This window comes from Mercenaria mercenaria, chromosome 14 (assembly GCF_021730395.1).
Source record: "Mercenaria mercenaria strain notata chromosome 14, MADL_Memer_1, whole genome shotgun sequence".
NCBI classification, from domain to species: Eukaryota; Metazoa; Mollusca; class Bivalvia; order Venerida; family Veneridae; genus Mercenaria; species Mercenaria mercenaria.
The window spans coordinates 16,038,716-16,110,804 of record NC_069374.1 but is presented as its reverse complement, the minus strand read 5'-3'; the positions used below and the strand labels follow the sequence as shown (position 1 = coordinate 16,110,804).

The window sequence follows — 72,089 nt, the reverse complement described above, 5'->3', positions numbered from 1 at the left end:
AAAAGGAAGAAAAACCTAATTTAAAGAATATTTAAAACATGGGATAAAAAGGAATATATTGTTATATATGATCTAACTGCATGATATAACAACTTTTGTTTTCAATGTTTTGTCCTCAGTAATGGAATAATGTTGAAAAGATGATCAACAACAAATAGTCCTACTTGTGTAAAGGGAAGGTAACTGTGTAACTAAATAATGGTTACTTAAGACAGTACTAGTTATCTCCCCTATCAATTTGCATTTAAAGTGTCAGAATTGACCCCAACTTGACCTATGGTCTGTTTCATGTAGCAATCAGAAAACACTGATGTTCTTAAAAAATATTCAATTCTGTTTATATGATATATAATTATTTATAATTTTTTTTATGAAAATAGTACAAGGATGTATATGAAAGTAATAAATATGTGGTATTGCACTTTGTTGACAGTAAAAAACATAAAATGGTTTGACATGTGATATCTGTATACATAGTTTTGTTTACCCGATGGACATTTTCATGAGATAAAGAACATAACTACAATTCATAAACAAGAGGGTCATAATGACCCTGGATCGCTCTTCTGAGTAAGATGAGCTACATGTATCAAATGTCAAACTGATGCTAAAATATTAAGAAAGCAGGTCAGTAGGTCACATTCATGGTCGCTAAAAGTCAGTTTTAATATCAGTGTGCAAAACTGTACATGTCACACAAATTTCAAGGCTGTATCTTAAAAAACAAGAAAGTAGGTTGGGGCGGGGCCTCTTTTCATCCCAGAACATAATTCGAACAATCTTGTTAGAAATCAACTAGGCAATGATACATACCAAATATCAAAGGCCTAGGCCTTGAACTTTCAGACAAGAAGATTTTTATTTTTTTTTCCATGTTAAGTCTATTAAAAACTTGCGACACCCTGGGTGGGGCTTCTTTTCAACTTAGGGGCATAATTTGAATAATCTTGGTAGAGGACCACTAGGCAATGCACGTACCAAATATTAAAAGCCTAGGCCTTCCAGTTTCAGACTAGAATTTTTTAAAAGTTTTTCCTATATATGTAAAACTACGGACCCCCAGGGAAAGGCCTCTTTTCACCCCGGGGTAATAATTTGAACAATCTAGGTAGAGGACCATAAGGTAATGCTACATACAAAACATCAAAAGCCTAGGTCTTGTGGTTTCAGACAAGAAGATTTTAAAAGTTTTTTCCTATACACGTCTATATAAAGCATGTGACCCGGCCCTGGGCGGGGCAATATTTGACTCTAGGGGAATAAATTGAACAAACTTGGTAAAGGACCAACAGATGATGCTACATACCAAATATCAAAGCCCTAGGCCCTGCGGTTTTGCACAAGAAGATTTTCAAAGTATTTCCCTATATAAGTCTATATTAACCATGTGACCCCTGGGACGGGGCCATATTTGACCCTAGGGTGATATTTTGAATAAACTTGGTAGAGGACTATTTGATAATGCTACATGCCAAATATCAAAGCCCTAGGCCCTGTGGTTTTGGACAAGAAGATTTTAAAGTGGGACACTGCCCCATTATCAACCGTAATTACCGTTTAAAGAGCACTTTGTTTCTATTGATAGCAAAGTATGTAACAAATGTTAATAAAGTAGTATGCAAATGATTAATAATTTGTCAGATTTTGCACCAAGAATTCGCAGTAAACTGGTTTCTTATACATAATACAACCTTCAGATATTTGAACCGGCTAACAAGTGTAGTGTGTATAACGTCACACCTACACAATTATAGGTCATATGGCGACTTTTCAACTTTTCAGGGGACACGGACGGTCACCTGGGTAGAACCAACGATCTTTGGTAAGCAACCTGGATGACGTCCTTAAATGAAAGAATTCTACACCTCAAGGGAGGTTTCGAACCCACAGTGGTGAGGGGCAAAATGATTCAATGTCTGTGACCTTATTCACTCGGCTGCGTTAATATTACATGTATAAGGTAGTGGTGTGCCGAAGATCTGCATCATACAAACAATTGGAATAAGGTCCCATATTACGGAACTTAACTCACTTTCACCAAACCTACTACTTTGGAGACAACATGAAATATACATGTATACAAATATCACACTCGACTTTTCCAACACACAGGCAACTTACTGTACATATTGAAATGAAAATACTGCCCTGAGATATCTCTTACTGTCTAGTAAAGAAGTATCGTCAACATTGTACAGCATTACATCTCTATAGTTAGACTAGTTAATCTTTATCAATACCTACTCTAGATATATACACGAATTCTTCTAAATTTTCTACCAAAATTAAGTGATATCAAACAAATTAGAAGTACGAAGTCCCTGCAGATTTTACCCGATATACTTTTGTTTAAATAGGTTTTGGAAAAATGATACTTATTTGGAGGCGTGTCCATTTAAGATGATAATGTGATCGAAACTGGATTGAAGTAAAATTCTTCAAAACAATGTTCGCAATACTGCCATAAATCAAAAATTTGACAGACATGCGAAAATTCAAATACCAGAGGGGAGTAAAATCGATAAGAGTATTTGCTTCTAAGTCTATATCAAGTGCAGATAATTAGTTATTAAGGATATTTCCCGTATAGAAAAATAATGCGGAATCCGCCCTGATACTAGGCGTATTAAGGGCGTTTTTCTGCTAAAAATGGACATTTATAGGCGAACTATAGGCGAACACTTCTTCCGGTTTAACCAAATCAGTATCTGTTAATTACTTACATTTCAGAAGTATAATACATAGCATTTACAAGGTAGTAAACAATTCAAATAAAATTTCAAGACTAAGTGTGTATTTAGTTGTTATCATTTTAGTAGCATAATTATTTCCATAATTAGAGATATTTTATCACAATATTGTGGAATTGACACCAAACAGGAATGATAATTTCAGTTGCAAGTTCGTATAAATAATCAGTAAATGTTCATGAAATGTCCATGCTAATTTAGTGAAGGCTACTTTTCTTAAATTTTTCAAGAAATGTTCATGACAGTCAGTGTTGTTTTCAAGAATGTGCACCAATTTGCTTTAATAATTTTGTCATTGAGCCACAGCTGATATATTTGTAAAATTGAAGTTTTCTTATAATCAATAAATAGTATTTGGCAAATCTAATGAATCTAGTGAAATGTGAAATTAGTTTCATGCTCAAGATAAATACGAAGCGTTTTTTTTTTACGCTTTACATAAGGCGGATTTTATTCCGGTCAAGCTTTACTGTTTATTTTTTCCGCCTAAGCAAAGAATATCCTGACGAAAATATTTCTTGCTTCAACATTTTTACGCCAATTTAGGCGGTTTCCGCTTGACTAACAGGAAATGTTTTGAATTTTACGATCCCTATTCCCCCCTAAGGTCTCCCTAAGGCTGATATTCGCTTAATAGCAACATTAGATGGAAATCGCCTTATTTTTCTGGGCGGTTTCCGCCTAAAGTATGGGCGTACTTTTTCGTACAGGTTAGCACATAACGTTAAATTATTTGTTGCATCATGAAAAGAACTGCTTCAATAGTAAAAATACAGTAAAACAAACCTATGCTCCGTTGCTATACACTTTAGACAATAGACCATGTCATGTGTTCCGCAGTACATCTCAATGTCTCGATCCGGATGGTACCGACATTTTGTTACTATGGCAGATACTGATGCGATTTTGGCATCATCTGTATCCAAAAGCTTGTGAGATTTCAAAGCTGCTATCCTTCTATGATATCTAGCACACGCTGTACAAAGATATTGATTGCATTCTACGCAAAATTTGACAGCTTCTTCTCTGATGTTATCTTCCCCGCATGCCGCACACACAATTTCGAAATCAGCATCTGAACCGTCTCTGACTGATGTGAAGCCACCTCCTTCAGCCATTTTGTTATATCCTGAAAATATAATCAGAAACATATTTAGCTAGTTGCTGTTATTAAATTTGTTAAAGGCATGTCGTGTTCGTTTCAGCATTAGAATTAACAGAAATAGAATTAATGTTCTATAAGAAAAGTTAAAGGCGAAGTTTTATGGGAAATAGTGTGTTGAGAATGAACATTCATCCCTCCTGGCATTATAGGTCTAAACACGTCTATTAGTTAGTACGGGATAGCTTACTCCAGAATGATTCAAGTTATCTTCACTTATTGGAAGTCAGATAACATTATATTGTCAAAACTATGTTAAATAGTGAAGTATAAAATGTGAAGTGTGAAGATGTTTGAAATCTGAAGTCCCTGTCTGTCCTTCGTAGTAATACAATATTTACCGCAGCGTATCAGAAGGTCATAATAAACAGATAACTAGTACCCATTTTACCACACCATAATCTTTATGCGATTTAAAAATCGTAAAAGCTTGTTAAATTCTCCGTGTGTAAAGTAATAAACAGTTTAACAAAGTTTAGATAAATCTATAAGAAGATAAATCTGATTTAAATGTCACCAAATATATGCACAGTAGTGTACTATTAACAACAAGTAAACGAAAAACATGCAAAGTTATGATAGTATTTTCTCCCTTTTCCATTTCACTGTCGCGGAATATAATGAATGGTTTAAAACAATTAAAAATACCCAAGACCTGTCTAAATTAATACAGGGGGCGGATCTAGAAATTCGGGGTGTGAGCGGGGAGCGGGTTTCTAGGGGGGTAGGTGGATACCTGGGCATGCCCCCCCCCCCCTCCCCCCACCCGGAAATTATTTGGCTAGTATACAACAGATAGTGCTATCTATCTGATGTTTCATTGACATAGTCTGACACAATATAAACTTTAAAATTTATAAATTTTCAACAAAAAAGCAATAAGACAAAGTTGACAACTATTTTAATTTGACTCTGGAGGTTGTGGCATGCAGGAATAAAACAGGTTTGAATTTTATCATTTGCAACAATCAGTTTGATAAATAGTAACATAATTATGATGTACACGCTTAATATTTATCAGTTGTAATTGCACAATGTTTACCAATGTTGTTCAAGTGAGAGGGATCGTGGGTTCGATCCCTGGTCCGTCATACCACAGACGTAAAAAATGGTACTAGTAGCTTCCTCGCCTGGCGCTCAGCATTAAGAGGATAGTACTAGGACTGCTCAGTCCGGTGTCGGTATAATGTGATTGTGTGGGGTATAATGTTACGTGTCATGTTACGCATGCACACGTACGCACGTGCACACAAACAGAGGAAACCAACCAAACAAGGATGACAAAACGAATAAATAAAGGAACACAGTAGGGCACCGTCAAGGGACGACCAGTGGCAAAATAACAGTTAGGAGCACAAACCGGTGTTTGGTGGGCACCTTACCTTACTCATGGTAAAAAGGAGAGGGGTGCCAAACTCGCTTTTTGTTTGGTTACATTTTATGTTTCTAAAGGATCTCGTTACAGTACCAGATGCTATTAAACTTTATCCTGAAGCAAATTCACATTATTTGATCTTAAGGACCTTAATCAATGAGGTATCTGGCTCTAAACCAAACACTTTCTCCTAGCTCCTCTCAATATATTTTGCAAATTATATTTATAGAGAAACAGTTGATATTTACTGATGTATAACTTATGATCCTCAACAGGATGATTCTTTGCTTATTTGTACAGAAAGAAAAACAGGTTTGTAAAACTTTAACCAAAACTTTGAATATCTGAAAAAAAAAAGACAAATACCTACTGATAGTAACAACACCATCGACAAAGCGTTAAAGTTTGCAGACTTCAAGATATTATTTGTAAATAACTATGGTTGTAATTCTAAATTAGCTAAAATTATTAATCTATTCCTGTCAATCAGTTCACCTGTGATATTATATTTTTAACGAGAGGTTGGTATTAATCAGTTTATAATAGATCTGATCTGTTATAATACTTGATTTATTAAATCCATTTTTACCAGATACACGTTAGTGGTGTTTTGCTTTTCAGTTTTTTAAGATCATTGTGTTTTCTTTATGGTAGTTTTAGGCCATTTAAAAGCAAACATTAATGCCAGCTTCTCGGTTTTTACACGTTGTGTTTATTACCTTAACTTATTTATAATTATGTGTTATGTGTAAATTGATATTGTAATAATTTGGATAGTCTCTGTTAAAGTTCAAACTTGAACGGTCGTGTACTAATTTTATTTATGTATTGAAATGTAATTTTATACCTGATACTGTACATGAATGAGATGTAAATGAAGATATATATGTAAAACGTAAATGAAGATGAATATCTACGATTGCTGACTTGAAAACAGAATTAATATATTAAAAGGAAGCAGCCTATTTAACCTGTGACCTATTTGCTTAAATATAATTTTGTAATACTGATACAAACTTAAATCTGTAATTCCCACTAGTTGTTATTTGCTTAAGTTGCAAATAAAAAATGAAATCAAAACTAATGTTAAGCTTGACTAAAAACGAACTATCGGTTTTTGTGTAAACTGACAATGAATTAAGTAGATGTAGCTGACACTCTTCATACTAACTTTTCTTTATTTTGAACGTTTTTACATTTTCAAAATAGTATAAGGATCATAACATAAAAAACATATCTTCAGATTTTAGTTTTTTTTTCTTTTCAAATAGGCAGTCTGAACAAATGTGAGCAAATGCTTCACACTGGCTTCTGACACAAGAAATTAAAGCAATTTGTTATACGTAGGGTGCTATAAACGTTTATATTTTGAAAGAAACACCTTGTTTGTTTTATTTTCAATATGGATATCGCCAAGGTTTTCGACGGAAAATTTAAGGTATTGGATAAGATGTGTTAGGAAGACCTAGAATAGTCACTGAAATTATTAAGCATTTATCGTTTTGAATGATGTATTTAGAAAAAATAGCCTGACATTCCATAGAAAAACCACAATGTGTTTAATCTTTCCACAGTATGTTGCTTGAAGGTACACTGAAAAACATGAAATCTGAACACAACGGTAGATCATTCTTATGGCTAATGCTAAATTCCTCTCAACACTCACAACAAAATTATAATTTGCAGGCGTTTACATGAACATTCAAATCCGTGTAAGCTGTAATTTAGTTTTTTTCTATCATGTACGGATAAATTCGGAAATGTGGATTGTGACATAACAAAAAATGAACTATGTATGATGATGCAATTATTCACTCAACTTTCATAAATTATAACCATTATTTTTGTGACTGAAACACATGTACTGTTAAAATGTAGTTAACCGTAAAACAAGCACTACCGAATTATTATGGTTGATTTGTTTTCAATTAACGGTAGTACTGTAGTTAATATTTTACTTTCAAAGTTAATGCAAGCAGTAGATAACCGCTTCGTTCAATATAGAGGACTTGGGACTGTATGACTAGTAGGCCCTCCCTCGTCACGACATCCAGGATTTTACTACAGTACAGCCTCTCAGAATTATCATCATTGGTCTTATAAATCTGATTGCAGACAGGGATCAAAGTCTTGCATAATACTTAAAACTGGAAATCTAAACAATATTTTTCAGGGAAGTTGCTCAAGGAAGGTGTCGTTTAGGGAGTAAGACCACGTCGACGCATGCAAAAAAATGTATAATGTTATTTTAAACCTTTTGTGATTACTTCCATATTGATAAGGCATCTATACATAAAACTTTGTTTTGATATTAATTTTCTTTTTTTATTATCAGTACTGTGTTATAATATTGAACTGCTTTCAGTGGGTTACAGTAATGTATAATATATGGAATCCAACTATTGCTAAATATTGGACTACACGAGTAAATTGAATGTGTATACTAAATGTTTTCCTCGTGCAGTCCAATATCAAATAAACTGTCCAACATTATACAATTGTCGACTTTTTCATAGGTTGATATCAGGATTTATCAACCCGAAAAGAGTTATATTCACCGAGCCGAAGGTTGATATCAGGATTTATCAACCCAAAAAGAGTTATATTCACCGAGCCGAAGGCGAGGTGAATATAACATTTTGAGGGTTGATAAATCCTGATATCAACCTATGAAAAAGTCAATAATTGTTTTATTACATGAATAAATGTATAGTCAGTCTTGTTATTACAATTGTATCTTTAATAAAGAAATAAGGAAATAAATATAAATTTAGACCAAATCAGGTTGATATTGGTTTTCCAAGCACCTATTTCGATCTATTTTTATTTTCGTACTATTTATAACCCAAGATAAGTTGATATGATATGTACTCATTACTTTTCGAACCGTTTTTAGCCAATCAGAGAAACAATAGAATACAGTCATGTAATAATAAAAATTATTGGACTCCACGTGGAAAATACATTACTGAGTCCCATTGAAAGCAGTCCAATATTAGAATTACAGTACTGCGAGTACAAAGGAATGAGTTCATTACAGCGTTTTAAGAAATACGAAGTGAGGTAAGATATGAATTAAAGTATGAAATGTGAAATGTAAAATGTGTACTGTGAAGATCAAAGTTTGAACCTATTACTGATCGCAGAAAGATGAAAATGGTCTCATTTAAAAGCCAATACTTTTATCCTTATTGTAAAAAATTTTTCAGTTTCATATCTTATTTACTTTTTGCAAAATTATCGCCCAAACCCCTTTGCACCTTTGTTGTAACGGCGCGGCCTTTGTTTTTTACCGTGGTGTGCCCATTTTCTGAGCAAAAATAAGGTCTCCCTAATTTTTTTAAACTGACATTTAACATCAAAACAAGAAAGGGTTTAGCTATCGAATGAGACCAACATCATGAATTTACATTAGAAATTGAATAAGATATAAACGTTTCAAAATCACTTATTTTCGCGAGCATTTTACACAAATTTTTGAAAATTTTTCATTTTGCAAAATTATGCTAACCAAATGTTCCAGAATGAAATTCTTTACATGCATTCAATACGCTAGGGAACTGGCTTTCTTGTCCTAAAAGAGATATTTTTTACATCCATGCAATAGAAAACTACGAGGGTTGAAACTTGCAACTTTGCAAATGGCGCATTACCGTTATGTTAACAAAATGGTATGACACTTCTGAGCTAAAAATCACATATTTCCACACTATTGTAAATTCTGACATTTATACATCAAAACAAGACAGGGTTTAGCTGTCGAACGAGACCAACATCATGAATTTACATTGAGAAATGAATAAGATATTCACGTTTCAAAATCACTCATTTTCGCGATCATTTTTGCATGAATTTCAACAATTTTTCATGGAAAAAAATATATATAACCAAGTGTTTCAGAACAAGATTTTTGCATGCATTTATTACGCTAGCGAACTGACTTTCTTGTCCTAAAAGAAATATTTTTTACATCTATGCAATAGAAAACTACGAGGGTCGAAACTTGCAACTTTGCAAATGGCGCATTACTGTTAAAAGTGTTATGTTGACAATACGGAAATGTCACTTCTGAGCTAAAAATCACATATTTCCCACATTTGTAAATTATGCCAAATTAACATCAAAAACAAGAAAGGGTTTAGCTTTCGAATGAGACCATCTCATAAAATTTCATTGAGAAACGAATAAGATATTTACGTTTCAAAATCACTCATTTTCGCGAGCATTTCACATGAATATCAACAATGGGGGCTTGGTAAAAAAATACATAACCAAGTGTTTCAGAACAAGATTTTTGCACATTCATTACGCTAGCGACTGGCATCTTGTCCTAAAGAATATTTTTTACATCCATGCGTTAAAAAATTATAGCGCCAAAATTTGACAGAAATTGCATCATTCATGCACACATGCCGTTGCGCGAAAAAAGTCAAAAAAAAGTGTATTATTTCCACTACAAACTTATCAAGCAAGATAATGTCATTCACTGACATAAAATCCACCTACCTTTTCATTTTGTTACTTCCAAATCCTCCAAATTATTCCATAAGCTCCAAAACTCAAGAGAACTTTTACTTCATTCTGTTCAATGCTGTTTGACTGCCACGCACTGTCTGTAATATGTACGCTGTAAATTGATGAAGAACGTCACAGTTGTTTCGCAGCCTCATTCTCTGCTTTTTACTGTATTTTTATGGTGCTAAAAGCCTTGTACCCACTAAATACATCGAAACCCTTGAGTATTTTACAGAAATTGAATCATGTACAGTAGTGTTTCAAATAAAACTGTGTTTGTATCACAAATGTGCACAACGCTTTCCTAGATCAAATACAACCGGTTTGGCAGCAAAAAATGCATGTTTTCATGGAAAAAGTCTGTTTTATTGACGTAAAGTGTTCAGGTACATTGCTTACGCCTTTAGCATAAAAAATTGAAATACAGCATGGTACTTTATTCAAATGGGCTGTTTCGCGTCAAAATTGTGAACGCAATGTTGACTATCAGTGCACACTAGGTTTTTATCTGTAAATCAGAATAAAGCTGTTCCTTGTGTTACTGCTATGTTTCAGAGATAGATCAAGCATTACCCTTTCTGAAATACAAGGAGTTAAGTGGTAATTGTTCATTGAAATACAACAAAAAAAAAACAACAAAACCAAAACAAATGTATAATGTAACACTATTAACAGTTTATTAAATGTTTATGTTTCAAAGATCGTGTAAGTAATTTACAAATACATTTTTCTTCTCCAGTTTCTATGAACGGGTGATCACGAAATAAAGTTAGAATGTTGACGTAGACTGCTCAGCACCATCAAGTCCATTTGGGTTCAGTCTTGATATTACAAGTACCATCCAATTTGGGTCCAAACTGTGCTCACACACTCGAGTTCTATATCAAATGATAAGTACTCATGTATTTTCTAACACGTACATCCATACATAACCTCATATCCAAGTCTTCCTTAATTTATGTTACGTCCGCTTTGCAGTCAGAAAATCACGTAAGGCAAACACTCCACATCAAATCAAATATTCACTGTCGGGTATGTTTTGAGAGTCTAAGGTCAAATTGTCCTGTTTCTTGATGTAGGCTGAGAATAAGTCCATCCAAGTTTCTCCGAATTCCAAGATGTAGCTACTAACGTTTGCTTCATTGATTGATACTTTGTGGTGTGTCGGACTTGCCTCCTTCAGCTCAGCATTAAGGAATTCGCCATTGTGTCGAATACTACAGAGTTATTTACGGGGGGGGGGTATCTGAACTTATGAAAGAATGTAAGATGAACCCTTCCGACGTTATATACTGCATTTCGATTTAATACATAAAGTTATAAATCTGATCTCTGAAATATCGCCCTAGCGGCATGCAAAACTTCTCCTGAAAAAAATGCACACAGTGAGCACCGCCTTGGAAAAAGCCAGTTTACTGGGGTCACAGTTTTATGTCTCCTCCTATTGTGCATGTAGACAAAGCGGTGTCCCACTGTGTTACTCCTACACATGTCTCATGCACACTTGTCATACCTTATTAGAGCACAGTTTATGTAACCTTTTGCAAAGGTTTCGAAGTGATCTAAGTACATTTCCAGGTTTGGTTGAAACTTTCAGTCATACCATTCATCTCCTGGACAAGCCGATGTTATTTACCGCTGTTCAAGTTTATTTGCAGCAACAAGCGTGCACTAAAAATGTACGTACACCATTAAAATACCCCCCATTTTATAGGGGGTGGGGGGTCTTATTCCCAGTATTTTTTTCCCTTTTTCCGCACAAAAATCACTCAAAAACAACCTACCTGCCCTCCCACACAACATCCATATCAATTCGACTTTTTTTTCAAATCCCATTTTGGTTTGTTCAAAGTAACTTTTTGGCCTTTAGTCCCCCTACGATCCTGAACAGTTTTATAATATTAGCTAGGTTTTGGGGGGGGACACCAATATGTTCACGGCTGAAGGACAAATCTCTACGTTCATGTTTTTACAAGAAGTGTCCCATCAAAAAAGCCTACGACGTGTCCATTGACTTGATAGTTTGATTTGAATGTGTTCGAATATTCGGAATAATTCCTTGAAATATTCATACATGTTAACTCTTTTTACATACACACATACATCTGTGCAGTGTCTGCGCGCTAGTGTTTGACAAAAGTTTTCAGTTGTAGCTGAATCAGGCATGATTTGAAGCTAGTCTGAATGCTGTAACTGAAGTTCCTTATATACAGGTTTCTGTGTGAACAATATATTTGGAGTGAATGTACCTCCTGCAGTATCCCAGTTTCAAGCAGTTATGTTGCGTTTATGAGTTCACTTTTCAAGTAAATACAATGCGTCTATGAAGTTATTTCAGATGTGTGTCTTTGCGTAGGCAAAGCTTCACATATGGAACTCGATGGCAGGTCATCTTTCTCGTTGTCAAAAATGTTTATTGACAATTGCATTGCCGTTTCGCATTCAGTTGTTGAAATATTTTTCCAACATAACATCAATGATATGACAGCCTGCTGGTTCAGATGACTTGGTGTATGCTGGAACATGCAAGAGTAATCTCGCCTCGTCAGATTAACTTTGACGGGATCGAATTTGATGATGAATATACCTCTGTATGCTAACGGAGTAATTGTCTCATCTGAGAACAAATACATGAGATAATCTGATAGATAATTGAATGTGCGGCGGTCCTGTAACTTCGATGATTTCACAATCCTTGGTACCTAGTGTCAAAGTGATAATTCTGGGCATTTTGTTTGGCTCAAAGTACGGCTTATACGTCTCGCGTGCACGAACCCAGTAGTCGTCGGTGTGGAAAATAGGTTCAAGATGTCTGACAGTTTCGTTATATCTGTCATACAGAATGTTCGACGTAGAATTGTAAACGGCATAACGTAATTGTTTCAAATCGTATGATGGTAGTCTCATCAAATCTTGTATGTAACTCGTCCTTTCATAAATCCTTATATCTGTGAGCGTGCGCCCGAATCGCTTGTAAAAGCGTCTTGTCAATAAATGAATATGTCTCGCCAGGGAATGAGAAGGTTTAGCCATGGGAAAAAACTTCCCACCTTTTGTTTCTTAAATTGAAATAGAGATCGTACGCTTTCCTCGTTTCGATAAAGTAACAACCGACCGTCCATAATAACACCAACTGTTTTTAAAGGATAGCACTGGTGACAAATACAAGTTGATGTATTAGCAGTAGCAAGTTTAATGAAAAATAGCGAGATAATGAGAGCTACAGAGGCTTTCACATGCATGATTATAAAACATATAACATTTTCTGATTACGAAGTCATCATTAATAGTCATTTTTCAAGTTTATTTAACAAAGCTCAGCTTCAGCTGTTTTGCTTGTTTCTCTTTACTAGAACATGTTGACGTTGTATTCATTTTCTTTTTCCTCGAGGTCTGTTCATTGCTTACATCCATTATCACATCTCCTAACAGCGTAGTTTGTTTCACTTTCTTTGGCTTTGGTTGTGACCGAAACTGTTGTGTTTCATCTTCTATCTTTCTTTTACCCTTTTGAGAAGAAGTCGAATCACGCTGCTCTGAGAAGTAGCCATGCAAGGTATTGTTCCACAATTGTTTCATTTGTTTACGCTTTTGCTTCTGTTTCTGTTCGCTTACTTGTTGCATCACGGCCTCTGGCGATATGAACAACTCGAATTCACAAGCTTGTGCATTTTCAGCAACACGTAGACTTAACAAATCTTTGTAGTGGCTGTAAGTTGTTTCTGGATGTATAACAGACATCACTTTCAGTACCTCGGATAAAGTTTGTTTCACAACAGCACGGGTGTCGAGATGCAGTGGTTGGTTTTCTCTCTGCAGTTTTGACAAGTAGTCTAGAGATTCGATTTTACTCAGCTTTTTGTTTTCTTCGTTGATCACTTTTACAGTGTAAACAGTAATCTTGTCTAGACCACCAGTGTCGATAATCTCACCTCGTCTTTTCATTCTGTTGAACAGGTCGATACCCGCGTCTGCTTTTGCGTTGTTTAACCGACTGTGAGTCACTGTGATCTTCTTACGCGAGGCAATCTTTTTCAGGTCGATGGTACCTTCCACCAAGCCAGTAACAATGTCTTTGGCTACACTGTACGTTCGCCACGTACTCGGCTTTCTCTGAAGCAAATCTCCAAACATGGTCGTTTCCACTTCCTCAGTGGCAAGTAATCGGTTTCGTTTACGGGCTTCTAAACCACGAATGATGTAGCTGTTCTCTTCGTCAGTGTCCATGATCTTTGCAAAGTAATGTTTCTGACCAAAAATGACGAAAGGTAGCATCACCTTTTCGTGCTCCAGTTTGCTCGGTGGCCTGAAAATGGCTTTGTCTGGATTGCGATAATGCAGTTCGTTCAGTTCTTTTGCGACACCTTTGGATATGGCATTAGTGATTGCACACGCTTGCTTGTAGGGATCATGTTCGAACTTATCTATATTCTTTCGATCATCGACCGATATCCAACCTTTGTTCAAAATGCTATTGTCCTTGTACGCGGCACATAGATCAGTAAATGTCATGTTGAAATGAAACATGACGCTGTCCGTATCACCATACACTGTTTCTGCATTACGTGTGTCTCTCAAGTACCAGTCGGTTTTCTGAATATGTTGACGACCCGTAGAAGTGATACAAGCGCTGACTTTGCCCTCTCCCATGTGTGGCAGGATACCGTAGAAGGAATTAGCTATGATCTTGTGCATGTCACTCTTCACTTTCACAAGCACGTTGTCATTAGCGTTATCGAACGTACCTATCAGTCTCTTGTACTTGAGTCGAGCATTCAGTACTCCTTCCCATACCTCGCAGTATGTTGACTTCACGTGTTTGGGCGTTAAGAAGCAGACGTAGTTGTTGGCTTCATCTTGAGACAATCGCTTGACGTCTGTTTCTTTATGATCATCACGCACAAAAATGTTGATCATGGTGTAGTCTTCGTTCTTTTTCAAGTTGTGCATAACTATGGTTTTTCTGGACACAATGGTTTCGGGTCCAAAGTTTCCACTGATTCCTATCGACGGATACATGGCCGAGAAGTCTAGACAAGCAATCGGTTGTCCCCGCACACAATCTACCAGGCGATGGGCGCAGATACACGTAGGCCCCGTCGTATTTGCTTTCTCATCGAATTCCATTAACAAGTGATCACCTATCAAAGAGTCAACTTCTTCACAGAATGTTTCGCACGTATAGTGATCCCGAAATCGCTGACCACACAAGCCATTTTTGTAATTATGCAAGAAATCTCTAATAGGTTGTCCTAAGACACCATCGTCGTTGGAATTCAAGTACTCTGCAAAGCGAGCTATGTCGTCAGTATACTGCGACTTCAGTTTCAGTTCTTTGCTCACGTAATCGTCGACCAAGTTTCGGATTGTGTTAGATGCAGCAATCGTGCGTCTAGACAAGTAGCAGACAAAGGCTGTCAGTTGTTTCGTAAGCGACTGTTCCTTTTCGATCAGGTCCGACTTGTACTGATTAAGTCGTCTGCCCTTCGCAACGTTAACGGGTGAGTATCTACCCAATCTCTTGTCTTTGTAATAGGCATCGATGAGACCTTCGATATCGTACTCGTTCTCAGTTGGTTCAGTCAGAAATCTCACATACAGCATCAGATGTGTCAACGTGTAGAAATGACGACCATGTTTTGTGTTTTTCAATCTAGCGTTCTCGAACTGCTGTTTCAGTATCTGCAAAGCTAAAGAAAAGTCAATCTTCTTACAATCACCATACATTGCATAGAAATCAAAGTGCTTGTCGATCGTTTTGGTTTTGATAACGCCAGACTCGAACTTATCTATCAGTTCTCTAGTATCCGGATGCGTCACGTCACGAATATGATACAAGTAGTATTTGAGTAGTTGAGAGATGCACAACCTATTGTTTACTTTAAGCGGTTTGAGTTTCATCTTCTGCAACATGCCCTTCCTTCTGAACGAATAATAAAACATAGGTGCGAGCATAGGCGTTTTCTGCGTGTTGAAGAATTCGGAGTGAGGAATCTTAGAACTGTACGAGCTAGTGATGAAAAACTTGTAACAGCTGAAATTGTCAGTTGTGTTTATCAACGCTGCACACAGTAGGGAATCTACCAGATTGTACTTGAGTAGTTTACTCCGATCCACTATTCCGTTTGATCCATCCGAATAGAAAAGAACAGGTATCTCTGCATAACTGACATCTTCTTTGCCAACACCCAAGTTGGATCTTGCCAACTCGTCAAGCTTTTCGTTTTTGTGACAACGGTACAGATCGTTAATCAACATTCCTGGAAACAATTTGTAGCTGAGTTCTAGCAAATTGTTGTCTTCAAGCATCGAGATGTCTCCGTTCGTTTTTCTCATTCTTGATGCTTTCAAAGCCTTAGTGACGAGAAACTTGTTGAAACCGAAGCCGTTCATTGCTGACAAGTCGTGAACGAGGTCTATGTCGTACTTGTCCGCTGCCTTCAATAACACTTGCAAGTCAAAGCCAAGAACGTTATAGCCAGCAAGGTAGTCTGGCTTTACGTCGATTACCAGATGCACGAACTTCTCGATGAGCTGCCTTTCGTTTCGCACGCAGTATATTTCTGGTTCAGGCAGCTGCTCATTGGAGAAAAACCTATGCATGTGAGAGTAATCGTAGAAATCACTGCTTTCTAATGCGTCGTTCACAGTCAAGCCTATGACTCTGTACAGCCTGTCTCCTTCTTGATACACTAGACTGATTTGTATGATCTCGTCGTCGATCTTATCTCCATTGGCATCGACCATTATGGTTTCAATGTCAAAAGATAACGTCTTGTGCTGATAAGAGTAGTCCTTGATATGACTATCATCAACCACTTGTATCGACTTTGCATCTCCGAACACGACAGTTTCTGATTGCACGTAAGGCATTTTCATGAGTAGAGGAAACTCGAAACCTTTTGGCTTCTTAATGAGTCTGCCTTTGAAATCAGCGTTCGTATAATTTTCGTACAAGTCGTAACAGAACTCGTTGATGAACTTGTGTGAGTTTCCATAGACGCGTTCGTTGTTCACAAACAGTTCTAATACTCTCTTATTGCTTTCATTTTCGCTGAAGAAACACTCGCGCCTGAACTTGTGCTGTTTGTAATGCTTGTTCGCGAAGTCGTATTCGTCAGCAGCAGCAACAGTTCCACGAAACGTTCCTCTACTTTCATCCGACACGTAATGGGTATATCGCTGACCTATCACCGTTACAAGATGTTTGTTATCTTGACGAACGTTCCCTTCTTCGTCACATTCGTAGCACTGTATCACTACCACTTCTGTTTCTCCTTCTGGATTCCGTGAGAGCGTGTTGTGGTTATTACAGGGTGGTTTAGGGCGAGTGGGGGGGGGTGTGTTGTGTTGTTATCGTCTTAGGCATCAATTCTTGTTATTAGAGCTATAAGTAAAAGAAAAAAAGGGTTTGGGATAGGTTGCTTTTTACTCAACGTGTCGTTGTTATGCATGAATAAAGAAAATGGCATTCGCTTCTGCAGAATCACACATCTTCACTCGATGAGCGACATTTGAATACTGATCCAGTTTGAGTTTTGAGCATGCTTTAATAACTGAAAGATGACGAAAAATAACTTTCTTTTTCAAGTGAAAATCTGAACTCTTGTGGTTTGTTTTATAGGCATGATTCTTAGTTTTGGCAGCACAACTAGATTGTCGCTCACGTAGTGACAGGAAAGGCCGTACCGGCGACAGTAACCACAGAACAAATCAACACCTTACAATTTTACAAATTTTAATTTAACAAAGATGATTATTAAAACAAGAATAGATTATGAAAAGAAAAAAAACTGATTATAAATAAAGAAAAAAAAAAGAAAGTTCAGTATCTCTAGATACAAAAGTTCTTATTAGTCCATTCATAATCTGACCGTGACACAGTCTTAATGTAATTGTGCACTTGAAGTAGCCAAAACCAAAACATAGCTTCTAAATTCAAAATTACAGTTCCCTTTAAACCGTGAATACTTATTTCCGTGTTGCTCCCTATGGTGATAGGTGATTGCATCCCTGACTGACTTCAGAGGAGAACAAAAATCATCGTCTTTGCGGTTTACGGCACAACCATGACGAAAGCCTCTGCGCTGGGATATCACATCCAGGCGAGTGAAGACAAGTGAACTCGGTAATTGTACTTCCGTTATGACATCACCATGAAAAATTCGTCTGGCGAAGAAGCTAAAAATATATAACATATGGTAAGCACCATAGCAAAACAAAAAGTCAGGGCATAAAACTGCTCCTTTGGGTCACCATACCTCCGTAGGCTCCATAAATAAATACTGCTACTTACACAACATATGTGCTTACCTAAGTTCATACGTCACATGATTAAAATACGTCCACTATTACTTCCATTATTACAAAGATTACTTACTTAAAGATTAAAAGTTGAAAAAAAGTATGAAAAAGAATATGAAAGTTTATGATGAAACATTATAGATACGGACATGATAACCTGCACTATTTAATTACAACTACAAATTAACAAATTCGGCTTGTGAAATCAAACGTTAATATCATAGTTGAATCCATATAATATCAAATGCCATACACTACAACGGACATTAAATAGATGTGCTAATAGACTGCACACAATTACAAACTTACATAATATATTACATACATGGTACTGGAACATGCCATATAGATTTAATAACATAACAATACAAGGCATTAATGGCGGTTCCATAATTAACAAAAATGTTTGAAATAAGTTTTTGAACAAAGTACTTTATAAATATCATGTGCAAATTTCAGTACAAATTTTACATCTATATAAATGAACATTTTAGATTCCCTCTTTCCAAATAATTTACAAAAGTCGAAAAATTTGCATAAATCATCCGACATAACCGAAACTAGCTAAATCACATGCCGAAAGTAAATGTTACAGAATTCTGTAGAATGAACAAAAATTTACCAAATAAAAATCGTAATGCAAAAATCATACAAAATCTAACAAATAAATTTCTTACCTCGATCGAGCATAAATTTCTAGCAAGAAAATAATTCAGACATAGATTCGTCTATAAAGTCGGAAGGTGGTGTGCGCAAGGCATATCTAGTCCAGTCTATTTAAAGGATAATGTCCCGCCAAATACTAAATTTCATAGGATTCACGGCTAAGCCGTGGACTCTTACTATTTCTATTTTCACGGGATTCACGATATAGCCGGGGAATCTAACTACTTTGGCGCGAATTTAAATTGACAATTTGAGGCCCATTATAGTGGTTTTAGGATAAAAACATAAATATACTGAAGTTTATAAATATCACTTTCTTATTACTGAACAGAATTAAATGAAATTTACATGGAAAATTTAAGTTATGAAATACAGAAAAACATGAGAGGTATTTCAATGCGTGAAATCTGACATTTACCTCAATAACTGAAAAATTTACAAAAAGATGATGCAATACCTGCATTTACACTACATATAAAATAAGGCCCGTATGTCAATTTGTGACACACGTCCCCCCTTAAAAAGAAAATTCATAATTTTCTTAATTGAAAGCAAAATGACATACTGAAAATAGCAAACACAAAAAGAAAACACACACTGTCACTATCTGTACACAATATAATATAGCCACCTGTCTACACTCTACTCAAATAATCTGCGCCTACATTTTCTCTACCAGGAATTGCTCTAATAACTGATCCTATATGGCTGCAATGCCAATGCCCCATCTCATCAGCCTGGAATTGCTAATTTTCGCTTTATTCAAATAAGTGAGCGGCTGATGATCTGTCTCTAATACAAAGTCTTTACCGAACAAATACCGGTGAAACTTAGCTACTGCCCATACTATCGCTAAACACTCCTTCTCTATCACTGAGTACTTTTGCTCCCTAGTACAATTTCTACTAGCATACGCTACAGGTAATTTCTCTCCATCACTTTCCTGAAGCAATACTGAGCCTAAACCTAAATCTGAAGCATCTACTCTCAATATAAAGTTCTGATCTAAATCTGGCAACTTCAAAATAGGCGGACCCCATTAAGCTAGCCTTCAAAGTCTGGAAAGCCTTTCTTTACTTTCACCCCAATCTTCAAGATTGTGACCCTTTTAGGAGGGAAACCAAAGGGGGAATTTTTTAAAAAAAAAAAAGAAGTTTCAAAAAAAATTCTTTCCTTTTAAAATTTTCCCCCAAATCCCCGTTTTTGACTGGGGGTGTCATACAGGGCGGCATATAAGTTTTATGTGTAACAGTGACCTTTTTACACTCTTTAGGTGTTCTGCCCTGCATGCCAAGTTTGGTAAATCATGTACAGTATATTTTTCTTATATATAACAAACAAGTATTTTTATTTCCCCGAAGGTGGGCATATTAAAATCGCACTGTCCGTCCGTGCGTGCGTCAAAGCATGCGTCCGTGTAAATTCTTGTCCGGGCTGTAACTCTGCCATCCATAAAGGGATTTTGGAATAACTTGGCATAAATGTTCATCATAATGAGACGACGTGCCTTGCGCAAGACCCAGACCCCTAGCTCCAAGGTCAAGTTCACACTTAGAGGTCAAAGGTTAACAGGGTCTGTTTCGTGCCCGGTCCATATCTCTACCATGGATGAAAGGATTTTAAAGTCACTTGGCATAATGTTTCTTATATTGAGATGACATGTCATGTGCAATACCCAGACCCCTAGCGCCTAGGTCAAGGTCACACTTAGAAGTCAAAAGTGTTTCTTGTCTGGTCCATAACTTTGCCATTTATCAAGGGATCTGAAAATAATTTGACACAAATGTTAACCATATTGAGAAGGTGTGCCACGTTAATGATCCGTGTCTCTCGGGTCAAGGTCACGAAATGACGAGTGATTGTTTTGCGCAGACAACTGTAGAATTCTTGGGCACGCTTCGGGGACATTTGTGACCAATAGTGACAGCTCTTGTTTCATATTATAACTAAAAAGACGGTTATTTATTATTCAAAACATATGTCTCCCCCGAAACTGTGTAACACAATACAAAAAACAGCCAGTACAAACAACTAAAGAAAATCACCTGATAGCCCAATGCAAGGATACCTCAGATAATAGTTTGTAAAGTTCCATGTAGCTGTTCACGAGAGAAAAATATGAAAGCTGGTGGATGTATAAAATATATAAAAAGCCGTCATAAAACTTCCCGCTTAAATGGTAAGGTAAAAAGCTTGACCAAACCGGTAGCTCGACTGTTTGATAGACTTTTACTGTCACTGCGATTTTCCTTTATTTCTGTATGAACAAATAGTAAACAATACAACGGATATTATATATCATTATGAAGAACTCCGATCCTGGTAATAGGAACTTATTTAATTTCAAAAGTATCCTTTCAAAGTATTCGCCCTTGACTTGCACTTCCACAGCCGAGATATCCAAGAGGTGAAAGCTGCAGAGCAGTCTCTCCTTTATATGGTCTTAACTAACTGAAAGACTCGACTTCCAGGTGCTTCATTCTATAAAGATTTGCGCCCAGCCAGCATCTTCTTTACAGCCATGGAAAGAAGAAAACGCCACAAGGACGTAGATGAAGTTAGATCAGGTGAATAAGCGGGATGATTGATTTGTACCACTTCTTCATCTCTCAAAAACTTTTGAACAATGGCACTCTTGTGAGCCTCGTCGTTGCCATGGATCAACTGGAGACCGGGAAGACCAGTCCTTGGACGCATTTTTTTTTTTTTGTATTTTTGTTTAACAGCTTTCAATACTTTGTCTCTGTAATACTTTCCAATGACTGGCTTTCTTGGCGGTGTTGGAATTCGAACAACAGTACCCCTTAAGCTAAAGAAGATGAACTACAAAACCTTTTTGGCATCGTTAGTTCTTTTTCAATTACTGGTCTATGGTCACCTTTTCTCAGCCACTGCCTGTTACCAACGCGACACTGTGGCCCAAAAATGTATATCCAGGTCTCATCTCCTGTCAGAAGCTGTGACATTGTACGATCATTTAAATTTGAGAAATTCTTTAGCGTTTCTTTAGCACAACTGACCCTATTTGCCTTTCGCTCCTCGATCCCATCAGGCACAAACCTTTCTTAAAGAAAATCACATGAGTTCTCCCCGCTTGAGACCGTGTACCTGGCGTCCTCATCAAACCAGACGTCTTACATCAGCAATGTTCTCTGACGTCATTGCTGGTTTGAGCCTGCCAGGATGAGCCCTGTCTTTACTGACTGCCTGGCCATTTTTGAATTTACGTACCTACCTGTAAACAGTTTTTTTCTAATACTGCAGACTTTAAGTATGCAGTTCACTGAGTAATTGCCTTGCAGGTATCTCTACAGAACTACTAACTTTTATGGACGCTCTAATCGCGTTTCATAGCTATATGTGTTTGCTTAGGGTATAAACTACTACGGAATATCTCCGAAACGGTACGACAGTTTTCAATAATACTTTGCAGGATTATTAAAGAGTCATTGTTTTATCATCCAAGTAAAACTGTTGCACTAGTTTCTTGCATGTCAAACTTCCATGGAAGCGCGCGATTTTCATTATTTTTAGAATGACCCTCGTAAAGTCCTCTTTAATAGCTTTAACAACACATCGTATCTCTGGCTCAAACTTTCAATAGAAAAGGCATTTTATAGGTTGCTTAATGTGAACATAACTGCAAACTTTAAGTAAGAACTTTTTCTTAATGAAAAAAGATGGGGAAAGTGTGGACGAAACATTTTTGGTTATTCTATTGACACTATTAGAAATATTTGAATATTTGAATAGATTCTACTACCACCATCAGAGACTTTTAAACTAATGAATATAGTTAGTTTTACATGGGTCTTGCAAAATAAAGCCACAATTCATGAAATACCGTTTCACATTAGGAGGATCAAATAGTGATTAAGGAGATTCTGTATGTCCAAATCAAATGTATTTCTACAATGTAAAATTTGACTTAACTTCGATTTTCCAAAACATAAGGATGTACTAAAGATATTCTGCCAGTTAAAAGGATACGCATTATCTTTTACATTTTAGCTAAACTGACTTGAAAATGTGTACCTGAATCAAATTCACAGTGGAAAAAAATCACATTCTTAGTGAGAATATTGCATACAGAAAAAAACTTACAATGTAGATTTAAAGTAAACTCTTTCTTTTGTATAGGTCCATTGCCTTTCTTTAGATATCTGCCCATGATTCAAAGACTTTACGCGAACAAATCAAACACATGATCAAGTTTTTTTTATTGGCCAGGTTTATGCTTAAATAAAAAAATCATGGTTTAATGAAATTCTATATTCACATTGTGTTGATCCGAACGTCCCTTATCAGGTGCAGTTGTAAGGGGCAACTTTTTAATAGGTGCGAATTTTAATGGAGTCATTTTTGTAGTAAAATGTTATAATCGGCGATTTGTAAACTTAATTTAATTTTGTTGACAGTCAATACCATATATGAAATCAATTTGCTGAGTTTTCATCCACTCGATGTACATGTAGCCAGGTTACAATCGATATAGCCCAGAGTGCACAAATGAATATAGCACGCGCCATCTGGTGTAACTGTACAGTAAACACCAGCAGTCAATGTATTGATACGATTTATAAAACAAATAGATCTAAGTAACAAAATATTTTACATTTATGGATTGTCCATATTCTACTTACAGAATTGTCTGTTCTAACGGATTAAAATTACACCTCGAAGTATAGTTCTGTCTTGTTTTAACTGATCTCAGTCAAATGAATACAGAAAGCAGAAAGTTTAACTGTAGTGTCTGTAAACGTCTCTCGTTCGTTGACATGCACATGGTGTACACATAACGAAGGGGCGCAACTCAGACTATCATAATTATGTAAAAAGCTCCAGAATAAGTTGTGCGAAGACTAGTATTGAACAATGTGCGTAACCGTCTTAACAAAGTAACATTAATATGTAAATAGACCTAGTTGTACGAACAACAATATCTGTTAACTATTTGCATTATACACCAAAAGCAACAGTTTCTTTGCTACCAGATTGCTTTGCAAGTAGAGCAATTAACTCAGAAGGAAATTAATACAATTTCAGCGAATAGAATGTTTATTTTATACGGTGTCCCGTTAGGGCCATCGCCGCGTAAAATTACACCCTTAGCACGAAAGCATGATAAGTACTACGATGATGAAATGACGAAACAACGGAACCACGATGTTGAAAAGTTCCAAAACGAAATCGGCTTTGGTGGTGTCTGGTCCCAGGTGTATGAAAAGTTAGGTGAGGTCAGGGTTAGGGCTTGTCTGTTTTACAAACTTAAGTAACATCTTGTTTTACACAATATGAGGGCTACTGGCTGCACAGCATTGGGCAAATTACTGTGACAATCAGTCTTGTTCGTTAAAATACAACAAGGCAAATATTCAAGTTTATGTACTTTTATTGCGGTTACGAGTGCCAATCGCTGCATAAATGTCCCCGAAACACTTTGCATTTCGTCTAGGCGTTTCGTTGAACCGAAATGGTGGCATCGGTCTGTAATTCTGCTTTGCATCTACTTCTGTGCTAAATCTATCAACAATGCCATGATCTGTAAATGATAAGAGCAAAAGTGCATTGAAGACGATCCAGTTTGCCCTCTTATTTCTTAGAACAAAGTTTACGAATTCGTCTTTCCATGTGTCTACAGCATAATAGTCTAGTAGAACAAGTAGAATTCTAGTATCAATCCTTGACACAACAATATCAAAGTTCACCACTGGATTCGACAAGTCCACTACGAACTGTTTGTGATATTGCTCAATGTCCCCTTCTTTCAGAAATCCGTCAAGTTGCTCTCGCAGGTACTGTTCATGACATTCCCCGAGCGACAATATCTTCTCTGTCTTATTGTATATATCGTTGTGCGTTAACAGCATGTCGAGAGTTTGAGACCTCTGTCTCAGTGTTTCGATGCTGAAAACTTTCACCTTCATCTTCTGGAATTTATAAGCTGTATGATAGTTTGTAAGCGTGTTGACAGTATGATTGCATTCGATAGAATGAAGCTCGATGGTCTATTTCCCTGGTACTGTACCGAAAAATAACTTTTTCAATCAATCTACTTTCTGATTGGTTAATACAAAGTAGGCGTGGTTTAAATGCGACATTCTGATTGGTCAAAACATTTTGAGCTAGATATGGCGTGCGCGGATGGTTTTAACTCTCATTCTGTATCAGAAAGATGAACAGAGCAGCCGCAAATTTACTTAGCTCATTCATGACGAAGAGCCGTCAACAAGCAATGGAAACATTTGTTGTATACAAACGAAGAGGCCTTATTAGAAGAGCTCAGAACTTGATCGAAAACATCGATAATGTCGTTACATGTATCAACTTGGATCGTGGTCGAGACCCTTCCTTGTTCAAGAGTAGCATGTCGGCGCTATCCAAACTGAACTTGTGGGAAAACGAGATCAGAGAGGCAACGAATGACAAAGATATGCCGGACATCATATCGGCTGCGAGGTTTCTCTTGGAGAACCAAGGCTTGCTGATGGATGAAATTGGTGAGTTGACACTTTCAAATTGAACTAGATATTTGTACTTGTTTTGTTTAAGCTAATAGTGATTTGACTTTTTGAAATAACCATGTAACATTTTTAGATATGGTTTAACTGAAATTCGTTTTTTTCCTTCTCTGTTTCAGACAATAGCGACAGAGCAAAGAGACAGTTGCTTCCGACAGATATTATCGCAATAGAAAGTGATGAAGAAGAAGAAGATGATGATGATCTACCAGATATAATTAGTCCGACTTTAATGAGAACACCTACGTGTACTTTGAAGTCAAAACGTCCCGTAAAAGGCATCAAAGGACTGCATAGGCTGAAACCGTACTCAAGGCCTACATCAACGGTTACAAGTGCAAGCAGCACAAGCAGTACATTGTCAGAAACGGCGTGGGAAAAGAGGGAAAATGAGATGCTGGTGGCTCATCAGAGAGAACTGTCTAAAGCTAAGCAAGAGGCAAGGGACGAACTGTTATTATGCATAATATGTCTGTCAGCCGAGAAAGATCACACACTAGTACCTTGCGGACACACCTTTTGCAAAGACTGTTCACATAAGGCTAAGGGAAAGTGCTTCTTTTGCATGGCCAAAGTAAAATCGTGTGTAAAAATGAGACTGACAGACTAAATGACTGACAGATGCTATTCCTTCTTGTCTTATCATGATGGCAATAAAATACTAACATATCACTTTGCTTTGTTTTTACTAATTCTGAAATTCAGGTTTAACCACTACTCTCTACACTTATCATGATACTATGCGATCTCAAACTTGAGACTTATAATTTGATCTCAGAGTAGACAATTGACCATCAGTTTGAAATACTTTCATTAACAGTATACTAGCATGTAGTAAAAAGTCACTATGATTTCGCTCTTCAGAATTTAGTGAAAAGATACATTATGAAAAACCAAATGCATTTATCAGTTCATGCTGGATATTTGTATGCCTTAACAGAAGGACTTGTTTGTGCAAACTTGGCGTTACAAGCCTTTTACATGAATACCTTCGAAAATGACCATTGCTTTTGCTTTACAATTAAATCATGTCGATTAGGATATAGCTTTTCTTAATTAGGCATCTGTGCTCTTTGGCATGTAAAAATATTGTGTCCAAATTACAAGCTTGAATTGACATTTCGTTTTTCAATATTAAGCTAATCGGACATCGGCCTGAGGTATTAGCCGACGTATTCGTTCAGCATTGCAATATGACAAAATAAGGTACCAAATTTCTTTGACTCTGCATTTGTCCAGACTTGTCACTGGCATGTTTCGAGACCACTGTGACATAAGAGAAACTCTTGATCACAGGGTTTCGAAAGATGGTCGCATTAAAAGAAATTTGGGATAGAGTGCCAAATAGAGAAGAAGTATTTTGAATTTTGAACGATCGGTATCTCTGCCAGACATTGTCATGCTTGTCCCCGAACACCTATCACTACACTCGGATGAAAGGGCTGTTCAAAGGTGATAGCGAGCGTCTCAATAGAGAAGTGTAGCTCTTCCAATGAACGTGGAACGCACATGTTATATCTGGCAGACAATCATAGCAATGATGGGCCAAGTAATTCCCTGTACTAGCGTCATTGCCTACTGAGCACAGAGTCGGGCTTTAGCCATCATTAACGCTTGACCCACGCTGATCGTTTGAATGCCAAATAGCGAGTGTGTGTGAAAAGAAGTAAGACAGAGGAAGAAGTAGAAGCCAAATTCGCATTCAAATTGACCAGATCGGTATATTCGCAAGACATTGGCATGCCAGTCCCCGAACACCTTTCGCTACACTTGGACGAAAGGGCTGTTAGTAGGTGATAGCGAGCATCTCAATAGAGAAGTGTAGCTCTTCCTAAAAACGTGGCACTGACATGCTATGAAATGCAAACAATCATCGCGATGACGGGCAAACTAATTCCCCGCACCGGCTTCATTGCCTACCAAGTGCGGAGTCGGGCCGAAGCCAGCATTGACAGTTTACCCGCGCCGATCTATGAAAAGTCAATCTGAATGAGAACTTTCGGTTGCCGTTCGGTCCATTAGTGTTTTTGATTTTGATTGTTTGAAAATAAGATAAAGAGATTTGTGTTTGCCAAAGTTTTGAAATTTCGACATGACATACACCAGAGTCGGGCTTAAAAATTATGTTTTTTGTACTAGGATGGCGTTGCAAGCTTGTCATAAGTAGGCACCCTTTGGCATACAGAGCTGGTTTGTATACCCGATCTAGCAATCTTAGCGGACATCAAAAGACCAGATCCTGTCACTAGACGGGGAGATTCCTACTTTACCAAGCTTGTAACGCCTCGTGATGGCCAAAGGCGGTTCCTTATGCTACTGCACATCACCCTACCATAGCATAAAGTTGGTCTAACGACACCTCCATACCTTTGGCTGTCCTTTTTTGTTTTGCCTAAACTTAGCCCAACTCTAGCGATATCGGTTGCCGTTCGGTCCATTAGCATTAGTAATTTTGATTTTTGTTTTTTGAAGAGCAAGAGAAGAGAGAAAAAGGTTGCATCGTTTTATGTGCAGCTGTTAAATGCCAAATAAGCTGTACACTTGATACAACATTGAATTTGAAGCTTTGATTTTTTTCAATTACAAGTAAGATCTTATGTTTGCCAAAGTTCATAAATTTTGATGTCACTTATGTTATCATGTAGCAGTGTGAGCAAGCCAAGAGTCGTTTTCTTGAATTAAGCTAAACAAGTAAGGATATGAAAACGCCCCTTGCCGTACTCCACCACCAATGATAAAAAGTGACAAAGCCCTGTGGAGAGAAACACATTCAATAGCTACAATAAGTTGTGCACAACTTTAAGACTTAACAACTAACATCTAAGACATAACTAGCAAATATTCTTATACTAAGGTTGCAAAGGTCCCGTCGCTCTCGTTTCAAACAACTTGTCATTGCTCCTAACATGCAAAAAAGCTGAAGGAAAAAAATGTGGTTCGTTAATTGGCTATCGCATTTTCTGGCGATCTGCAAAAGCACTGAACGATCAACAGGTGACCATGTCTACCGTCAATATCGGAAAGCAGCATCAACATGATGCAAGACTCAAACAGTAGACACTCAGACGACCTCGAGAGTAAGTATATCAACTCGAGTGTCATTTCAATCAAGAGAGAACTCCAGCTGTCTTAGGCTGGAAAGATATTCGCCACTATTGCGGGGACAGGAGCTCAACCGTCTTTCCTTTGTCGGTATAGCGAGTCTCCTCACCCTAAGTGGTTACGCCGAACACTGGACATTCTCAATTGATCGAAACCCCGGATCAAGTTCTAGCCGAACCAAGACTTGGCATCGCTATGCCAATGTGCGTTGCCAGTCTTATGACCTAACCAAGTCCTAACATATGCATTTCGAGAGCGACGCGACTTTGCCATAGTACTCACCCCAGGCATTCTTCATCTGTCTTGTACTGCACATACCACGAATAACACTTTCAAATCCATACTTGAACATTTTAACACAAGAAAAAATTTAAAAAAAAACTGACGCGGAAACACCTTGAAATTTTGGTGAAATCCGCCCGACCAACTGAACAACTGAGCTTGTGCAGCCGCTTTTAAAGGCTCGCCTGCCGAAAAATAACAAACTGTGACGTCACGAACGATTTGATTGGCTGATAGCTTTAAAATTAGTTTTGTCCCACAGGACGAGTCTACACAAAAAGTAACTAGCCAATCAGCGTCGAGCATTTTTTCCTCAAGTTTTAAGTGGTCACATGACCAATTGTACAGCCGTCGAGAGCAGACGTGTTTTTGCATTGCTCTCGCTAGTTGTGTGACAACATGAAATGGTTTGATCTGGCAAAGATTGACATAGTCCTAGGTCCCAAAGTATGTTCACAGTACTTGAATCGCCAATGTCAAGTTTTCCTTAATTAAATACTTAAAAACAACGTGTATGGACCATATTAGGAGATCTGTCTCTCCCACATTAGACAGATTCGTATAGTGTCACTGATGCTGTTTGACCAAACATGAAATCCTACATATAATGTAAAACTCTCAAGGTGGGCTGTTTTGGAAAGTTTGTCCCGTACATACAAGCATACAATGCTTTGACATTCCTAATGTATCATCACGTTGATGATAGGAGGACAAAATCATATCTGACTAGGGTCGCCCTTGAGATGCACAAGTTCGATAGGGCAGTACGAAATGTCTCAAATATACAGTATTAACCAAAGGCAATGGGCATACAAGGACACAATTGCTTTGACATTCAGGAGAAGTTTCTCCTACCAGATCTTAAAGGCTGGGTTCAATGCTTTGACATTCCAAATGTATCATCATGTTGTAATAGGACAAAATCATATCTGACGCTATCATGTATCAGCTCGACTGTTTTGTCAAATTTGTCCTGTAATGCGAATGCAATGGGCATACAAGGATATAATTACTTAGACATCCAGGAGAAGTTTCTCCTACCAGATGTTAAAGACTACGTACGTTTGATGAAAACAATGTAGGAGAAAATGTTCAACATCATGTTATGCATTATGTTGTTTTATTCCGCTGAAGGGTATTAGGAGAAAAGCATAGTGACCTTTTGCATTGATGGCAATTTCACGGATTGTAGGAGAAAAAATGCATTGGGACAAAATTCCATTATCATGTTGTTTGTTTTCCTACTGATTTAGCAACAGGATAGTGAGAAAATAATTACTATCCTGTGACGCATCAGGACAAAATTCCAACATTATATAGTGTAATACGATTTCATTGCCAGATCAAACCTCTAGAATGTTAGGGATCGGTAGCATGGATAGACATTCGATGCCCTTCCCCGTACATCTAACTGCGGCGTCCGGACAGTTAGGCAACCAAAGAGTGTATTCGCACATCTCATTAGAGGAACGTCGTGCTTCCCTTTGGCGGGGCAAGAGCATTTAATCCCTGTCCATGAATCCTCGCAGCGTCGGGTTAAGCAATTCCCTATACCGGCTTCGCTGCCTCGCCAAATATAGAGTCGGGTCATGATAACCAGCATTACACTTAACCCATGCCGATCAGAAATCCAAACAAGGGAGGAAAAAATGCTCAACATCAGGTAAGGACTATGATACAATTATACCATCATGTAGGATTACGGTTGGATGTAGGATAAATTTCCAACATCATACTATTGCATCGAAAAGCATTTCAAATCTCTGATATAGCCTTATGGTCATGTTTTGACATTCCGATAGCTTGATACTAGTCTTGTAATGATTTTGCATTACAGCTTACTTGATAGTTTGATAAGAGACATCTCTAGGATTTTGTAATGGTTTTACATAATGTTCAAGTTATCGCATTGAGACTATACTTTGTAAGTGCTATATATTTTCAATACCAAGAGTACCAGAGATTTGACTGCAATTTCGACGCAGTAGCCTGCGGTTGGATATATGAAGGGCTCGGTGACAAAGATAAAATGAGACGTTCAAGAAAAATGATCAGTCAGAAATCAAGAGTTTTGTTGTTCAGTGTTGAAATTTTGAAGGAGCATCTACCTTACTGAGTATCTCAGAAGTATAGTTAAATAGTATAACACGTCTCATTTTATCTTTGTCAACGACCCTTACTTGATCTAATTATATGTATCTCCGAGATGTGATAGACCACACTTGCCTACCAAGTACACTTAATACACAAAGGCACTACCAGCATGAGTGAACATGTTTACTCACACTGGTGAATGCCAGTGTCTCTTAACATTTCATTGGGATAGCATACTTAGCAAACAAGCTGACAAAGTATTAATTGCGGACAGACAGGACAGGCTATTGGACTCATAATACAGACAACAACACTAAACCTTCATCTCGGAGACCTTTACCATTACTTTTTATACTGAAATACAACAAACACAATAAGCAAAAGTGTGCCTCTTTTACGGGCATAGGCACTTGTACGGGCAAAGTTCATCATACAAAACAATACATGCAAATATCAGAGTCTATCATTTCCATTGTAAAATGTCTATCTCTGTTTGCATCAATCACAGCATCTGGTCTCTGCTCTAGCTACCTGTAATAGAAAAAAATATAAGACTAAATGGCATTTCAAATTTTCAAATATCTCTCAAGAAATATGCTGAGGAAAATCTATCATTGCATCTGTAACTCACTGTTCATATTTCTTTATTTTTTTTGTGCATCACACAAATCAAATGTAAAATGACACTTGATACTGACAGCCTCCAGTATAGAAAATTATAACAAAAAGTTCAAGCATCAAGCTGAAATGGTATTGTATTTTTTTTTAATTCAATATTTGTAAAATGAATAGCTACCTGATTTTTCTTCACAAGTTGCTAGTAAAAGCCTGTCACCCATCACTTCTGTTTGAATGTACAACTTGAGACATCTTGGCCTGTGCAAATCACTGTAGTGCTCTGAAAAAACAATAAGCAAAACATTAGAAAATCAGTGCTTCTTGATAACTCATTCTGCAAAAGTGCTTATGTATTTTTACACACAATCAATGAGATAAAATTTAGTCTAGAAATATTTTCTGAACATTTCTGAAAGCTGAGCTAGTTCATATAGATTCTATGTCAAACAGTGTTAGATTTTCAAGTTTTCTGCCTTACATAAATTTATTACAAAGTTTCTACAGCCTTACACTGTGATGAAGCTGAAAAGGCATTATGTTTGCTAAAATTCAATAGATCTAGAAATTATTTTGTAAAATAAATACCTGCTTTTCTTTCCATAATTTACAGCTGTGGAACACACATCACTTCAGTATGCTTCACACTTCTTCAGTATGCTTGTAAATATTTAGCAGGTCTGGACATGTTGCTCTGAAAAAAAAAATAAGCAAAACATCATTCTATCATTGATTTTTTGAAGATTCATTCAGTCAAAGTGCTTATTAATTTTTTATATACATAAAATGAGACAGAATCTGGTCTATAAGTATATTTAATATGTACATCTGAGCATCTAAGAAAGCTTAGCCACTTCAAAACTTCAAATCACAATCAACATACTGAGCAGTGACAGATGAAAACATACACTAACCTTTTTTTCAGCTCCTGTATCATGCATTCGCCTCCATCCTTGGTAATTTTTAACGGCAGGCATTCTGAGATGTATTTTCTCATAAAGTTTTTTTCCAATCCTCCATCTACAAACACAATAAAATGATTTTATTTCACAGAATTACTTTTGACCGTTGAAAGCCATATTGATATTGTTATGTCCAGCTCCTAAATGACGTGAGTGATGACGTAGCGACCTTACGTGACCCTATTCTCGGAAAATGCAAAAAAAAGACGAGAAATGGTGAATGACAGGGTCATTTCAAATCAATGTTATGAACTTACTTCTGATCGCAGAAAGATGAAAATGATCTCATTTAAAAGCCAATACTTTTATCCTCATTGTATTAAATTTTCAATTTCATATCTTATTTACTTTTTGCAAAATTATCGCCCAAACCTGCACCTTTGTTGTAACGGCGCGGCCATTGTTGTTTACCGTGGTGTGTCATTTTCTGAGCAAAAAATCAGGTCCTTCCACACTTTTGTAAATTCTGACATTTTAACATCAAAACAAGAAAGGGTTTAGCTATCGAATGAGACCAACATCATGAATTTACATTGAAAAATGAATAAGATATAAACGTTTCAAAATCACTTATTTTCGCGAGCATTTTACACAAATTTTGACAATTTTTCATGTTCAAAAATATGCTAAACCAAATGTTTCAGAATGAAATCTTTACATGCATTCAATACGCTAGCAAACAGGCTTTCTTATCCTAAAAGAGATATTTTTTACATCCATGCAATAGAAAACTACGGAGGTTGAAACTTGCAACTTTGCAAATGGCGCATTACCGTTATGTTGACAATACGGTCTGTCATTTCTGAGCTAAAATTCATATATTTCCACAATTTTGTAAATTCTGACATTTTAACATCAAAACAAGAAAGGGTTTAGCTGTCGAATGAGACCAACATCATGAATTTACATTGAGAAATGAATAAGATATTCACGTTTCAAAATCACTCATTTTCGCGATCATTTTGCATGAATTTCAACAATTTTTCAGAGTAAAAAAATATATATAACCAAGTGTTTCAGAACAAGATTTTTGCATGCATTCATTACGCTAGCGAACTGACTTTCTTGTCCTAAAAGAAATATTTTTTACATCCATGCAATAGAAAACTACGAGGGCTGAAACTTGCAACTTTGCAAATGGCGCATTACTGTTATGTTGACAATACGGTATGTCACTTCTGAGCAAAAAATCATATATTTCCACACTTCTGTAAATTATACCAAATTAACATCGAAACAAGAAAGGGTTTAGCTTTCGAATGAGACCATCATCATGAATTTTCATTGAGAAATTAATAAGATATTTACGTTTCAAAATCACTCATTTTCGCGAGCATTTCACATGAATTTCAACAATTTTTCAGAGTGAAAAAAATACATAACCAAGTGTTTCAGAACAAGATTTTTGCATGCATTCATTACGCTAGCGAACAGGCTTTCTTGTCCTAAAAGAGATATTTTTTACATCCATGCGTTAACAAAATATGAGCTCCCAAAATTTGACAGAAATTGCATCATTCTGCACACTTGCCGTTGCGCGAAGAAAGTCAAAATAAAGTGTTTATTTCCACCTCAAACTTATCAAAGCAAGAATATGTCATTCACTGACATAAAATCCACCTACCTTTTCATTTTGTTACTTCCGAATCCTCCAAATTATTCCATAAAGCTCCAAAACTCAGAGAGAACTTTTTACTTTCGTTCTGTTCAATGCAGTTGTGACTGCCACGCACTGTCAGTATGTGTACGCTGTAAATTGATCAAGAACGTCACAGTTGTTTCGCATACTTCTCTGTTTTACTGTTTTATGGTGCTAAAAGCCTTGCATACACTAAATCAACAATGCCTGGTGTATTTTACAGAATGTTTGAACCTGTGCAGTTATTGAAATAAGCTGTTTTGTATCACAAATGTGCACAACGCTTTAGATCAGAATGCAACCTTGTTTGGCAGCAAAAATGCATGTTTTCAGAAAAAAGTCTGTTTTATTGACGGTAAAGTGTTACAGGTACATTGCTTACACCTTGTACATTTCAAATCAAAGATATAGCGTGCAGTTGATAGGGCTTTGAAGCTGTACATTCATTGAACTGGGCTGTTCTGAGGCAAAAATGTGCACAATGTGGAATCTCTTTGTAGCTCTAGGATTTGCTTGTCAATCATAAAAGAAGCAGTTCTGCTATCATATTTTGTATATAAAGACAGATAAAGTATTTCTTAATCTGAATTAAATGTTCAACTCGTAATGGGTCATTGAGACAAAGGAAAATTCATTGTTGATATAGTACACAGTTGTGCGTTGAAACTGACATCGCTCTGACTGTGTATTAATGTCCGAGAACATATAACAGCTCTTCTGACTTTACTTTTATTGTTTTAGGGATAGTGCTACTAGAAACATTCATTATTTTCCATGTTTATTACTCAGTGCTAAATACAGTTAACAGTAATTCAACAAATACATGTCTTCTATCTTGTCAAGCATATACCACTCCATTTTAATGTTTTCAATGTCACAGTCATACAGTTCACATAACCACTTCAAACTGTCCAGATCTTTCATCATGCGGACGGTCATCAATAATGTAAGCGCCATCTTTTCCTGTTTGCTTGATGCTTTATTCATTAACTTCTTCCAATTGATCACATGAATCAATGTTTGCTTTGGAGTATAGCTTTTCTCATCTTTACAGTCTAACATATTGTTGTAATGACAATCTGTTTTTACTTTACTAAAATGGTAAGAAGCGCAAGCTGTTTATATAGTGCATTTTTCTAAATACATAAAAAATATAAATCTGGTCTCGAAACATCGCCCTGTGGTATGCCAAACTTCTCCTGAAAGAAATGAACACAGTGGGCATCGCATTGGACAAGTAAGTAAGGCGGGTCTCATGCATTCAGTTGTCATACTTTATTATGAGCACCGTTTTATTGTAATCTTTTGCAAAGTTTTTAATGTGCTCTAAGTAGATTTTCCAATTCCCTCCAGCCAAGCCGCATCCGATATTTTCTGGAAAGGCAATCGTTTGTATGTCATCGCGTTTTCCTAGTTTGTCCAAGCATTCCTTGAACCATTCCGACCTTTTCTCTGGTGTATCTTTGTACGGCGAAATTTCCTCTCTGCGAGATCGAAAGCATTTGCCGTATTCCCACTGGGCCAACAAACAAACAACGTGAAAACCCGAATTGTCTCCGTATAAAGCAACATCGCCTGGCGTTCCTCTCGTTTCCACCGTGGCTAGATTTCTATTTCCTATCGATTTTCTTTTCGCATAGATGTCAGCCCACGGATATTTCTTAGCTATTTGTGATGACAGGCCATGAGCTTTCACCGTTAAACAGTTCACTTGATGACAAATAGCATCCACACCTCTTATGCTAGTAATATCGCCGTGTTGATAGGAAACTGAACCCATGTTGTTTGATCTCAATGAAGGCAACACACTGCTTTTTATATACTTACGATAAATCAATTTATGTAAAAATTATTTTTATCTTTGGTTGAAACTTTCAGTCATACCATTCATCCATGGACATCCAAAGTATATTACCGCTGATGAAGGTTTATTTGAAGCAAAAAGCGTTCACTAAAAATGAACGTACCCCCATAAAAAAACCCCCCATTTTATAGGGGGGGGGTCTTTTTCCCCATCATTTTTTTCCCCTTTTCCCCGCACAAAAATCACTCAAAACACCCTACCTGTCCCACGAACCCCCATTTAAATTCGATTTTTTTTAAATCCCATTTTGAAAACACGGGTGAAAACTCGAAACTGCGGGGTGAAAACTAAAAATAACGAAACTACGATATAAAAACATATATTTTTTCATGTTTCATCATCGTGTTTTGACCTTTTACCATTGTGGTTTCGTTGTTTCGCGTTTCGACTTTTCAACATCGTCTTGCGACTTTTCATCATCTTTGTTTGGTTTTTCCCCAGTGGTTTGGATTTTAACCACGTTGTTTCAACTTTTCACCATCTTTGTTTCGACTTTTAAACAGGGTTTTCGACTTTTCAACATCGTGCTTGCGATTTTTTCACCATCTTTTCTTTCGACTTTTTCCCATCGTTGTTTCGGCTTTTCACCATGTTTTTTGACTTTTCATCATCTTTTGTTTCCCCTTTCCCATCGTTGCCCCTTGGGGGGGGGGGGGGGGGGGGGGGGCGTGAAAATCCCGGGCTGTATCTCCAGCAGGGGGGTACACTCCCCCAAAATGGAGCCGCCCGTTTGCCGTGGGTGGCGGCCCGTAAGCCGGAAGGAGGGTCCGGGATTTTGGGGTCCCCCCCATAGCCCCCCGGGGATGTGATGCATCTTGTTACATGTGTGCACCCCTTTTTTGGGGGTTTGGGGGTGCCAACACAATTTTTGGGGCCTCAAATTTGGGTCAGACTTTTTTTGGGGTCGATTGGGCCCATACGATCAATCGGCTGGTAAACCCAAGCCCTGGGGAAATTTGCACTTTAATTACTTTTTACATCTTCAAATCGTATATCAAATTGATCTGTTTTTTTTGTTTTTTTTTACAAACACAATTATCTTCTTTTGGCAAATTACGCACCAAAATCAAATTACTTTCCTTCTCCGTCACTTTTCTGCTTTCAAAAATTTTCAGTACTTTCACACAAAAATTGAACCGTCATGGCAAATGATTACAATTTTATTCCTAAAGGCGGGGTTAGGGTCTTGGGGGGTAAACTAGCAACCTTGATCCCCTTATTGCATTTTTCAATACAGCGGGTGAATAAACAAGACTGAAAAATACCTGGCCGAGTATATAAATACTTTTCCCTAACATTTTGGCTGGTATCCGCCGCTTACATTTCCCGTTGGACCGCACGGGGGGGGGCTGCGAGGACGAATGCTAACAAATCACAGGAAAATAAAATAAAAACAAACGACCGCATACCAAAAACGACTCAGATGGCCGGAAGGTAAACCCTCTCACCGCCATACACATCCAACATGGCATTTCCAAGTTTCTTTAATTCAGTAAAACGATGAAACTTTTAAAATGACAACTTCCTTCGAATTAAAAAAACCCTTTAAAAGTGTACGGGTTTTCCCAAAGTCCAAAAAAAATTACGCACGGGGGATCGCTCGTTAAAGAGAAAAAGCAGCACATCCCCAAAAATTTACTTAAAAACACCTATTTTCAACCCCCATGTAAGGCATTGCACACCGCACTCTAATTCCTCAAGGGGGTCTTCCCTGTCCTGACTTGCTGAGTTTGGGGAGTCGGAAAATTGTCAGGGCCTTGCTGATCAACATGTCAGGTGCTAACAAAAAAATTTAAAACGATTTAGAAAAAAATAAACCAAACCTTTTTTCTTACTTTCGGCAACCTTTCCTTTTTTCAGTCAAAAAAATTTGGGATCCCCTCATGACAAAAGTTAAAAATTTTCCCCTAATCCATTCAATGCAATGCTGCTTTAATTTGGGGACAAACGAGAGAAACGCAAAAGTGATCACTTTTCCCCAAAAGTGCGTCGAGGGGCCCAAATTTCCTGACGGGGGCAAGTCAATTAACAGTGCGTGTGTGAATTGCGTCACTTTCAGCCGGGTTCGGACTGCAAGACGGGGAAACTGGGAAAAGGGAATTCTTCTGTAAAGTTCACACAAGGTTGGATTTCCAGAAGCCAGGAAAATTGCCAATGCTAGTTTACACCCCCCATCACTCTCAAAAACTTACATCAATCACTAAAATCTGTCGCAAAAAACAACACAGGTTTTGATGCTTTTTACTCAAACAGACGGCCCTTTTTCTAAAAATTCGCCCCAACTTGGAACCAGCAAACAACAATCAAAGTCAGAAAAACCCTAAAGGTAAAGCCCACCAATAAAAAACCCAATTTACAAGCCACAACAACAACGAACAAGCAATGTACTAACAATTCAACAAGTATTTCATCCTGGGTAAAGGTGAAAAAAACCCTACACAAAGAATTGAACAAAATACCGGGGAGGGGGGAAGGATCAATGATCCCTTAACCACTAAAACCGTTTGAAAATCTAGCAAGATGTAGAATGGGGGACGGGGGGGGAGGACGTTCGTCTAAGCCCCCGCCATACCTCCTAAACCTTCAGGGAGAAAAAGATTACTGGATTCTTTTCCTAAGAAGACGAATAGTGGAAACCTTTTCCAGATGAACAATTTATGTCGAATAAAATAACCAGGGAACGCCGTAAATTTTAAAGCTAATTATAATGAAATCTCCACTGTCAAAATAATCCCTTTTTGATGTTTTAAGTGAAACCTTTTTGAAAAAAAGTACAAAATCCTTTAAACTTATTAAACGTAAAACTTTACAAAAAATTTCAGAAAAGGCCCGGGGTGCGCAAAATTTTAATAAAAATGCACACCCGCATAGAAAAATTGTTTTGAATACTACCATTCAGTCATTTGCATTGCATGTAACTGGGGACGCCCTATAACATTTTTTTCAATATATAAATCTCCTAAATTAAATTTATCTTAAGATCTTAAAAACCCGATAAATCAACTACCGCAACGTTTATTTGAGGGAAATTTTTCAATGGTCCCCACGAGTTAGGGGGTTGTTCTAATGCAATGAAAGGGGTCAAATTATTGAAACCTTATTGAAAAAAAATTCCTCGCTTATGAATGAAAAATCCAAAACATCCTACACCCGCTACGGGACACACTTTTCTCTTGATTTGCAATTGTAACCCAAACCCTTTTTTCTTGACTTGAAGGGTGTGCTAGATGACTTTCAGGGGAGTGACATTTCCCGTTATCTTAAAGATTGTTCAACAAACGTAAATGATCGGGTAAAATTCATTATTTCAAAAATCTAGGAAACTGGTGTTTCTGAACTTCGCTATTTCGTAGAGTTCAGAACAGTATGATCGTGTTTGTATGAGTTCATTTTCCAGTAGATGATATCGAGTAACGACCAGTTCAGAAGTCTTTTCAGCATGACGAGAGATTCGTCAAATTTTTCCATGATGAGAACAAGCAGAAACTGTGAGTTCAATTGATCTAGGTATTTCCTGATTTGAGATTTATTTGTTGGTTCAATGTCGTGTTGAAACCCAAAATCTTTGCCCATAGAATTTCTCGTGTGAGAGAAAAATGCTCTATCGTACTTGTCTGGATAGTTTACCAGTTCGTGTATGAAATTGGCATGCGGTACTCTCTTCAGGTAGCCTACACCAAAAACGTCTCGGTAATAGTATGCTGAACTTATCATTCTCACCATCGGGTCACGAACAATTCCAATGTAAACTGAATCTGTCGGTAGTAAGCTGTCAAACCATTGCTTCTGATATACAGTGTGACATGCAAAGATATCATAATGTTCTCCTGCTTTCAGTGGAATTTTCTGTGACGCTCTATTGAGATAGTTTCCTGACTTCGGTAGTAGAATATTCAAGCTATGTCTCATTCCGAATCGAAAAAGCAAATTCTGCACAGTAGTCGATCCTGCCTTGTGTACTTTCAGAAAGGCAACATGAGTTGTAACGTTTTTATGATTGCGTGTAGAATTTCCAGTAGGTCGTTGTCTGTACTGCAGTTTGTCTACAGGCAGTTTGTCTACAAACACAACCGAATGTTTATAGTAGGTGAAAACGATACAATCCATCACTAGTACGAATAAGGTAATCCTGAAAAGAGAAATAAGACAGATTCGTTAGTATCGGGTTATAAAGTCATTACCACTTCATATAATTCATGTTGAAAAAGTAAGGTACTTACCATAGGACAATTTTTAGAGCAGATGTTGTTCTGTTACCATTTTCCGTCATGTCTTTTTCTTCGGGTTGTACTACGATATTGCTCTGTAATATCATATTAATCATAACTCGTCCCTTTCCTTATGAAAGTCTGATTGAATTTTGCTCTTTCGTTCCTTTTTTTTAAACTGTCCGATTTTTCTAACCCGGACATTCTTTACATGCATTTTTATTCAATTCCAAAGCTCACTACTACTCTACAAGGATTATATAAACTGTGAGGGGAATCCCCTATTAGTAATACGGTTGTCTTTGACCAACATGCTTGCTTGACTGAGATATATAAGACAATACATGTGGTTTGATCTTGTTCAATGGAGACACTTCATGCCTGTTCGTTCTTTTTACACATTAGAGAAGATGACTGAGATATATATGAGACACTACTTGTGATTTGAATGAATGTCCGATCTTGTGCAGTTGAGACAGTTCATGCCTGTTCGCTCTTTTTACAATTAGAGACTCGTAATGTAGTAATCAAACTGTTCTGTCCGGATTTATAAACTTGCTATATCAACTTCATCAAAATTCTATTCTAACTACTCAACAACGTCTATGGAGACCAAATGTGGCAATGGGAGAGAACTGTTGGTTAGAAAGATAGTAGAACAGTGTGTTTGACCTACGTTTGAGATGTGGACATGACATGTATCAGGCCATTGGTCAGTTTATCAGGTAAGACGATACCATTTATATGACTACATGAGAGAGATATGCTTGACTGAGATAAATGAGTCACTGATTTGAACGAACATCCGATCTCGTACAATTGAGACACTTCGTGCTAAGATGATGTGCTTGCTTGACTGAGATATATGAGAGACTACATGTGCTTTGAACGAATGTTGGATCTATCTTGTTCAACGGTGTCATTGAGACACTTCATGCCCGTTCGTTATTTTAACAATTAAAGAAGATAATGTGTTTGCTTGACTATGAGACACTACATGTAATTTGAACGAACGTCCAATCTTGTTCAATTGTGACACTTCATTCCTGTTGTGCTTGCTTAACTGATATAGTGATCTGAACGATCGTCTGATCTTGTTCAAATGAGTCATTTCATGCCTATCCGTTCTTTTTTTACTGACCAAAGTGAAATCGGCTCTTGATGCATCTGGTCCTCGATGAAGGGCTAGGACAAGTTGTTCGAGGTCAACTTGTTAAAAAAAATGTTAAAAAACTGTGAAGTTGTTCTAAATTTGTCTTAGCGATAAAACGATAAACACAGTAATTATGTACCGTTACTTTTACTTAAGGCTAATTATCAACTAGCTTTATGTTTTTTTCACAACATGTAACGAGGGGCATTAACTGTCTAACCTTGGGAAAATTAATGGCATTCACCTACAGTCTTGAACATTTTTCCAAAACGAAATCGGCTTTGGTGGTGTGTGGTCCCAGGTGTATGGCTAGGAGAAGTTAGGTGAGGTTAGGTGCGGTTAGGGTTTTGGCTATTTTTTTGAACAATATGAGGGCTACTGGCTGCACAGCATTGGGCAAATTACTGTGACAATCAGTCTTGTTCGTTAAAAATACAACAAGGCAAATATTCAAGTTTATGTACTTTTATTGCGGTTACGAGTGCCAATCGCTGCATAAATGTCCCCGAAACACTTTGCATTTCGTCTAGGCGTTTCGTTGAACCGAAATGGTGGCATCGGTCTGTAATTCTGCTTTGCATCTACTTCTGTGCTAAATCTATCAACAATGCCATGATCTGCAAATGATAAGAGCAAAAGTGCATTGAAGACGATCCAGTTTGCCCTCTTACTTCTTAGAACAAAGTTTACGAATTCGTCTTTCCATGTGTCTACAGCATAATAGTCTAGTAGAACAAGTAGAATTCTAGTATCAATCCTTGACACAACACTATCAAAGTTCACCACTGGATTCGACAAGTCCACTACGAACTGTTTGTGATATTGCTCAATGTCCCCTTCTTTCAGAAATCCGTCAAGTTGCTCTCGTAGGTACTGTTCATGACATTCCCCGAGCGACAATATCTTCTCTGTCTTATTGTATATATCGTTGTGCGTTAACAGCATGTCGAGAGTTTGAGACCTCTGTCTCAGTGTTTCGATGCTGAAAACTTTCACCTTCATCTTCTGGAATTTATAAGCTGTATGATAGTTTGTAAGGGTGTTGACAGTCTGATTGCATTCGATAGAATGAAGCTCGATGGTCTATTTCCCTGGTACTGTACCGAAAAAATAACTTTTTGAATCTATCTGCTTTCTGATTGGTCAATACAAAGTAGGCGTGGTTTAAATGCGACATTCTGATTGGTCAAAACATTTCGAGCTAGATATGGCGTGCGCGGATGGTTTTAACTCTCATTCTGTATCAGAAAGATGAACAGAGCAGCCGCAAATTTACTTAGCTCATTCATGACGAAGAGCCGTCAACAAGCAATGGAAACATTTGTTGTATACAAACGAAGAGGCCTTATTAGAAGAGCTCAGAACTTGATCGAAAACATCGATAACGTCGTTACTTGCATCAACTTGGATCGCGGACGAGATCCTTCCTTGTTCAAGAGTAGCATGTCGGCGCTATCCAAACTGAACTTGTGGGAAAACGAGATCAGAGAGGCAACGAATGACAAAGATATGCCAGACATCATATCAGCTGCGAGGTTTCTCTTGGAAAACCAAGGCTTGCTGATGGATGAAATTGGTAAGTTGACACTTTGAGATTTGAGAGTTTGAATTTGAAATTGAACTCGATACTTATACGTTTTCGTTTTAGCAAATACCGACTCAACTTGTTGAATTGACAATGTAATATTTTTGTAAACGGTTCAACTGACGTTCATTTATTTTTTTCTGTTTCAGACAAAATGGACAAAGCGAAGAAACAACTCACACTAACAGAAACCATCATGATTAGCGACGACGAAAGTGAAGAGTTGCCAGATATCATCAGTCCGACCATGACTATGAAATCGAAAAGTCCGATAAGAGGCATCCGAGGATTACACAAGCGGAAACCTTACACGAGGCCTTCATCAACGGTTACCAGCAGTACATTGAGCGAAACGGCTTGGGAAAAGAGGGAAAATGAGATGCTGGTGGCTCATCAGAGAGAACTTTCTAAAGCTAAGCAAGAGGCAAGAGACGAACTGTTATTATGTATAATATGTCTATCAGCCGAGAAAGATCACACACTAGTGCCTTGCGGACACACCTTTTGTAAAGACTGTTCACATAAGAGTAAAGCTAAGGGAAAGTGCTTCTTTTGCATGACAAAAGTAAAATCGTGTGTAAAAATGAGACTGACAGACTAAATGACTGACAGATGCTATTCCTTCTTGTCTTATCATGATGGCAATAAAATGCTAACATATCACTTTGCTTTGTTTTTACTAATTCTGAAATTCAGGTTTAACCACTACTCCCTACACTTATCATGATACTATGCGATCTCAAACTTGAGACTTATAATTTGATCTCAGAGTAGACAATTGACCATCAGTTTGAAATACTTTCATTAACCAGTATACTAGCATATAGTAAAAAGTCACTATGATTTCGCTCTTCAGAATTTAGTGAAAAGATACATTATGAAAAACCAAATGCATTTATCAGTTCATGTTGGATATTTGTATGCCTTAACAGAAGGACTCGTTTGTGCAAACTTGGCGTTACAAGCCTTTTACATGAATACCTTCAAAAATGACCATTGCTTTTGCTTTACAATTAAATCATGTCGATTAGGATATAGCTTTTCTTAATTAGGCATCTGTGCTCTTTGGCATGTAAAAATATTGTGTCCAAATTACAAGCTTGAATTGACATTTCGTTTTTCAATATTAAGCTAATCGGACATCGGCCTGAGGTATTAGCCGACGTATTCGTTCAGCATTGCAATATGACAAAATAAGGTACCAAATTTCTTTGACTCTGCATTCGTCCAGACTTGTCACTGGCATGTTTCGAGACCACTGTGACATAAGAGAAACTCTTGATCACAGGGTTTCGAAAGATGGTCGCATTAAAAGAAATTTGGGATAGAGTGCCAAATGAGAGAGAAGTATTTTGAATTTTGAACGATCAGTATCTCCACAAGACATTGTCATGCCAGTCCCCGATACTTGCCGCGGCACTCGGACGGCAAGGCTATTCAAAGGTGTATTCGGACGTCTCAATAGAGAAGTGTCGCCCTTCCAATGAACGTGGCACTGGCATGTTATACCTTGCAGACAATCATAGCAATGATGGGCCAAGTAATTCCCTGTACTAGCGTCATTGCCTACTGAGCACAGAGTCGGGCTTTAGCCATCATTAACGCTTGACCCACGCTGATCGTTTTAATGCCAAATAGTATGTTAAAGAGTAAAATATAGGAAGAAGTAAAAGCCAAATTCACTTTCAAATTGACAAGATCAGTATCTCCACAAGACATTGTCATGCCAGTCCCCGATACTTGCCGCGGCACTCGGACGGCAAGGCTATTCAAAGGTGTATTCGGACGTCTCAATAGAGAAGTGTCGCCCTTCCAATGAACGTGGCACTGGCATGTTATATCTTGCAGACAATCATTGCAATGACGGGCAAACTAATTCCCCGCACCGGCTTCATTGCCTACCAAGTGCGGAGTCGGGCCGAAGCCAGCATTGACAGTTTACCCGCGCCGATCTATGAAAAGTCAATCTGAATGAGAACTTTCGGTTGCCGTTCGGTCCATTAGTGTTTTTGATTTTGACTGTTTGAAATAAGATAAAGAGATTTGTGTTTGCCAAAGTTTCGAAATTTCGACATGACATACACCAGAGTCGGGCTTAAAAATTAAGTTTTTTGTACTAGGATGGCGTTGCAAGCTTGTCATAAGTAGGCACCCTTTGGCATACAGAGCTGGTTTGTATACCCGATCTAGCAATCTTAGCGGACATCAAAAGACCAGATCCTGTCACTAGACGGGGAGATTCCTACTTTACCAAGCTTGTAACGCCTCGTGATGGCCAAAGGCGGTTCCTTATGCTACTGCACATCACCCTACCATAGCATAAAGTTGGTCTAACGACACCTCCATACCTTTGGCTGTCCTTTTTTTGTTTTGCCTAAACTTAGCCCAACTCTAGCGATATCGGTTGCCGTTCGGTCCATTAGCATTAGTAATTTTGATTTTTTTTTTTTTTTTTTGAAGAGCAAGAGAAGAGAGAAAAAGGTTGCATCGTTTTATGTACAGCTGTTAAATGCCAAATAAGCTGTACACTTGATACAACATTGAATTTGAAGCTTTGATTTTTTTCATTTACAAGTAAGAGCTTATGTTTGCCAAAGTTCATAAATTTTGATGTCACTTATGTTATCATTTAGCAGTGTGAGCAAGCCAAGAGTCGTTTTCTTGAATTAGCTAAACAAGTAAGGATATGAAAACGCCCCTTGCCGTACTCCACCACCAATGATAAAAAGTGACAAAGCCCTGTGGAGAGAAACACATTCAATAGCTACAATAAGTTGTGCACAACTTTAAGACTTAACAACTAACATCTAAGACATAACTATCATATCTAAACATCTTAACACTATTCTTATACTAACGTTGCAAAGGTCCCGTCGCTCTCGTTTCAAACAACTTGTCATTGCTCCTAACATGCAAAAAAGATGAAGGAAAAAAATGTGGTTCGTTAATTGGCTATCGCATTTTCTGGCGATCTGCAAAAGCACTGAACGATCAACAGGTGACCATGTCTACCGTCAATATCGGAAAGCAGCATCAACATGATGCAAGACTCAAACAGTAGACACTCAGACGACCTCGAGAGTAAGTATATCAACTCGAGTGTCATTTCAATCAAGAGAGAACTCCAGCTGTCTTAGGCTGGAAAGATATTCGCCACTATTGCGGGGACAGGAGCTCAACCGTCTTTCCCTTGTCGGTATAGCGAGTCTCCTCACCCTAAGTGGTTACGCCGAACACTGGACATTCTCAATTGATCGAAACCCCGGATCAAGTTCTAGCCGAACCAAGACTTGGCATCGCTATGCCAATGTGCGTTGCCAGTCTTATGTCCTAACCAAGTCCTAACATATGCATTTCGAGAGCGACGCGACTTTGCCATAGTACTCACCCCAGGCATTCTTCATCTGTCTTGTACTGCACATACCACGAATAACACTTTCAAATCCATACTTGAACATTTTAACACAAAAAAAATAAAAAAAAACTGACGCGGAAACACCTTGAAATTTTGGTGAAATCCGCCCGACCAACTGAACAACTGAGCTTGTGCAGCCGCTTTTAAAGGCTCGCCTGCCGAAAAATAACAAACTGTGACGTCACGAACGATTTGATTGGCTGATAGCTTTAAAATTAGTTTTGTCCCACAGGACGAGTCTACACAAAAAGTAACTAGCCAATCAGCGTCGAGCATTTTTTCCTCAAGTTTTAAGTGGTCACATGACCAATTGTACAGCCGTCGAGAGCAGACGTGTTTTTGCATTGCTCTCGCTAGTTGTGTGACAACATGAAATGGTTTGATCTGGCAAAGACTGACATAGTCCTAGGTCCCAAAGTATGTTCACAGTACTTGAAATGGCCAATGCCAAGTTTTCCTTAAATACTTAAAAACAACATGTATGGACCATATTAGGAGATCTGTCTCTCCCACATTAGACAGATTCGTATAGTGTCACTGATGCTGTTTGACCAAACATGAAATCCTACATATAATGTAAAACTCTCAAGGTGGGCTGTTTTGGAAAGTTTGTCCCGTACATACAAGCATACAATGCTTTGACATTCCTAATGCATCATCACGTTGTAATAGGACAAAATCATATCTGACTAGGGTCGCCCTTTAGCTGCCACAAGGTAAAAGGGCGGAAAAGGGCGGTCATGTTCTCCATTGACCAAAGGTAATGGGCATACAAGGATACAATTGCTTTGACATTCAGGAGAGGTTTCTCCTACAAGATCGCTTTGCTAGTACTACTATAAGCTATGAGCATCAGCATTGCTAGTAATACCATAAAACCTTGAATGTCTATCAAGGATACAATGCTTTGACATTCCTAATGTATCATCACGTTGATGATAGGAGGACAAAATCATATCTGACTAAGGTCGCCCTTGAGATGCACAAGTTCGATAGAGCAGAAAAGGGCGGTCATGTTCTCTGTTGTGAAAAACTTGACGACGTATGAAATGTCTCAAGCATACAGTATTGACCAAAGGTAATGGGCATACAAGGATACAATTGCTTTGACATTCAGGAGAAGTTTCTCCTATCAGATCCTAAAGGCTGGGTTCAATGCATTACATTTGACATTCCAAATGTATCATCATGTTGTAAAAGGAGGACAAAATCATAGCTGACGCTATCATGTATCAGCTTGACTGTTTTGTCAAATTTGTTCTGTAATGCAAAGGCAATGGGCATACAAGGATACAATTACTTTGACATCCAGGAGAAGTTTCTCCTACCAGATGCTAAAGACTACGTACGTTTGATGAAAACAATGTAGGAGAAAATGTTCAACATCATGTTATGCATCGTGTTGTTTTATCCTACTGAGGGGAATTAGGAGAAAAGCATAGTGACCTTTTGCATTGATGGCAATTTCAGGGATTGTAGGAGAAAAAATGCATTGGGACAAAATTCCATTATCATGTTGTTTGTTTTCCTACTGATTTAGCAACAGGATAGTGAGAAAAATAATTACTATCCTGTGACGCATCGGGACAAAATTCCAGCATTATATAGTGTAATATGATTTCATTGCCAGATCAAACATGTTAGGGATCAGTAGCATGGATAGACATTCGATGCCCTTCCCCGTACATCTAACTGCGGCGTCCGGACAGTTAGGCAACCAAAGAGTGTATTCGCACATCTCATTAGAGGAACGTCGTGCTTCCCTTTGGCGGGGCAAGAGCATTTAAGGAGGTAGGTTACCTTGTTACAAGGGTAAATTCAATTTAGTTGAACCGCAGCATTCTTTTGTATTTCGTGTAATATGAAGTTTTAACTGCTACAATCTCAATTTTGTTTGTCTCTGTCCCTTCAAGTTCATTTTTTATCCAGGTTTGAAGACATGACCCTCCAAAGGTATTTCATATTGAAAGAAGAAGGAAAAATAGGATATTTAACACTTTTCAGTGTTTTTTAATTTCATTGATCCGTAGAAGTTGCATAATTGTAATTTTACAATATGCACGTTGCTTTCAAATTTATAAGCTTAAATGTAATGTCGCGGGGCTCGTGTTTCCATGGTAACGCATTTTCTCTCATTTTTAAAACAACTATGTATAAAAATTAGGGGTTTTCGACGGCTTCAGTGCCATTCTTTTAAATTTGACCAACATGGAATTTTTGGGGTAATATTATTAGCAAAATACCAAGCACTTTACATGGTACCCTATTTTTTTTAAAATTTTTAAAGTAACCATGGCAAACAGAGATGTTTAAATAGCTTATATCTTGCTTTTTGTCGTATTTTTTATTAAAAAGTATTGAATTAGATTGTCTTTCTAGTTGATGTAGCTTAAAAACATGTTATTTCTAACGTAAGTTATATTTTCGTGTTATTTGAATTTATTCAAACAAATTTCACAGCTTAGATTATTCAGCAGTACCCCTCGTCTGGAATTTTTCAATGGAAAAATCGTTCAGCATGCTGCTATTTTGTCATGGATATTGTTGAAATGAAAATAAAAAGCCGAAGCTGTGTTTCTTAAATAGTCCGTGTCAAGCTTTTAAATTTTACATTTAGATACATAGGTCACGGGCTTCGTTTCCATTGTAACATCAATTCAATTCAAAAAAACCCAAACAATTTTCTACTGAAATTTGGAGAATTTTAGTTTCTTAGTTTTAGTACATAAGTAACAAATTATCAACGGAACCTGAAAAATAGGTATTACAAATCAAACTGCTAGATTTTCTATTTGAAAATGGCCGTAACAAGTAACCTTTCACCCAACTATTTCCAATAACATTGTTATCATCATCCTTTTTCTTACATTCCGCTAATATTTCAATATAACTACATAAAGAAGCAAAATAATTGATTTTTTCAGAGCAAAAGATCATAAAAAATTTCAGCAAATAATGGTTATTTGAAAATAGTTAAAATAAAGAAAATGCACAGAGTTACGTACTTTCAGGTAAAAAGCTATTAAATTTTTGCGCGGAAAACTGGCACGTAACGTCATGACGTCATTTTAAGGCAACATTGTTTTGAAGCGTTTCTGCGGCAATTTTATTCATTATTTTTGCATTATTAAACCATAAAGCATCGATCGAAGACAGGTTCATGATTTTTTCAGAAGAAGAATATACAAACCATTTAGTTTTTTCGAAAAACGTCGTCGTAAATCGTCACGTTAGCTTCCGGTTGGACTTGCGCCATACAAATATGAAGGTAACCTACCTCCTTAATCCCTGTCCATGAATCCTCGCAGCGTCGGGTTAAGCATTTCCCTTTTCCGGCTTCGCTGCTCGCCAAATATAGAGTCGGGTCATGATAACCAGCATTACATTAACCCATGCCGATCAGAAATCCAAAAAAGGGAGGAAAAAATCCCTCAACATCGGTAAGGACTATGATACAATTATACCATCATGTAGGTTTACGGTTGGATGTAGGATAAATTTCCAACATCATACTGTTGCATCGAAAAGCATTTCAATCTCTGATATGGGCCATATGGTCATGTTTTGACATTCCGATAGCTTGATACTGTCTTGTAATGATTTTGCATTACAGCTTACTTGTAGTTTGATAAGAGACATCTCTACGATTTTGTAATGGTTTTACATAATGTTCAAGTTTCGCATTGAGACTTACTTTGTAAGTGCTATATATTTTCAATACCAAGAGTACCAGAGATTGACTGCAATTTCGACGCAGTAGCCTGCGGTTGGTTTTTATGAAGGGCTCGGTGACAAAGAAAAAAATGAGACGTTCAAGAAAAATGATCAGCAGAAATCAAGAGTTTTGTTGTTCAGGTGTTGAATTTTTGAAGGAAGCATCTACCTTACTGAGATCTCAGAAGTATAGTTAAATAGTATAACACGTCTCTTTTTTATCTTTGTCAACGCCCCTTTACTTGATCTAATTTTATGTTTTCTCGGATGTGATAGACCACACTTGCCTACCAATTCACTTAATACACAAAGGCACTACCAGCATGAGTGAACATGTTTACTCACACTGGTGAATCCCAGTGTCTTTTAAAACATTTCATTGGGATAGCATACTTAGCATACAAGCTGGCAAGTTTTAAATTTGCGGACAGACAGGACAGGCTATTGGACTCATTAATACAGACAAACATTAACCTTCATTCGGAGACCTTTACCATTACTTTTTATATTGAAAGATAACAAACACAATAAAAAAAGTGTGCCTCTTTTACGGGCATAGCATTTTGCACGGACAAAGTTCATCATACAAAAAATATGAAAATATCAGAGTCTATCATTTCATTGTAAAACGTCTCTCCTGTTTGCATCCCACCATCACAACATCTGGTCTCTGCTTAGCTACCTGTATAGAAAAAAATTTTAAGACTAAAATGGCATTCAAATTTTCAAATATCTTCAAGAAATATGCTGAGGAAAATCTTCATTGCATCTGTAACTCACTGTTCATATTTCTTTATTTTTTTTGTGCATCACACAAATCAAATGAAAAAATGACACTTGATACTGACAGCCTCCAGTATAGAAAATTATAATAAAAAGTTAAGCATCAAGTGAAAGGTATTGTATTTTTTTTTAATTCGTATTGAAAAATGAATAGCTACCTGATTTTTTCTCACAAGTTGCTAGTAAAACCCTGTCACCCATCACTTCTGTTTGAATTGTACACTTGAGACATCTTGGCCTGTGCAATTCATGCATTTGAAATGAAAAAACAATAAGCAAATCATTAGAAAATCAATAATCTTTATAATTCTTCTGTAAAAGTGCTTATGTTTTTTTTACACACAATGAATGGATGAAATTTAGTCTAAAAATTTTATTTTCTGAACATTACTAAAAGCGAGCTAGTTCATATATCTTCAAACAGTGTTAGATTTTCAAGTTTTCTGCCTTACATAAATTCATTACAAGTTTCTACAGCCTTACACTGTGTAAAGCTGAAAAGGCATTATGTCTGCTAAAATTCAATAGAGAATTTTTTGTAAATAAATACCTGCTTTTTTTTCCAAATTTACACTGTGGAACACACACACACATCACTTCAGTATGCTTGACACTTCTTCAGTCTATGCTTGTAATTTTTTGCAAGTCTGGACATGTTGCTCTGAAAAAAAATAAGCAAAACATCTTTATCATTGATTTTTTAAAGATTCATTCAGTCAAAGTGCTTTTTTAATTTTTATTTTCATAAAATGGACAGAATCTGGTCTATAAGTATTTTTAAAATATGTCAACTGAGCATCTAAGAAAGCTAAGCCACTTCAAAAGTTCAAATCACAATCAACATACTGAGCAGTGACAGATGAAAACATTCACTAACCTTTTTTTCAGCTCCTGTATCATGCATCCGCCTCCATCCTTGGTAATTTTTAACGGCAGTCATTCTGAGATGTATTTTCTCATAAAGTTTTTTTCCGATCCTCCATCTACAAACACAGTAAAATGATTTTATTTCAGAGAAATACTTGTGACCGTTGAAAGCCATATTGTTATTGTTATGTCCAGCTCCTAAATGACGTGAGTGATGACGTAGCGACCTTACGTGACCCTATTCTCGGAAAATGCAAAAAAAAGACCCAGAAAGTGGGGAATGACAGGGTCCCTTTCAAATCAATGTTTTGAACTTATTCTGATCGCAGAAAGATGAAAATGGTTCATTTTAAAAGCCCAATACTTTTATCCTCATTGTATTAAATTTTCAGTTTCATATTTAATTTACTTTTTGCTAAATTTTTCGCCAAACTGCACCTTTGTTGTAACGGCGCGGCCATTGTTGTTTTTCCGTGGTGTGGGCATTTTCTGAGCAAAAATCAGGGCCTTCCCCAATTTTTTTAAACTGTGACAAATTAACAGCAATACAAGAAAGGGTTTTAGCTATCGAATGAGACCAACATCATGAATTTAATTGAAAAATGAATAAGATATTAACGTTTCAAAATCACTTATTTTCGCGGGGATTTTACACAAATTTTGACAATTTTTCATGTTCAAAAATATGCTAAACCAAATGTTCCAGAAAAAAATCTTTAAAATGCATTCAATACGCTAGCGAACTGGCTTTCTTGTCTTAAAAAGGATATTTTTACATCCATGTAATAGAAAACTACGAGGGTTGAAATTGCAACTTTGCAAATGGCGCTTTACTGTTATGTTGACAAAAGGGTTATGACATTTCTGAGCTAAAAATCATATATTTCCACATTTTGTAAATTCTGACATTTTTTAAAATCAAAACAAGAAAAGGGTTTTGCTGTCGATGAGAAACCAACATCATGAATTTACATTGAGAAATGAATAAGATATTCACGTTTCAAAATCACTCATTTTCGCGATCATTTTGCATGAATTTCACAATTTTTCAGAGTAAAAAAATATATATAAACCCAAATGGTTTCAGAACAAGTTTTTTGCATGCATTCATTACGCTAGCGAACTGACTTTCTTGTCCTAAAAAAAAATATTTTTTACATCAATGCATTTGAAAACTACGAGGGCTGAAACTTGCAACTTTGCAAATGGCGCATTATGTTATTTTTGACAATACGGTATGTCACTTCTGAGCAAAAAATCATATATTTCCACAGTTGTGTAAATTATGCCAAATTAACATCGAAACAAGAAAAGGGTTTAGCTTTTGAATGAGACCAATATCATGAATTTACATTGAGAAATGAATAAGATATTTACGTTTCAAAATCACTCATTTTCGCGGAGCATTTCACATGAATTTTTAACAATTTTTCAGAGTAAAAAAAATACATAAACAAGTGTTTCAGAACAAGATTTTTGATGCATTCATTACGCTAGCGAACAGGCTTTCTTGTCCTAAAAAGATATTTTTTACATCCATGCGTTAAAAAAAATATGAGCTCCCAAAATTTGACAGAAAATTGCTTTATCTGCACATATGCCGTTGCGCGAAAAAAAAATCAAAAAAAAGTGTTTTATTTCCCCCTACAACTTATCAAAACAAGATAATGTCATTCACTGACATAAAATTCACCTACCTTTTCATTTTGTTACTTCCAAATCCTCCAAATTTATTCCATAAAGCTCCAAAACTCAGAGAGAACTTTTTTACTTTTATTTTGGTTTAATGCGTTGTGACTGCCCCGCACTGTCAGTATGTGTACGTTGTAAATTGATCAAGAACGTCACAGTTGTTTCGTAAGACTGCTGTTTTACTGTTTTCTGGTGCTAAAGCTTGACACACTAAATATCGAAACTTTTGGGATTTTACGGAATGTTTGAACCTGTGAAGTTATTGAAATAGTGTTTTTTTATTCACAAATTTGGGCAAAGCTTTAGATCAGATGCACCGTGTTTGGCAGCAAAAAATGCAGTTTTAGAAAAAGTTTGTTTTTTGCGTAAGTGTTAAGGTCATTGTTACGCCTTTAGAATACAAAATAGAAGTTTTCTCATGGTACTGTTATTTAAATGGGTGTTTCGCGTAAAATTGGGGGCGCAATTTTTGACTGTCTGTGAACTCTAGGTTTGGGCTGTAAATCAGAATAGAAGCAGTTCTTGTGTTCTGCTAGGGTTTCAGAGATAGATTCAAGCATTACCCTTTCTGATATAAAAGTGTAAGTGGTAATTGTTCATTGAAATACAAAGGAAAATTCATTGTTGATATAGTACACAGTTGTGCGTTGAAAACTGGCATCGCTCTGACTGTGTATTAATGTCTGAGAACATATAAACAGCTCTTCTGACTTTACTTTTATTGTTTTAGGGATAGTGCTACTAGAAACATTCATTATTTTTATGTTTATTAATCAGTGCTAAATACGTTAACAGTAATTCAACAAATACATGTCTTCTATCTTGTCATGCATATACCACTCCATTTAATGTTTTCAATGTCACAGTCATACAGTTCACATAACCCCTTCAAAAATGTCCAGTCTTTCATCATGCGGAACGGTCATCAATAATGTAAGCGCCATCTTTTCCTGTTTGCTTGATGCTTTATTCATTAACTTCTTCCAATTGATCACATGAATCAATGTTTGCTTTGGAGTATAGCTTTTCTCATCTTTACGTCTAACATATTGTTGTAATACAATCTGTTTTTACTTTACTAAAATGGTAAGAGCGCAAGCTGTTTATATTTTGTGCATTTTCTAAATACATAAAAAATATAAATTGGTCTCGAATATCGCCTTGCGGCATGGCCAGTTAGGGCACAGATATGCCTCTCCTACAGCGGTGTCCCACTGTGTTTTGTCTCATGCACACTTGTCATACCTTATTATGAGCCCCAGTTTTATGTAATCTTTTGCCCAAAAGGGTTTCGATGTGATCTAAGTAGATTTTCCAGGTTTGGTTGGGAAATTTTCAGTCATACCATTCATCTCTGGTCCAATGTATATTACCGCTGTTCAAGGTTTATTTGAAGCAAAAAGCGTGCTCTAAATGAACGTACACTATAAAAATACCCCCGTTTTATAGGGGGGGGGGGGGTCTTTTTCCCAGTCATTTTTTCCCTTTTCCCCCAAAAAAATCACTCTAAAACACCCTACTGTCCACACGAACATCCATTTCAATTCGACTTTTTTCAAATCCCATTTTGGTTTTCTTTTACATGAAAATTAAAAATGCTCATAACTCTATGCTTCTGCTTAAACTATTGTTAATATATCTATTTTTGAGAAATATATGTACATTTGTCTTCATTTCAAAGCTTTTTAACTTCATACTATGATTTGAAAAGTTAGGTACTATCTCTAATACACAGAATGGCAACTGGCTGTAATCTCACGTGATCTCGTGTCAGAGCGTGAATCGGCGTTATCTTAGCAAAAACAAAACATCGGCGAGCATAGAGTTACAATTTGTACCTTTAAAACTACATTTAAAATACAATGTTAGCTTCTAAAATAACGTTAGTTTAATGTGAAATAGTCTTAAGACACCAAGTACACGTTTTTACCCCCCATCAAAAAAAAGCGTGGCCATACGGTGATAATGGCATACAGACACTAAATAGCCTGAGCACCTATAAAAAAATGGTTAGTCGCATAATGGCGGATTCAAATAGTTCTCAGTTTTTTTTTTTTGGCTGTAAGAAGGATTTTTCCTTGAAATCATTGCTATATATTGGTTGAAATCATATTGAATGCCTATACTTGACATACTGGTAGCATTTGCATGTTGAAAAAGACTCCAAACTGATTTAACATGTGAAATTTATTCATACACCCCTACCTAAATTGTGATTGTCATTTCAGTGTAAAAATTACGGTGTGTCCGTTTGAACCAGAAATATTTTTCTGGCATCAACATGACCCCTACTTTTCTTTGGATATTTTTACAGTATAAATGTTGCTCTACAAGAAAATGTAAGTTAAAGAAATTTAAATGGGTCTAGGTGTGTACTGCAGCATTGTGAAAACTTGTCATTTTATATAGAATATATAGTGATGGCTATTTAGTGTGTTTAACCTATAAGAATTGTCACCGGTAGAATTACTAAAATTTTCTGTCGTCTGCAAATAAAAAAAAATTGTAAACATGGCACATCAACCCAGACAATTGATTTTTGAAAGAATTATGCAAAAAATAATGATAATTCTATACCGGTGGGGGGAAAAAAGGGTGTCGGAAATGGCTTGGTTGTACGACAGTAAATAAAAATCCTAGCTATGGAAAATAACCACAAAACTGCCTGGAGAAATCTGTCAGAAAACATAATTATGTGCACAGACTTGTGTGTCAGGCCACTAGAAATATTTTAAAAATTACCCGAAGGCCTACACGTGTCGCATATATGCCACTTTTCTCTGTGTGTGAACCCGGAACATTTGAGCATTGAACCCCTGTTCGTAATATATGAAAGGCAGAATGTGGGGACCAATACTCAGGCCATAAGTTTAGGAGTTTTCTTCAAGGACTGTATTCTATGGTATACAGTAGTTTTACTATTTTTGTATAATATTTTTGATAAATATAGCACTATTATATACACAACTTATACAAGGCTTATTTACATTTGTGCGGTATATTAACTTGTTTATATGTGTGCGTGCCGGACTCAGCTGGCCACAAGGCAGCACAATAATTTTACTTATAACCATCTTTATTTCATCCTAATATCACACTCTATGCATAAGCATGATCTTTTAGGTGTGGGGTGCTAGAAATAAGTCAGGCTTGGGGTCAGTGAGACCCTTGAATAGTGTAAATCTGTATGTAATTTGTACCTATACTGGCGTGATGCAAAACGACTGTCGTCTTGCTCGCGTATGTACCTAGTAGTTTTACGCAGCTTGTCGTAGTACTCTGTTCTTAAAAGGTGTCTGATGACTGAAGAGCCATGTGACAGTTTTACAACCATTACCCTAGCTTTAAGGATAACAGTGTCAGCAAGCCCATGATTTAGTTCTTAGAATCTGGCCATGGATACGGCATGGCAGTTGCGGAGAAATGTAACATTTTGGGCAAGCATGCATTATAGGATCTGTTCACATGCTTCACATTTCTGTGTAGATGTTAAAAATTTAGTTTTTTCTATGCTTTCTGGACCAAGGAGAATTTCAATACATTTCCATGAGTAAAGTCTCATCATCTCAGTCATTTTAAGCTGACATTGTCTGGCATATAGTTTTTTTGCTTTTCTGTAGTTGCCAGAACAAACCAAGCTGTATTTAGAACATGAGGGTACACAGTAACCTTTGAAACATAGTACTATTGCTGAAATTATATTAGGCATTTTGTGTTTTATTACTTTCAAATTGCTTTTGTACTTTTATGTGCACTTGATAGCTCTGAAACACACCTAGATTTAATAGATAGAGCAAATCTGTTTTTTAGATTAGACTTCTGTTTACCACGGAACATTTTGTCACTAAATGGTGCCCGGTTAATTTGCCTTTTTAGAGAATTTGCTAGGTGCCTCACATCTTTCACGTGCACAGTTTTAGTTCCTTGACATTTGTCTACACCAGAATGACCTTTAGAATCTCCATCACCTGTGTGGTGTGAAATTGAAGATCTTTAGTAATATCCTTAGATACCTTTTCATTCCATTTGGCTTCATCACCAATGGATTGGGCCTCATCTAAATTTGCTGTACAGTGACCTGGATGATTGGGGCACTTTGCATTTTTATACCCTTGATTTCTTAACTTAGAAGCAGCTGTACATGCTTTAACACCAACAAAAGCACCAATAATTGACTTTCTATGTGTATTATTTTCACAAATAGTTGTTGCGACAATGGTGCCAGCTTGAAAGGGCGTACTTTCTGAGTTAACAAGGGGTTATTGTAGCAGGAGTCCCCTTCGGTTAAGATTCTGAGCAATTTGAATTACCACATTTTGCATTTTCCTGTTTAAGTGACTGTCTTACTTCATGCATATTCTGTTTGTTAAGGGTTTCAGTGTTTTCACCAACTTTGCATACCAGTAACACAGGGTGGAATTATCTCAGCATGGGCCAGTAATCTAGCTGCACCTGTATTACCTTTTGGGGTGTCATTACACGTAATGGAAGCCAACATTGATTTTAGCAGCTTTTCTACCCCTTCCTTGTTTTTCAACCTCATCATAAAGCTTATAATATTTACTAATATAGCTACATTTGAGCATTTAAGCGCTCTTCCCAAGCTAATCCCCATTTACGAGAAGATTCAGCATCAAAATTCAGATTGCCATCACATATGTTTTCACCAGTGCAATGCCTTTTTATTTCAGAGTTAAAACATTTCCTGTAGCAGCTTAGGACAGTACAGTTTGTGAGTTAACAGATCAGGGTGAGCCTCAGTGTTTCCTGGTGTACTGTACTCATCTGCCAACTTAGGACAGCTGTTTAGTGATCGCAGAGGTGCGACACAGTTTCAGAGCCATTTACATCATTTTAGTGTAAGTAAACCTTCGTTATCATTAACCTTGACTCAAAGTCTCTTTTGTAGTCTAACATACTTTTTTGCAGTAACACTTGTTGACTAAGTAAAGAAATGTTAGTTTTACCTTCATGATTTACCCCCTTTTTAAATCCGACAAGTCTGTTATGACTTTTACGGGAAAATTTCCGTGGCATCTCACTTGAAGAGCGGCTTATTCTTAACAAATGATTATTTTACACTAAACCTGTTTTTTTCTATTTCATTTTCTAAATTATATATGTTAGTAACTAGGCATGCAGAAACTTAACTAACATTACAGGAGGATTCCTGTGTCTGACAGTACTGAACTGAGGAATTTCACACATTTTGAGCAGGACCAGGTGTGCAGTATCGACACCTTTTTAGTTACATTTTGACATGAATAGTTGGAGAGAACTGAATTACCATGGCCATGAGATATGACTTTAGCTATAGAATGCAAAAAATATGCAGTATTGTTGCATTTGTGATGAAAAAAAAATGACAATTTTCCCATTTTTTACTGAAAAATAAGCTTTTTTTAACAAAAAAAAAATTCACTAAACACTAATTTTGTTCTGTATTTATCACAGTTGCATACTTATAGTTATTTTCAGTGTGTAGTTGTCTATTCCGCACTTGCTGGTGGTTATATTGATGTAATATCTTACGGGTTTTTTGAAAAAAACAGCGTTTAATGACTATATGTGATTCAGCCAAATTTACGGCTTAAACCGCAGTCTTTGGACAAAATGATGGCTGTACAAAATAGTGATTTGAGATAAACTACTGGTTTGTTTGGGCTGAAACTTGTTTTATAAGCTGAATATAGATGAAACTTCACATAGAGAGCAAAAAAGCTGAATTTTTTTTTTTTATATTTCCTTATAGGCATACAGACACTAAATAGCCTGAGCACCTATGAAAAAAATGGTAGTCGCATAATGGCGCATTCAAATAGTTCTCAGTTTTTTTGGCTGTAAGAAGGATTTTTCCTCGAATCATTGCTATATATGGTTGAAATCATATTGCATGCCTATACTTGACATACTGGTAGCATTTGCATGTTGAAAAAAGACTCCAAACTGATTTAACATGTGAAATTTATTCATACACCCCTACCCTAAATTGTGATTGTCATTTCAGTGTAAAATTACGGTGTGTCCGTTTGACCAGAAATATTTTTCTCGCATCAAACATGACCCCTACTTTTCTTTGGATATTTTTACAGTATAAATGTTGCTCTACAAGAAAATGTAAGTTAAAGAAATTTAAAATGGGTCTAGATGTGTATTGCAGCATTGTGAAAACTTGTAATTTTATATAGAATATATAGTGGTGGCTATTTAGTGTGTTATAACTAATTAATTTACCGATGAATAATTGCTTCGCATACAAAATGGCGCGTGGAGAACGCTTCACTTCCGGTAAACGAGATCTCATTCAGTTATCACGGGATGTTGGCGAGATTTGCTCTATATGCCTTTCAAACTGCCGATCTATTTTTTATAGCTCTTTGATCGAACATCTCGAAACAAACTGCAGTGCAAGGTAAGTAAGAATAGCTTAAGGTAATATTTAATTATTAAGCAATGCAGACAGAAATCAGTATTAGCGCGCCTGCTCCAGTGATAATTATAAAATAGGCCTTTTAATTCATATTATAATCCTATTTCTTTATTTCATTAAAACAAACTACTTACTATTTTGACAAAAAGAATAATAATAATAACTAAATATAGCTATTAACCTCAAATGGTCAATCGGTTTACAATTTTATACAAGGGAGGCAATTCAGTATTGCATAACAGTCTATGATTTCCCTATAACTATTAACCGGCGTATGGCAATTTACTTAATCATCCTTTGCAGAACCTTTGCAACTCTATAATTGTGCAATATCAGCCCATCATTGTCTGCCGAAAGCTGTATAATGAACCAAGTCTGAGCCACGGGAGACATTGAGAATACTCTACAGAACACAGTCATTCCGCATGTATATATGATTGATATAAAAAGAAAGATAGAGTTATGGTTTCTGTACACTTTCCATCAATGACCCTTACCTTTGTATGCTGTCTAAATACATTCCCTTCCATAACTGTAAAGTTATGGACATGACAATGATTAGGGAGATAATTAACAAGAGCTGTCTGATGACAGCGTGCTCGACTATTCAAAGAATTGATTGAAAATGGGGTCAAAATATTTCCATGGATATTCAGACAAAAGAAATAAATAGATTAGACAAACAATGTTCTTGTATTACTTTGATTTCGATAAGTCTTGCACTAAATGGCAATATATGAGGCAATTTCAAAGTCCAAAAAGGGCCATAATTCAGTCAAAATAGTTATGTACTCTTGCCTACAGATGAAAATCATAATGATAAACAAGTGTTCAAAGTTTAAAAGCCATATGTCAAATAGTTTTGACAAAACATGGACTTGTATGAAAACAGAACCAATTTCAAAGTCCAAAAGGGCCATAATTCAGCCAAAATAGATGACAGAGTTATTTTCTCTTTCCTACAGATAGAGACTATTCTACTAAACAAGTGATAAACGTTTCAAAGCCATATGTCAAACACTTTACAAAAAATATGAATTGGTACGAAAAACTTAACCAAGATTTCTAAGTCAAAAGGGGACATAATTCAGCCAAAATCCTTGATGGAGTTATGTACTCTTGCCTATAACTGGACATGGTGATGGTAAACAGGTGCTGAAAGTTTCAAAGCTTTATCTCAAAAGACTTTGTCAAAATATGAAGTGGTACGCAATATTAACCAAGATTTCTAAGTCGAAAGGGGCCATAATTCAGCCAAAATCCCTGATGGAGTTATGTACACTTGCCTGTAACTGGCCATGGTTATGGTAAACAAGTGTCGAAAGTTTCAAAGCTTTATCTTAAAAGACTTTGTCAAAATATGAACTGGTACGAAAAACTTAACCATGATTTCTAAGTCAAAAGGGGCCATAATTCAGCCAAAATCCTTGATGGAGTTATGTACTCTTGCCTACAACTGGCCATGGTGATAGCAAACAAGTGTTGAAAGTTTCAAAGCTTTATCTTAAAAGACTTTGTCAAAATATGAACTGGTACGAAAAACTTAACCATGATTTCTAAGTCAAAAGGGGCAATAATTCAGCCAAAATCCTTAATGGAGTTATGTGCTCTTGCCTATAACTGGCCATGAAGATGGTAAACAAGTGTTGAAAGTTTCAAAGCTTTATCTCAAAAGACTTTGTCAAAATGTGGACTGGTACGAAAAACTTAACCAAGGTGTGACGCCGACACCGTGGTGAGTAGGATAGCTCTACTTATTCTTCGAATAGTCGAGCTAAAAAAGTAAGAACTGAGTTACTATTCCTTTCAATATTATTGATTCAACTAACTTTTTAACTCTTTGGTAATAGATTACAGCAGTAGCTATTTAAATGGTCAGGGATACAAAACAAATGGTCTGAACAAAGACCAGCTAAAAGTGGCATACGTTTTCTCATGTGCAATCTTTTGTTGCTGTAATTGGTCTTGTAGATTATTCATTTCCGTCATAGCTTGCTCCAGTTTGTCCACAACTTCATTCAACTTCAGCCTTGTCTGTGCATGTTCAACTTTCTCCTCCTGACAAAAAAGCAACAACATGAACTTGAACTCCACAAGTTTGAGTGGACACTGTCAATTTTCTCCATTTCAGTAATTAAAGGGCTGTAACTCCAAAACAACTTGAACAATCAGGCTGGTTACAGACTGTTCCAAAGATAAGCTCATTTATAAACATTGTGACTTTGGTTAACAGGGGATATAAACTGCTCAAGTTAGAAAAATAGACACACAATTTTTACCATTTTGAGTAAACAAGGGCCAAAACTCCAGACATACAGGGGAGGCTCTGGTTGGTTATCAAACTCAGCCTAGATATTAAGCCCATAAACATTGTGACTGAGTTTGGTGAACACTGGAAAAAAACTCCTCAAGTCAGACAGCAGACTAATTCTGCCACCACAACTGATCCCATAATATATCCTGTTTTATTGTGGTATAAAAATAGATGCATAAACATGTTATTAAATACAGTGGAACTTCTAAATACCAAAGCTTCCAAAACCAAGAAACATTCCCTGACAACTTCCTTGATCCCAATTTTTCTCCTGTTTGGTATATAGACCAAATATTTGAATTAATTATTTCAATACAATGTCACTTCAAAGAAACCACAGTACACTAACAAGTATATATAAATTTGTCAGAATACAAATCTGTGTCTCCGGGAAAATTTCATGCATGCATGTATGTGAATCAAACAAAGTAACTAGTCTAATTACTTACCTCAAGTTGTTTAACGGCAAGCTCATAATGCTCTCTAGGAACATAATCACTTCTCAAACTCTCCTGAAAAAGAAAGACAACTTATTTATGAATTCAGTGCAAGCATCACTTATCAAAAGTGCAATTAAAATTTCAGCAGAAATTGTAATCTGCACACAAAAAGGGCTTTTTTATGTCAATCAATCATTTATCCTGTGACAACAAACACCAATGGCTGTATGTAAAAGACTGCTAATTCTAAAACAAGTTTCTATCTTTAACAAGAGCTGTCTGATGACAGCGCGCTCGACTATTCGAAGAACTGATTGAAGAATGGGGTCAAAATATTTCCACCGATATTCAGACAAAAGAAATAAATAGATTAGACAAACAATGTTCCTGTATTACTTTGATTTCGATAACTCTTGCACTAAATCGCAATATATGAGCCAATTTCAAAGTCCAAAAAGGGCCATAATTCAGTCAAAATAATTATGTACTCTTGCCTACAGATGGAAATCATAATGATAAACAAGTGTTCGAAGTTTAAAAGCCATATGTCAAATAGTTTTGACAAAACATGGACTTGTATGAAAACAGAACCAATTTCAAAGTCCAAAAAGGACCATAATTCAGCCAAAATAGATGACAGAGTTATGTTCTCTTTCCTACAGATAGAGACTATTATACTAAACAAGTGATAAAAGTTTCAAAGCCATATGTCAAACACTTTACAAAAAATATGAACTGGTACGAAAAACTTAACCAAGATTTCTAAGTCGAAAGGGGCCATAATTCAGCCAAAATCCTTGATGGAGTTATGTACTCTTGCCTATAACTGGACATGGTGATGGTAAACAGATGTTGAAAGTTTCAAAGCTTTATCTCAAAAGACTTTGTCAAAATATGAACTGGTACGAAATATTAACCCAGATTTCTAAGTCAAAAAGGGCCATAATTCAGCCAAAATCCTTGATGGAGTTATGTGCTCTTGCCTATAACTGGACATGGTGATGGTAAACAAGTGTTGAAAGTTTCAAAGCTTTATCTTTAAAGACTTTGTCAAAATATGAACTGGTACGAAAAACTTAACCATGATTTCTAAGTCAAAAGGGGCCATAATTCAGCCAAAATCCTTGATGGAGTTATGTGCTCTTGCCTATAACTGGCCATGATGATGGTAAACAAGTGTTGAAAGTTTCAAAGCTTTATCTCAAAAGACTTTGCCAAAATGTGGACTGGTACGAAAAACTTAACCAAAGTGTGACGCCGACGCCGACACCGACGCCGACGCCGTGGTAGGATAGCTCTACTAATTCTTCGAATAGTCGAGCTAAAAAGTGTAAACATGCACAGTCTATCAAAATAACTCAAAAGAAAATCAGTAACTTTCATTTGTACAGGCCAAATCAAATGACAGAAATGCTTAAGGGGACGCATACTTTGAAATTAGAAAAAAGTGGGTGGGGTATGATAAAATTTACCTGCAAAAAAGTACAAGATTTTGGTACATGAAATGGATACTGTTTCAACTGTTATAAGTACACAAAGGATTGCTCACTAAAATAAAAATGAGAAAAACTGAAACAAGAAAGTTATTGTTGAATTACATAAGACTTATTGTGTACATTCAAAGTCAACAATTAATACTTTTTTGTGCCAAAATAATAGTGCTTCACCTTGTCCAAACATTTATCAATCTCCTACAGATTCTAATTTAAAGAAAGAATGTGAAGTAAGTTCACTGTCTTGCTTTTCATTTCGCATATGTAAGCTAAAACACATTATTCAGTTTGTTAACAAGGTAGTGCATAAGAAAAGATACGGTGGTCAGGGAATGCCACATTCCAAAACTTAAAGAGTATATTCCCCTTAATACATTAAATATTTATTGTTACAGAAGTCTAGTGGCTTACAATAAGGGCCTAGAAATGTTGCCATTATTAATTTTTAACTTGGTATTCATGAACTACAATGCACTTAAATATCAAAACACATTCAACAAACTTTTGAAAATGTATCGTCTTAAAAATCCCTAAAATAAGGTATGGAATTTGGTTGAGAGATCCAATCAATCATGAATGTGTATATGTGCAAAAGTAACATTCTAATCTTGTTCACAAAACTTAATTACTAATACACAGCAGGAATGTCAATGATCAAAACTGGACGAATATACAGTTATCCTCACTTTAATGTCATTTATAATTTGTCCTTGAATTCTCCACCATACTTTTCATAACTGTGTTTGCACGAGTTGCATGAGAATGCTGTCATTCACGTAAATAAACGGGGTCAAATAAGTTGTAAATGCAATATCATCTAAACGTAATTAATGAATTATGCAGTTCAAGATAAACTTTATCTCATAACGTAACGAACATGTATAATGTTGTTACAACAACTATACTTACACTGATTTAAGTAGCAATCGGTTTATAAGTGACTTCATTGATTCATTTTGTGTTTTGTTATTGTTGTCAAAAAGTGTAACGGAAGTGCCTCACAACTGAAGCGGAAACCAGTTTGATGCGCAAAGTAGTCCACTGTAATTAATATTTTTTGATAAATGACCACAGAAATTAATAATTTTCTAATATAAAGACGAATATCTGAATAGGATTCATTATTTGATAAGAAATTATAATCGTCGACATGTTTTTTTAAAAATTGTACACATGCTGACACCTAAGTTGTCTCCCGTTGTTTATTAGAGTTACCTTTCGTCCGGCGCAGTTATACATTTGCAGTGAATCGCCGAGAAGTTGTGGGAAAATTAAAAACCATGTAAATAAACTAAAATTAACCACCTTTTCAAGATGAATTTCAAGTGATCGACATTATGCATTTAACCTGCCTGACCTGTGTAGCATCTTAGATATCTGTTCTAAGGTATTCATTGTGTAGAATGTCATGTTATGCTCTTGCAATGCTAATCCCACTCTGATTTTTTTTGTTTACATTTTTTATCAATGAGAAATATGGCGTCCATCCCGAGCTGAAATGACGTGGCGTTAAATTTTTACATGTTTAAGCAAACCTGGTGAGTTAGAAAGAAAATTTCATCCCTTCAACATTATTTGGAACACTGTTATTGTAAAAAACCTGTTTTTTCCTTATACAAAAGCTTAATATTTTGTGTTGAATGTACTTTCACAAAGACCTCTGTTTTCCTATTACATTCATAGTACCGCATCCTTATCCACAAAGTACTGAATATTACAGGTGTCCATCAGTATTATATCAGTTTAGGAATATGTTTTTTATTTTCCCACCATCGATTTCTTGAATATGCACCCCTTCCGCATTTCTGTATGAACTGTGAATGTAGCAATATGCGTCCCCTTAAACAAAGATTTTACAAGTTTATCATAATGCATGATAATAATACCTTATCATTCTGATAAAAGAAAAGAGCAAACTAGATTTACCTGCAGTGAACTCAGCTCTGTTTCATATTGGTCTTTAGGCACATAGTTATCTCTTATTGTTTCATTGTTCATTGATACCTGAAAAGAATAGAATTTTTATCTTTCAAAGGGAAATAACACTTGTTCAATATATAGAAAATGTACTTCTCAAGAAATGCTTACACCTGTTGTTAAGATCCTGAATTAACAATTCAAAAACTGTTATATCAAGACTTTTGTAACTATGTATCCAAATGCTGAACTGGTAGGTAAGATTTTACTAATTACTCATAGGGTTTAAAGTAAAGAGTATGTATTCACAAATTTCAAGGAGTTTTATTACTCCTCTCTTTGTGAGTTAAGTGCAGTGTTCACAAACTGCAAGAAGTTGTAAGTACTGTAGTTTCGAGTATTTCCAAAAGCTCTAATGTATTGCTGGTAGCACAATGTGTTCTTTCACTTTGCACTGTTTTTCTCAGTGGATATATGAGCCGCGCCATGAGAAAACCAACATAGTGGCTTTGCGACCAGCATGGATCCAGACCAGCCTGCGCATCCGCGCAGTCTGGTCAGAATCCATGCTGTTCGCTAACAGTTTCTCAATTCGATATGGCTTTGACAGCGAACAGCATGGATCCTGACCAGACTGCGCTGATGCGCAGGCTGGTCTGGATCCATGCTGGGCGCAAAGCCACTATGTTGGTTTTCACATTGCGTGGCTCATATGTGAAGTGTTTTCTGCTTTACCAGCAGAAAACTCTTTTTCCCAATTCTTGACTTGGTGCGGGATGCCATATCAGTAATAATCAAAGAACTGAGTTTACTGTCGTTTTTTCTTCTTCTTATTTTCAAATATAGTATTTTTAACATTTTCCTATTGTTTTTAATGATCTATAATCCCCAGTTTGAAAAATAATTGCCCACAGTGGAGAGCAAACTGGTGGCCCTATCAAAAAAGTGCAGCACTTCAAACCAGCACCTTAGACCTCTCAACCATCCAGGAAGTTAGTCTGCTTCAAACATGTCAGATATATTCTCCGTGTGTTTTAAAAGACTAAAAGTATTGACTGACACTTGGCGTGTTGAGGGCACAGCAATTGTTAATGAATTGGACATTTTGGCTGTTCCACAGCGTATCCTAGTAAAACTCCATAGCGTTATGCCAACATAGGGAAGTTTTCAATGTATCAGTAAATAGTAAAAAAAACAACAGTAGTTTTTTTACTTTTTTATGGGGACTGATGATGTATGGGCACATAGACTAGATGAGGGGGATGGTGGGTGGAGTCTTGCACTTCTACAGTGTCTTGCTTTACAACTTGGAAAGAGCTAATCAATTCAAGAGCATATTTTCCAAAGGTTCGGATCAATCAGAATGCTAGGAACTATGAGAACGAGGTATAAATCCTGTTTGTTAGCAGGCGGCTATGCAAGTACACAGACACTTTGGGGTGAGAACCTGTCCCACCTCCCAACCTTCAGCCAGTATATTTTTGCCTTTTAAATCAAACTGAGCACATGTCTCGATCATACAACAACTTCTGTTACCATGTCAATATGTTTAAAAAATCTCCCATACTATCAATGCTCAGAAAAACTAAAGACAACTTACTCCGAGCATTTTCAACACAAATTGCTTGTCCAAGGAATAGGAGAATAGATCCCACCTTGACGTTGCGCAGTCAAATTTACTACACAGAGCCGGGACACAGACAATATCGTTAGTGGTTATAATAAAAATACTCGCTCACGACGTCAACTGCTGCTATGGCCGAGCGTACAGACGCTGGTTCTGTGAACTTAGTTTTGGACAGGGCTGCGGGTTCTCTCTGCACTATGGGTGATTTTTTTTATCTTGAGAATATATTGTTAAAAAGAAAATGAAAATGTTATATTAATAAAAGAAATTAAAAAAGAATGCCCAAAGCTCTGAGCGAACCCCAGTCTGTACTCACAGGTACGGGTCCAGTGTATATTTTTTGTTTAATATAAAAAATTCCTTTTTTTCACACAAGTATACTTTTATATGTTAGTCAAACAACAAAAAAATCGATGACAAAAAATCCTGTCACAGTATCATATACATTGAAAAGGTGAACTATGCGAGCGTAATGCTATAGGAAGCTACTTGGCAAACTTGTAGAACATTCCAAAATCGGAGTTATACACTTGCAGCCGCTACCTGCATATCGCACATTTGAAACATTAAAAGCCTTCCATAAATTCTAAACTGACCCCATAAATTGCTTTGAAAAACACAGTACAAGTCTCTACGAGCAATACAGTTCAGTTATCTCCGGAGATTTTAGCTGCCAAACGAAGTGATAAAAACCAGGAACATGTCTGCTATCTGGAATGAAATCGCTGGGGATAACTGAACTATTTCACTCGTAGATACTTGCACTGTGTTTTTCAAAGAGTGTTTAGTATTTATGGAAGGCTTTAAATGTTTCGAAGGTGCAATCATGAAGGTAGCAGCTGCAAGTGTATAACTCCGAGTTTGGAATGTTCTACAAGTTTGCCAAGTAGCTTCCAATAGCATTGCGCTTGCATAGTTCACCTTTTCAATGTATACATGATACTGTGATCGGATTTTTTGTCATCAATTTTTTTTTTCATTTGACTAACATATAAGAAGTATATCTGTGTGAAAAAAAAGGGATTTTTTTGTATTAAACAAAAATATACACTGGACACGTGCCTGTATTATCATCGCCATCGCGGCAGTTGACTGTCTTAGCAAGTATTTGTATTTTATCCACTAACGATATCGTCTGTGTCCCGGCTCTGTAGAAAATTTGACTGCCAAACAATGTGGGATCTATTCTCGATATCGACATTATACGATAAATCCCGTTTTCCGGTATTAACCACCAATAAACGCCCGTTCCCGGTTTTACGGCCAGGGGGGTATCGGCCATTACGCTACATGGCGGTAGTGTTTAGATTATCCTTTTTTCAAGTTTTAAACAAAGAAAATGAATAAAAAAAGCATTGCAGATTATCATTAAACATTATTGTAATTAAGATGTATAGCAAAAATATCCTCAAAGTTCACATTATTTTTGAATTTTTATCTTTTATTCTACACTGCCGCTTCCGTGGCACGATACCGAAGGTGTGAAATTATTTGCATTTTTCAAGGTAAACAGATTGTTTTTGCAAAAAAATTGTTGCCGAGGTCGTAGAATAGTATTTTCATTGTGAGAAAGTAAGAACTTTCCTAAATCCTTAACTTCTGGCAAAAATAATCGCTAATATTGTACACGGTCTTTATATCGGTTAATCCAGCCCCCTGACCCTATTTACGGAAATACCGGAAAACAGGATTTATCCTTAATGTCAATATGGTCAATTCTCCAATTCCTTGGACAAGAAAATCGGGTTTACATTTGTGAAGCAAGTTATCTTGTGTTTTTTGAGCATTGATCGAATATGGGAATTTTTAAAACATGTTAAAATAGTAACAAGTCGTTGGATGATCGGGACATGTGCTCAGTTTGTTTTAAAAATAGAAAATAATATTGACTTAGGTTTGTCAGGGGCGGCATGGGAGGAGTGCTGACCCCCAAGTGTCTGTGTGCAAGTTTTGACAAGCAATTCTGATGAATTACTTATTTTTGAACACAGTATTTTTGTAAATTAATTACATCTTGTTCCAGTCTTGCAACTCGAGCCTTCTGAATTGCAATCAAGTCTTGAAGTTGTTTCTGAACAATAATATGAGACGGAATTTGTTCATATTCTGTAGAATTGTCTTCGGAATCCGCCATATTTGTTTACTACTAAGGGAAGTAACTTTGACAAAACTTACCGTTATCCGTTACGTGCCGTGTCAAAACCAGTACGGAAATTGTCTACACCTTTTTGCTGATAAAAAAAGTGAAAGAACATGCTGGTTAATGGTTATGTTTGACGGAAAAATGTTATTTTCAATCATACAAGCACACTGTTAAATCAGTTAAAAATAGGGGCCTAACACAAGTAGTAGTGAGTATAGTAGCAATGACAAATTCTCAAAGGGTCAAAAAAGGTTGGAAGCATGAAATTCTGTAGCGTAATAGTCGTTTTAACACGACTGTGATGAAAGTTTCAGCAATCTTAGTAAAGGGTCACCCAAGAAAAACAATTTCAACTAATATATACAATATTCTAAAACCAGGCAAGCAGTTTCTGGCGGGAAATTTTTTCAAGTTTCCACTATAATTATATAATTACCCGTACGAAGTAATGAGGCGTAATACGCCTAGTTTTGAGGCGTAAACCAGGCGTAATGGGTTGTTACGTGACAAGAACCAGGCGTACAGGAGCAGGACACGTAATTCTATTTTACTTACGGGCGTAAATCGCAGGAAAACCAGGCGCAATCATTAAAACACCAGGCGTAACCTATTCATGTTAGACAAACAGAGGCGTAAAGTTGGACTTAGAATTTTTGTTTCTTAGTGAGAGGCGTAAAGTTTGACTTCGAAATTTTCTAACTTCTAGAAAGAGGCGTAAAGTTTGACTTAGAATTTTTTTCCCTTTTTAAAAGGCCTAAACAATAATGGTAAAGTTACGTCCGTAATTTTTATGCCTGGTCTGGTTTACGCCCGTAATTTTTTACGCCTGGCGTACTCATTTGCATATTACGCCTCAATTTACGCCTGGTTTACGCTTAGTTCATATGATTCCTTTGATACTGCAGTTACGCCTGGTTCTTGTAAAGTTTAGCCTGGTTTCCGTGTGGTGACCAGGCGTCACACTTCGTACGGGTACTTTCCTTTGGTAGCAATATTTTATTCATGAATCAAAAAAAAAAAAAAAAAAAAAAAGAAAAAATCATGGCATACATTTTCATTTAAGGAACATGCCTGCGTAATCTCTTTACCATCGGACATGCCGTTTGGAGATTGTTATACTTTAAACTTTGTTTTAAACTTTGTTCGCCTTGTTTTTAAAGAATCGGAAAAGAATGAATATCCAGCTTTATAAATGATCATCAAGTGAAAACTATTTTAGAATCAAATCAGCAATTTCTGAAAAGAAGAGTGTTTAATTTTCAATAATATTTATAGAGGAAAAAGTGACCACATACTGTGGTCATGATATTTCATAAATCAGAATGATTTAAATTTAAAGAACTCCGTAAAGTGTCAACCCAGGGATATTGAGCATTTTTTACTTAATCGGGCAAGCAGTTTCTGACAAGAAGAGATTTAAAGTTTCCGCAATATACATGATGGGAAAAAGTAATCACGCTCCATTGCGGCCATCATTACTACAAATTGGAATAACTTGAGCAAACTTCTTTAAAGATCACTGGAGGAACATTTATGTAAAATTATTTCAAAATCGGACGAGTGGTTTTAGGAGTTTTTGTTTGAAGAATTTTCTATTTTAAGCTCTGGCGGTCTTTGTTTTGAAGAGGAACGTCCAAGGAACATACAGACCAGTCCTAATTAACTTCCACCGAATGGTTCTAGTGGGGATGTCGTTTGAAGAAAAGTGCGGACGGACGGACGGACGACGGACTGTGAGTGATAACAGTGGCTCGCCCCGAGCACTTTATATTCAGGTGAGTAAAAGAAGAAAGAAGAAACAAACGTTGCGCATACATCGTTGAGAGCAACACGCTTTACTTGAGAAAAATTTAAAATGAATTACATGCTCGGTGTGTTTAAAGAAACATTATAAAATTACGTCCTCATACAGTAGAAAGTATTCCTGCAAAATATTGACAAAACACTTTCATTGTAGAAGTCTGGCCAAAATACGCCCAGTAGAATACGGTGGGAGTAGATGTGTTCCAAACGTCACCGAAAGTGGTGGATTTGACCTTCCGGTAATATAAAAATGTGGATTTCATTTTTGTTTGTTTTTTGTTTGTTTTTTTGACAAAAAACAAATACAGAACTATCAGACATACACGGATATATATAGTGCATCCTATAGTAGCAGGGAATGTTCAACCTATCTGTGTCTAATACTAATTGGGAATTTAGCTGTACTGGTCCCTAAAAGGGATGACCAGGTGCCCCAAATTACAATAAAGTTGGGAGTGGAACTTATAATGACGTTACAGACAAAGTATGTTGAAGATCAATCAATTAGTTCATGAGGAGTTACTTTAAAGGTATCTCTTTTTTAAATTTTAATACTATTGACCCCTTAAAGGGGCCAAGTGCTCCCATTTGAACACATTTGGGAGGTGACTTTACCTTGCTGCTATAGACCAAGTTTGATAAAGATCCATAGAG

At 36.7% G+C, this 72,089-nt stretch overlaps 5 protein-coding genes and 1 long non-coding RNA gene across 7 annotated transcripts in view; 1 reads left to right on the top strand and 5 right to left on the bottom strand.

Annotated features, from left to right (window-relative positions):
* Positions 1 to 3,674, bottom strand: part of LOC128548377 (uncharacterized) — a 9,273-nt gene extending 5,599 nt beyond the window's left edge. The window contains exon 1 of the mRNA XM_053522980.1: positions 3,537 to 3,674. The gene's annotated coding sequence lies outside the window, so the exon portion shown is untranslated. The remainder of the gene's footprint in view (positions 1 to 3,536) is intronic.
* Positions 3,675 to 24,035: 20,361 nt separating this feature from the next.
* Positions 24,036 to 29,130, top strand: LOC123525663 (uncharacterized). Its single transcript, XM_045304807.2, has 2 exons — positions 24,036 to 25,272; positions 25,413 to 29,130. Exons 1-2 carry the CDS (start codon positions 24,948 to 24,950, stop codon positions 25,901 to 25,903), a joined length of 816 nt encoding a protein of 271 aa, XP_045160742.2. The 5' UTR covers positions 24,036 to 24,947; the 3' UTR covers positions 25,904 to 29,130.
* Positions 29,131 to 30,149: 1,019 nt separating this feature from the next.
* On the bottom strand, positions 30,150 to 34,546 carry LOC123527513 (uncharacterized). Of its 2 annotated transcripts, XR_008366987.1 has the most exons (5): positions 33,973 to 34,546; positions 32,301 to 32,406; positions 31,975 to 32,080; positions 31,568 to 31,669; positions 30,150 to 31,302 (listed from the first exon to the last, which is right to left on the bottom strand). It is a non-coding gene; the product is annotated as an uncharacterized LOC123527513 (long non-coding RNA). The 2 variants fall into 2 exon arrangements; XR_008366986.1 differs by lacking the exon at positions 33,973 to 34,546 and having other exon boundaries at positions 32,301 to 32,542.
* Positions 34,547 to 35,248: 702 nt separating this feature from the next.
* LOC123547670 (uncharacterized) lies at positions 35,249 to 35,767 on the bottom strand. Its single transcript, XM_045334934.2, has one exon. The coding sequence runs from the start codon at positions 35,765 to 35,767 to the stop codon at positions 35,249 to 35,251; it is 519 nt and encodes a 172-aa protein (XP_045190869.2).
* Positions 35,768 to 39,193: 3,426 nt separating this feature from the next.
* LOC128548105 (galactose-3-O-sulfotransferase 2-like) lies at positions 39,194 to 40,951 on the bottom strand. Its single transcript, XM_053522498.1, has one exon. The coding sequence runs from the start codon at positions 39,956 to 39,958 to the stop codon at positions 39,194 to 39,196; it is 765 nt and encodes a 254-aa protein (XP_053378473.1). The 5' UTR covers positions 39,959 to 40,951.
* Positions 40,952 to 54,143: 13,192 nt separating this feature from the next.
* On the bottom strand, positions 54,144 to 69,629 carry LOC128548104 (uncharacterized). Its single transcript, XM_053522497.1, has 5 exons — positions 69,501 to 69,629; positions 65,872 to 65,949; positions 62,462 to 62,524; positions 61,626 to 61,756; positions 54,144 to 54,309 (listed from the first exon to the last, which is right to left on the bottom strand). The coding sequence occupies exons 1-5, from the start codon at positions 69,621 to 69,623 to the stop codon at positions 54,144 to 54,146; spliced, it is 561 nt and encodes a 186-aa protein (XP_053378472.1). The 5' UTR covers positions 69,624 to 69,629.
* Between the last annotated feature and the right edge of the window lie 2,460 nt (positions 69,630 to 72,089).

Excerpts from the sequence above, each read along its gene's own strand:
- LOC123525663 (XM_045304807.2), top strand. The coding sequence starts at position 24,948 with ATGAACAGAGCAGCCGCAAATTTACTTAGCTCATTCATGACGAAGAGC. Across the intron at positions 25,273-25,412 it reads CTTGCTGATGGATGAAATTG|ACAATAGCGACAGAGCAAAG; the intron begins GTGAGTTGACAC and ends TCTCTGTTTCAG.
- LOC123547670 (XM_045334934.2), bottom strand. The coding sequence starts at position 35,767 with ATGGGTTCAGTTTCCTATCAACACGGCGATATTACTAGCATAAGAGGT.
- LOC128548105 (XM_053522498.1), bottom strand. The coding sequence starts at position 39,958 with ATGGATTGTATCGTTTTCACCTACTATAAACATTCGGTTGTGTTTGTA.
- LOC128548104 (XM_053522497.1), bottom strand. The coding sequence starts at position 69,623 with ATGGCGGATTCCGAAGACAATTCTACAGAATATGAACAAATTCCGTCT. Across the intron at positions 62,525-65,871 it reads CAGAGCTGAGTTCACTGCAG|GAGAGTTTGAGAAGTGATTA; the intron begins GTAAATCTAGTT and ends TTTCTTTTTCAG. Across the intron at positions 54,310-61,625 it reads AAGATTGCACATGAGAAAAC|ACGTAAAGATGAGAAAAGCT; the intron begins GTATGCCACTTT and ends ACAATATGTTAG.